This window comes from Salarias fasciatus, chromosome 16 (genome assembly GCF_902148845.1).
Source record: "Salarias fasciatus chromosome 16, fSalaFa1.1, whole genome shotgun sequence".
NCBI classification, from domain to species: Eukaryota; Metazoa; Chordata; class Actinopteri; order Blenniiformes; family Blenniidae; genus Salarias; species Salarias fasciatus.
The window spans coordinates 19062310-19134398 of NC_043760.1; the positions used below are offsets into that span (position 1 = coordinate 19062310).

The 72089-nt window shown below is 40.7% G+C and overlaps 1 protein-coding gene across 1 annotated transcript; it reads right to left on the bottom strand.

The window, feature by feature from the left end:
- Positions 1–8913: 8913 nt before the first annotated feature.
- Positions 8914–40743, bottom strand: LOC115403707 (5-hydroxytryptamine receptor 1F-like). Its single transcript, XM_030112688.1, has 3 exons — positions 40624–40743; positions 10820–10934; positions 8914–10402 (listed from the first exon to the last, which is right to left on the bottom strand). The coding sequence occupies exon 3, from the start codon at positions 10399–10401 to the stop codon at positions 9211–9213; it is 1191 nt and encodes a 396-aa protein (XP_029968548.1). The 5' UTR covers position 10402; positions 10820–10934; positions 40624–40743; the 3' UTR covers positions 8914–9210.
- Positions 40744–72089: the final 31346 nt, after the last annotated feature.

Genomic DNA, 72089 nt, shown 5'->3' on the forward strand with positions numbered 1-72089 from the left:
CACAAGACAAACAAAGTCAACAGAACATCTGTTCAGTTAGCACCATCTCATCCAGTGACGTGGACAGAAGCACACCAGGACATTTTGGATAACCGTGTCACACAGTTAACAAACCCACCCATCATGGCATACCCGGACTTGGAAAAACCCTTTGTACTCCATGTGGACGCCTCTGAGGAGGGCCTGGGTGCAGTTTTATACCAACGGCAGGACGGCGTGCTCAGAGTGATCGCTTATGGCTCCCGAGCTTTAACAGCTGCAGAGAGGAACTACAAGTTGCACTCTGGAAAGCTTGAATTTCTGTCACTGAAATGGGCAGTAACTGAGCGTTTTCGAGACTACCTTTTCCACGCACCCCATTTCACAGTGTACAGTGACAACAATCCCCTGACATATGTCACCAAAACAGCGAAATTCAACGCCACAGGGCACCGCTGGGTGGCAGAACTGGCTGATTACAGATTCACTCTCAAATACAGGCCTTGATTATCCAATGGGGATGCAGATTTTATGTCAAGAAGACCAAAAGAGACCATTGAAGAACTCATCCAGGAGTGCACGGAGGAGTGTCAACAGGAAGTCCTGGAATCTATTAGTCATGCCATGGGAGCGGAAGAAAGGGGAGAAATCAACTGGATCTCAGCGGTCACCTGCAATCCAGATGCAATACCTGAAGAGGGCACTGTTTCCACACCAATTAAAGCAATGACAAAGGAGGACATCAGATCTGCTCAATCATCAGACCCAGTGATAAGAAGAGTCTTGACCCTGAAGAAAACACATGCCCAGTTACATCACAAACAGAAACTGGGCGAAAATGAGAAGGTCCGAGAGCTTCTCTGGGAATGGCCAAGACTGCAGATTGATGGAGATGGGATTCTGAGAAGAGAAACAATGTCCAGGAGTCAATTAGTTCTGCCTGAGTCTCTTAAAAAATCTGATCTACAAACATCTCCACGAAGAGATGGGACATCGAGGAGCAGATCGAATGGTCGCACTGGCCAGAGAATGTTTTTTTCTGGCCCAAGATGAGACAAGAAATTGACCATCATGTCACCAGAGTTTGTTGTTGCCTAAAGAGGAAAAAGCCAAACAGAACAACAAGAACACCCATCCAAACCATTAAGACTTCTGCACCTTTTGAGATGATCTCCATTGATTATCTACATTTGGAAAAATGCAGTGGAGGGGAGGAGTACATAGTAGTAATTGTGGATCATTTCACCAAATATGCCCAAGCATACGCAACCAGAGATAAATCTGGAAAAACAGCTGCACGAAAAATCTTCGATGACTTTATCATGCGCTTTGGATTCCCATCAAAAATCCACCATGATCACAGCTTGTTTCAAAAGCTCCAAAGTTATTCTGGGATCCACCGCTCTCGTACCTCCCCATACCACCCACAAGCAAACCCAGCAGAACGTTTCAACAGAACCTTGCTTGGTATGTTACGCACACTTGAGGAGAATCGAAAGTCAAAGTGGAAAGAACACCTCCAAAAAGTGGTTCATGCATACAACTCGACAGTGCACGAATCAACAGGTATCTCGCCATTTTTCCTTCTCTTTGGACGCGAACCAACTCTGCCCTAGAAAATTGCACAACTACTGGGAAGACATGATCTACGTGGTCAAAGAAAGAAAAGGCCCTGACAGCCCAGTGTATGTGGTGGAACCATCCCAGGGGGAAGGAAGAGTACGTGTGCTACATCGTAATCTCCTCCTGCCATGTCCTTACCTGGTCGAAAACCCGGTCATCAGCAAACCAACCCTGAAAGAGAAAAGTGATCGGAACAATACAGAGAGAAGGAGAAGCACTCACGGGAAACCAAACCTTGACACTGACCTGACAGACACCGATGAGTCCAGTGAAGAAGAGTATCTTATATGGACTGCAGCAAAACAAAGAACCCCTCACCTTAATGCTGAAGCAGAGGAATTTCATTTCAGAATGAGGACACAGCAAGAAACATCTGAGGAAGTATTCATGCCAGAGGAACACTCAGAAGAAGAGTTGACTGGGCTGAGACAATGTGTGGGAGAGCTTCTGGATGAACCTGCTGCTGAACAAGAACCAGTGGAAGAACATGCAGATGCTGAAGCTGAGAGGGAAAGACCCGTGAGAGTCAGAAAGCCCAGGCGCATCTACACATATGATCAGCTTGGTCGGCCGACCTATAACCTGCTGGAAGCCTGTGGGACTGAAGTGAGAAGATCTTCAACCACGAGCCATGACCCCGACATCTCCTCAGTCATGTATCCTTTCACATAGGTGTCACAATTTGGGAGGGAGATGAGCTCATGGGTGGCGTTTGAAGGGTTGAAATGATCTAGTTCATGGTCAGTGTTAGATGTAAGACAGTGTTGTTCAGCATTATATACATTTCAGGATTGCATGTTATAAGGATGGAAATGGTATTTTCCTTGTCCCTTTCTGAAGATTTGGGGGGCCCACCAATACTTCGATGGACTGCTCATCCTTAAAGTTTAGAGTTTTGTTTGTTAAAAAAAAACACTACAGCTTTCACACTTCATATGGCATCTCTGTTTGTTTTTTAGTGTGTAACAGGTTTAAATGTATTAAAATGCTTACTCTATTGCACACAGTTAAAAGGTGAAGTTGATTGATTATAGTTGTTTTCATGGTTGTTGTAATTATAAATGATTGTCATGCACTGCAAAAAGTATAAATACGTGTTGTGCGGTCACACAGTGATGACGTGTCGACTTCCGAATAAAGCAACATGGAGTGAAGACACCGGCTGCGCCTCTCTTTCTATCAAGCTAAAAGGAAATCACGTACCTCGCCTAATCTGCTGAAGCGGAGGGCACAATAAGTACGTGCGACATTTTAACATGTTTCTCGTAGTTTTCGATTCAGGCTCCTTGCAGATGGTTCTAAAGACACAGATGTTGTATCAAAGGCTTTCCTGTTTATGGTATTTATCATGTTAAAACTCAGTTTCAATCAAAATAAAATATAACATAATAATTAATATGGAAACAGCAATACTGTGATTATCAAAATATAGTAATAGGAATAATAACGATATTACATTTAAATATAATAACAATGTCAATTATAATAATTGTGATAATAATAGATATAACAATGCAATATAATAATGATGATGATCAGAATAATATTGTTGCGACTGGCCGAGTAGCTGCTGCGTTCTGACATGCTAGACGTGCTGGGAGGACTGGGGTTGGGCCCATTCGGGGCTGTGAAGATATTTATTAGTGTTTGTGTTTTTCCTTTAGTTATTAGTTATGCCTAATTGTCTTGTTATCGTGTTCTGGTGTTATTTTTGGTTATCTCATGTGTCAGACCGTTAATGGGTGGAGTTGCTGTCACAATGACTGTGGTCCTGCAATCAGCATACATGTTTGCGTTTCAAAATAAAAAACCTGGTGTTAAAGAGGAACTCATCTGTCTTCTATCCTGCCTTCAAGTCACTACTCATTGTGGTGCCATGGTGCCAGCCGCCTCGATCCGGCTCTGTGGGGACAGACCTTCCCTCACTGTTGGACCTCGAACAACCCATGCAGCTGGGAGCAGGAAGTGCACCAGAAATTAGTTTTCCCATAACTGGAGAAAACCTGAAGTTCGTCTCAAGGCTTGTGTGAAGAGTCCATTCAAAGAATTCATGGAGGCTAAAACCTCAGCGGGGTCACTGCTGAATCTTGTAAGAGTACAGAGACTACAGTTGGCGTTTGCATATGCTGACTCGATTTGACAGTAGGGAGGGCACAGTCTCAAAACTAGGACTTATGAAAATGAAACTGAGATACATAATGGGCCAGTAATGAATCACCTGTTTGACGGTCATTGAAAGGGATCTTCTTAGAAAAACTGACTTTCCCAGCGTCAACAAATATTTCTCAGCCAAGAGAACAACGAAAAGAGCCTTGTAAAGATACAGTGTGCATTGTGCTCCTGTTGCATTGCAGACTGTTTCTCACATAGATTGACAATATATAATGCTCTCTTTGCAGGTCTGAAGTTTATTTGAATGATTCAGCGATTACATTTTCTTTCTTATATAGTTATTTACTGAAAAAAGATTTGCACTAAGTTAATTGATCCTTACTTCAATGTATTACCAAATTAGCTCTGCTGTTGTTTATGAAGGACTCATGAAGGAGTCATTGAACAGACCTTTTATATTATGTTGGTGCTAATGCTATTCAATTGTTTGATATTGTTATTGCAAGAGGGGCTTTATCTCATCACTTTTTTTTATCAATTTGATCCATTGCTGTCTTTGCTCAGTTATTTTTTTTGTTTGTTTGTTTGTACTGTAAGTATGTTTACTGAAAGATTTTAAAATATTTAAATACTTTACTACTTGAATATCCTGTTTTAACAAGTGGTTCTTCCATTATTAATGTAGGAGTAATTGCACAGACCTTCGTGTTATAATGGTGGCAATTTCATCAATTGTGTTTATTAAATTGTTTGGCATTATCAATGCAACAACGGCTTCACTTTGTTAAGATACTAAGTTTTCATTTTTTCTATTCTTCTTCTATGGAAATTAAGACAACTGCACCGGAAATCGTTGCATATTGTGTGTGTCTCGCAGGGGAGATATTTCTTGTGGCAACCAAATGACCAGCAGCTTTACGCCCTGTGTATTAGTGCATAAGATACTACTGTTCATACGCACAAAACAGTCATGCTCAGGGCCCCCAACTGACTTGCAGCAGGCCTGTTCCCTCCTCATCTTGGTCATGTTCTTCCTCCCTCCATATCTTCACCACTGTGGGGTTCTCCCACCTCCTCCTGTCCCTGGTCACCCTGCATTCTTTCTGTCCTTTCACCTCTTGTCCTTCACTTCCCACCTCGTCCCAGAATACATATATGATCTGCTCAGTTTAATATTCTCTGTGTTGTGACCACATTGTTTATCTGCCTTGTGATCACAGTCACTCACGAGTTGCACCACCCATCCAACCACCTCATCTGCTCATTAGCAGCAGCTGTGCTGGTCATGCCCTTCAGTATCATGTTTGTACATCCAGAAAGAGACCTGGGTCATGGGCCAGCCAGTGTGCACCATCTGGCTAGATGTGGACATCACCTGTTCCACGTGCTCCATCCTGCACCATACTGCAGTCGGCACTGACCTACTCATCTTTAAGGACTTAAAAAAATCCTTCTAAAGACTTGCTAGTCTAATTCATGCATGACACCAAACCATCATCCAGCATACACATCAAACGGACAGACAGCAAGACTCCTTCTCAATTGATTAGTATGTATCCATTGATCTTACTAATAATTTCAATTAAACAATTGCCTTCAGAGTCTATTTGTCACTTTTGTAGCCTCTGGTGGGTCACTGCTGGCCAGGGAGCCACATGTTTGGCACTTCTGCTGTAAATATTTTAATATTTTGCTGATTTTTTTATGTTTGTATATTTAGGAATAATAACTCTTGCCTACGAACTTGTCTGAAGTTCCTGTATCTTTGTAACAGAAGGGCTGTTTTAGAGAAAATAAATACTGAATGTGAAAAATGAAGAGTCCTATTAAAAAAACAAAACAAAACAGCAGCACAATAAGAAAATAAAGTATCACACAATGCCATCTCCGTCTCATTTTTTATTTATACGTACCTTATTCGGATAACAGTTGTTTGGGGGGCGATTCCAGACTCAGTTCCTCCTTGAACAGGTGCTTGATTATCACTAGAATGAAACCTACAGACTGAAAAAAAAAAAACCTCCACGTTTTAAAGGTGACTAAAGAGCTTTCCTGGAAGAAACCAGGACAATAAACACAGGACATGTAAGAGAGAAACCCAACCTAAAGCCAAGCGAAGGTCCTCCCCTTTAATGTCCATTCATCCATCGTTCTAATATGAACTTTATAACCAATTCAAGGCCGCACAGTATTTGATTTGGTCCCAGATGACGGTGGTTGAAGGCAGGGTACTGTGGACAAGTTCCCAGTCCATCTCAGGGCCAACCGAGAGACAGAAACATTCACAATCATACTGACTGAAGCATTTTTAGGGATACAATTTAACCTCAATAGACTTTCTGTGTAGGAAGAAGCTGCAAGCACACTTTCAAAAATTGTGTTACTCGTTTTTATAGCTTGTTACAAATTGCACAGTGAATCCAGAGGAAAGATTTACTGTGACTTCTTTTTGTTTTCAAGGTGGTGTCAGCGATTCTCAGCCCATTTCTGAAGGAACTGGATGGAGGTTGATTTAAAACATTCTGGAGAACTGTTCAGATCGTTCTGTCTCTTCGCGTCGACACACATGAACATAGACATGATTATAGATCTCTGTATGGCCAACACCATTACTTCCAGGACCCCATGCTCTTCTTTAGCTGAGGGGTATTCGTTATGTCTTGTTGTAAGTTTGGGGTTGTTTTCCTCTGCTGCACAACAAAATGTAGCCAGTCATCCCTCCAGATGGTATGAAATGAAGGATAAATAGCAATTTGGCTTATAAAACTTGGCAGAGTAATGCCCATAACTTTTTTAATTGTTCAGTTGTGGTGATGGGAACTATGGGTTGTCACTGAGAACATTTATTTGGTGTCAAATACATCTAAGTTACAGATTAAAGGAAGAGTCTGATGTCCTGTTCGGTGTCTGCATTTGTATCCCCTGGCTGCGGAAGGCAAATGCTGAAGTTTTTATTCTAAGGATAAAATCTGTGAACCAAGTTCTGTTCATAACAGATGTCGGCTTTGTGCAGAAAATAATCACACGTCTGTGTGGACACAGACGTCTCTTTTTATAGCCTTTTAGTGCTATATTTCAGGCTCTGTGAAGACTTCTGAAATAAATTGGACACTGTCAGGACCGTAATGGTTGCTGCAGCTGCAAAACATTTGCCAAGCGCTGCTGAGACAGCTTCCCTTCCTAGCAGCTGTACTTCTGTAAGTAGTTTTGTGTTCCAGCAAACACAGTTGGCGGAACTTGTGATCTGAAAGCTTTTTTCCTCCCTCAAGCATCAAATGCACATGCTTGTTTTTATTTTTACTTTCTTGTGAACTGTTCAAACTCCCATTAATGATGCTGCTTACTTTAACGTTTATCACCGGCAGTTTCTTCACCTGCATCCATCACAACAGCAGCACGTAAAGGTAGGGAGTTATGATAATTTCAGAAAGGTGAGAAAAAAATGTTTTTATTGAGTTTAATGATAATGATCCAAATGCAGCTATTTATGGCCTTTTGTTAAAAAAAAAAAAAAAAAAAAAAAAAAAAAAAAAATTCCAGTCACCCATCACTCCATGGGACTGCCTAAAATCAATCCCAGCAGACTATGAGAAAAGTGATTTGTGTGAATACTCACACAAAAAAAAAAAAATGTGAAAAAAGTTAAGGCTTCCACTAAGTTTAGGTTTATATTTATTTTAAATGTGAAAAAATCTCTCCAAGAAACATTTAAGACAGAAAAGGAAACGCACAAAGGTTCAGATTTTAACTGACTTTTATTGGTTTGACTCATGAAATCAAATTAACAATATCATATTTTATCATATTTTCAGATTGTTCATCTCCTTGCGGGGACAATGAGTGATACAGTTTATCACAACCAACTGGACAGTCTTGAGTGCTTCTGACAGCCACAAGGGGGCACCAGTACACCAGAAGAGGGAAAATCTATGATATTTGCATGGAAACAGTCTGCAGACTGATGTCTTACAGTTTAATAATTTTCATTTACACATCCAGCTTAACCAGGAAGCCATAACCGTGGTATTCCTGCTACCACTCTCTCCATACACACAAGGGATTTTTCAATTTCTCATCAAATCTCAATGAAAAATACTTTATAGAATAATAACATTTCTTTAAGCTGTGGACCATGTATTATTGATAAACCAGACAAGAGACAGACAACAGAATAAACAGCATTATTTTTTTTATACTGTTAGAGACATTTGCAAGCACATAACACACCTTATATATCTCACTGGCATACAGTACACCCTCACACCTGACTCATCCACAATGTTTCCATCAACATAGCATGTGCCCTCTTGGAGGCAGTAAAGAAATAGTAGTTCTATTCCAAGTATTTGAGTGGGAGTAATGTAATGAGGACTTCTCCACCAGTGACTCTCACATTCATTAAACTAATGCTGACTGTGCTGTGGGGGAAGAACCACAGTGGCTGATGGCTTCATGAAAGGTAAACAAGGTACATTAATGCCTTCAGAAACAACTGAAACCATCATGAAAGTTTGTGCAAAGATGTCATTTCAAGTGGCAGTGTTGTAAATCTCTTTAAAAAAGATAGCATTTTATTGTTAAAACTAATCAACATCAGTTTCAGGTCCCCCGTTATCAATATTTTCTGTCAGAATGTTATTAAATGCTTTGAATTGATTTTTTTTTTTAACTACATTTCCAGCTGTTATTTGTAAGCATCTAAAAGATGGTGAGTTAAGATCAGTTAATGTGGCATTTATGAGAGTCAGACTATTACCTCATAAAAAGCTTGAACTACCTGGAAATTGAGATTGACATATTGTGTTTGCTGGAATGTATTGCTAGGCTGAATACACACTATCTTAAACATCTAGTTTAGTTGACATTCAATGCGACACTCAAATAAAAGTCACCCCGCTGCAACATCATGGAAACACAAAGTAACATCTTGGTACGCTGTGGTATTTTACACATGTTCTGTATTTTCGCCAGTGGCATGGACTCAACAGAAGGGAGGTCATTAGATGGAACTGACATGATGGTCGACTATTTCAAGACCTTTAAATAGGACTGATCACTAATGCCCAGAACTCAGACCTAAAAAAGGTCAGCAATGACCCATTTGCTCCAAACTAGCATGTTAGTGTCCCTTCACATACAAACAAACCCTTGCACACACACACGCCCACCCACCCACACACACATACACACACACACACACACACACACACACACACCAATTAACATCAAAGAGAACTCAGGCTTTTCTATTAATAGCAGGACTTGGATTTGAATGTGGAACTTTGCAGCAGAAGCTCATTGCCGAGCTGCTCCCATTTAGCCTGTTGAAGTGGCAGATCGAGGGTCTGGAAATGGGTGTCAGTCCTCCTCTTCTCAGGCATATTGTGTCAGTATTCAGTCAACACGTTTAGACTTCAAGCCATGAGTCTCGCTGCCTCTCTGATCCATGTGTACGTTGGATGAAGTAAGGGTTTGGTGTCATGCATAAATTAGCCATCAGAGGTAATGGCTGCACCGAACAAGTCTTTGGAAGGCTTTTTTGAAGTCCTCATTGAAGATTGTGTAGATGAGTGGGTTGATCAGAGAGTTAAGGTATCCCAACCATGTGAGAAAGTCAGCCATCTCCACTGAAGTACTACACGAACTGCAAGTGTTGACAATCACCTCCTTGACAAAAAATGGCAGCCAACAGATGACAAAGGCCCCGATGATCAACCCCAGTGTGGATGCTGCTTTGCGTTCCCGTGCGCCTGAGATCCGGGGTCCCTGGTACAACTGGCTGCGTCGAGACTCACTCCGAGAGTCGTGCCGGCGAGACTTGTACTGGAAAGTTTTCGAGGCACGTGCACGCTCACGAGGAGGTTCCTCATTCGAGGGATCTGAGACAGACTTCTCTTGGGGGCTAATGGGCTCAGGACTTCGAGGCCCTCCATCGACGTCGCCATCTCCTGTTGGATAGGACGGGATCATGCTCCCATTGGTCATACAGGAGTGACGGCTGGCCCTGCTAGCCTCCCGGCGCATGTAGAGCGTCTGAGCAGCCTTGTAGATCTTATAGTAGAGAATGAGGATGAGCAGCAGGGGGATGTAAAACGCTCCAAATGTGGAATACAAGGTGAAAGTGATGTGATGGTGGGTGATGATGCACTGGTCCTCGTGGTCCGAGTCTCCGCTGTAGTGCCGATACACCATCGGAGGAAGCGAGATGAGGATGGACAGGAGCCACACCAGCGCCACCATCGCTCCGGCTCTGGCCCCCGTGCGTTTGCGAGAGTATTCCACCGCATCGGTGATGGCCCTGTAACGGTCGATGGCGATCGCAGCAAGGTGCAAGATGGAGCAGGTGCAACAGGTGATGTCCACGCTTAACCAGATGGTGCACACCGCCTGGCCCATGACCCAGGTCTCTTTCTGGATGTACATGATGCTGAAGGGCATGACCAGCACGGCCACCAGAAGGTCGGTCGCTGCTAATGAGCAGATGAGGTAGTTGGCCGGGTGGTGCAACTTGCGAGTGACTGCGATGGCCGTGATCACGAGGCAGTTAAAGAACGTGGTCACGACGGTCACCACAGACAATGTTACGGTGAGCAGGACTTTACTGGGAGGGGGCTTGGGGGTCTCAAGTGAGTCGTAGCTGCAGTTGCTTGTGTTGAACACCCCGTCAGTGCAATTGGAGAAATCCATTCTGCAAGAGAAATGGAAAAAGAGCTGGGTCAAAAGAAGCTTTGGGTAGATATATTTTCTAAAACACTATCATCTATCATCTATTCTGGAACTGTTGTTTACAGTGCTTGTTTTAATATGACTGAAGAGTAAGTAGGTTGCTGTAAAATTAATTTCCTGCAATAATTGTCAGATTCGCTCACTTCTTATTTTTCTTTTAAACATTCGTAGCCAATGACTTGACTTTCTGCCCTCCATGCATAAAAGGTATCAATGTGAAAGAAATGTTTCCATTCAAAGAAGTACTTTTAAAGATGATGTTCAAGGTCTAGCAACATTACATGATCTGAAAATCTTGACACTCACAAAAGTTTGCAAAAAAAAAAAAAATTAAAAGCAAATAATTGGAAAGTAAATTTAAATGCTAAAATATCCAAACCTGTCTAGGCTCTAAGGTCTCGCATCCGATTGGTTCAGTGTGCAGCTGAGGGTCTGCTCTGGTCTGTCCTGCCTGCCAGCTCGGCCATCACATCACCTCCGTCACTCATCGACTCCTGGGAGAGAGGAAGAGGAGGAGGAGGAGGGAAATGAGGAGGGAGAGATAGAAAAAAAGAGAGTGAGAGAGGAGTAGGAAAGGTACAGGCAGGAGATTAAAGAGCGAGTTGAAAAAAAAAATAAAGAAGCAAGAAAGTAAAGACACAGTCAAGGACGACTCCACTTACGCAACGTTAAAAATCACTGCAGCTGCAGTGAATAGATCTTCAACAGCTAATGGTTCTATGTCAGTTTGCAATTAAATACATTTAAAATGTACGAATTGCTCCCTGAGCGTGGCTCTTCTTTTCAGCCAATCAACCAAGCTCTACAATGTGACTCCTCCACTTCTAATTATTGTAACCACAGTAATTCAGTCAATTACATTGGTCATTACTGTGATTGAATTGAGGGGTTTTTGATTTTTTTTTTTTTTTTTAATAAAATGACAAGAGTGTTCTTATTTTGATGAGAAAAAAAATGATGGATATATATAATAAAAGCCAAACTGAATTATGAACATGAGAACTTTAATCCATAGATGATCAAACTAATATGTTTAAACTAATATGTTTGATGTTGATGCAGCTTCAAAAATGAAAAATGTCACTAGTAGCTGGTATGTAAAATTCTGTTTACGTTGCTGACGCCAATTTAGCTGCAGCTTCTGTGATGAAATCAAAATGCTGAGATATGAATGTCATTGCAAGCGCTCCTTCACTCCCTGCACCGCTCTGTATCCCGAAGATACGAGTGGAAGCTGTTGCTATAGAAACACAAGAAGTACAGTACTTTTACTTCATGTGGTGATCTCGCGGAGACAGCCAAACTCTGACTGTCGAGTCTCTACGGAGATTGTTCGATTCCCAGGAGGTAGGTCCGGTCCTGTGTGGGTGGGTGGGCGTGCCGGGTGTCAAGGCTACATGCCAACTCGCTGAGATATGAGAGAGTTTCGGTGTGCCAGAGCCCAACACACGGAAAACTGTCTGCTTAGTTTACTACCAAGAACATGAGCGAAACAACGGGATGGTTCATGGATGGATGGGGTATCTGCAAACAGATAATATAAAATATATAAATAATATACAATAAGTTTTAGATTCTTATGTTTTCTGTAATTATATATTGGAAAAATAATTCAATGTTTTTCCAAGAAAGATGGGTCCAGACCTCTTCACGCCTCATCAGGATTTTCACATGTGTTCAAGCACAGAGAAACCTAACTGGAATGATACTGCACCACACACTGAAGAGGTAGCAAGCAAGCAGTGTGAAATGTAGGTGATATCACTGTTATATTTATAAAATATGTAGGTGAATTTTTCCAAGAGAAGTGCAAAGACGATGACGAATACTGATCCACTACTTTATTCAGGGTGTGGGCACTGGCCATCTTTCAGCCAGACTGAGTCACCTGGCTGATCTCTGCCTTCTGTAAACACTGTAGAGAACACAGATCCCACGACTTTATTCAAGACACTGACACAAACAGACCCCGAACTAATATTTTAAAGTAAGTTCAGTGTACACAGAATTTGTGGGTGATATAACTTTTCCTAGTGGACTGTTGACAATGATGGACCTCCAGTTGTAAACAGCATTTCTGGGATGTCAGGACAGGTTCTATAATTGATTTTCAGGCTCAATACAAGAAAATTACTTTCGAAAGGGAAGTTTCTCCAAAAGCTTTAATAAAACTGGCTCTTTGAGAAAAGCTATTATGTTACACCGGCAGAAAAATACATTTATTAAACACATCTAATCCTGAACAAATTGCTTTGCTGCTGTGATGCAAACCTATACTTTTTTGTCTTCATCCTGTGATTTAAGTTTTAAAATATGATAAAACTGGCTTCTTCTGCATTACATTGTAATTCTGCATGCATTCCAGTTTACTCTGGGAAGAGTTTTAAAGAAAAACCAAACAGCGCTTTATATGCAGATTACGTCGTGCATACAGATAAATGATTAATTTCCACTGCACTTCTGCAGTAACCCAAGTTCCCACATTCATGAAACATGAGCTGTGCATCTGCAAATAGTTTTTTTAATGCTTGTGCACAAACGACATATAAATCATCGGGGGGGGTGAGGAGTATGTCTGAACGCTGAAGGCATGCATGTGTGACAGACATAGATGTCAACAGTGCCAGCCAGTCATTACGTGCAACAAAGAAATCATCCGCTTTTGTCTTGAGATGTTCTAAAACACAGGCTTTCTGTTCAAGGCCATCTGAAGATAAGCTCCAGTGTGCGAGCTCAAATCTGCTCGACTCTGATCTGCTTTATTCTTAAAAATCCCAGTGCCTTCGCAAGAATTCAGAAAACTGGAAAAAAACGACTTCATTCACTGACTGATAGCCTCATTGTAGCCTCATTGTTTCAAAATTATACAGTAACTTTTCAGTTTTTGTGTTTCTTTACAGTGTTGCTGCGTAGTTGTCACTATTCACTAATTATCTGTTTGCTATGAAATGGCTGTGATAAGATAAACGCAGCACCAGCACTGCTCAATACTGTAACTTTTAATGGGCTCCATATTAGCAGATTTACTTCACACTGAATAACTGTATACATATTTGAAATTGAAAGAAAATTGAGTTGCGAGGTTATTATGTGACTGTAATATCAAGCTGCAGCAATATTGTATGATAATGCATCTGCGGTCCACAAGCAACATTCAGAATCTGCTGATTACAAAGCGGCTGACAAAGCAGAAATGCGTTAAAATACTTTGTTACCATGCAGTTCAGTTTAATCAAGTCCCAAGCATTCACAGCTCAAACACACATGCAATCATGAAAGCTTCCACAGACGAGCACTTCAGTGTAATTGTATATAGACATTCACTTCGCAATAATTTCCACAGGGCTGGCAAAAAAAAAAAAAAAAAAGCGTCAACCCTCTGACATTTCATCTTTTATTTTTTTTTTTTTCCGCACTCGTGGTCTCCTTGGAGAAGAACAAGGAGGTTACATTTGTCACGCAGACTACAATTTCTAAAACACAAACCGTTTGGCCCAGGCAGGACATCAAGCTGCCAAGTGTTGTTGTGAGGGAGGAGAGTTGTGAAGAAACGGATTGTGTGACTGACATCTCTGGGAAGATGCAAAATAAATGACTAACAGCGGCACCATACAAGGGCACAGCGAACCCCATTCAGCTCCCGTCCTATCTGTCTGTTTATCAGGTTTCATCTGCTGTATCTGTGTTTGGTTGCGGGGCGGTGGGAACTGACAGCATTGGCCAGCATGAAATGCAGCAAGGAGCGTGGCCTGAGGTGATGAAATAGTGATTTATGTGTTGTGGTTTGTTTTTAAGTTATAGAAACAGCATGCAAGAGGGAGACATTAATTTCGTCTTTCTGGGACCAAAATGCACTTTTTCGTAACAGAGTGCATTTCATTTCCAGGAAATAGCACAGAAAGGGAACAGTGCCCGCTGAATGCTTGTGCCAATTTCCCTGTAATATTTCAGCCCTGTTTCATGCAATTCTTATTAATTTTTAATCACAGTTCGACAGCTTAGTGTAATTTATGTAGATTAAAGACTGTCGCTCCCTATTGAGGATTTATACAAAGGTGTTACAGATAAAACCATTTAATGGTGTGTTAATTACCGATGTGTGGCTAATTTCTAAATTGTACTCAGAGTAACCCGCTTTACACAAAAGCATGGCGTCCTCGTTATTCTGCGAGGGCTAAATTGTGTTCATGTCCATTTTGCAGCAGTCCCTGTTGTCACTGGCTGCCCTGCCTCTTTTGTTTTGAGCCTCGCTGTATCATTTCATATGTCTCACAGCTTGAATTTCTTTGCACAAGCCAGTGCACACTATGTCACCATCATCTGTGTCTACCTGCTCCATGTAGATAGAAGTATTAGCTGGAAAGATGCACCCTGAGGTCTGAATTTGATGGAACTGGCTTAAGCACTCAGCAGAGCAGCAGAGCGCATTTTTGTTGATATTGCTGTTGTTTTCATGTTGTATAGAGAAGTTACAAGATGATGAACATGGAAAAAATCCTTTCTAATGTGATCAAGAAACAAATCAAACAGAAGTACTTACAGGTATAAATGTGGTCGAGCTTACCGAGTTAAAATAATAATGAAAACATTACCCTCAACGGTTGTTTTTTTATGTACAATTCTGGCCTGTGGCAACATGTCGTGCTTTAATATTTCAACCGTTCATATTCTCAGTGTGTTCAAGTCTGTTTGTCTTCCCCTTAAAGACCTATACTAGTAACCTATGCAGTATGTGTAGTTTATGTGAAACTGTACACTCCAGCTGAAAATTATGATTTGATTTTGTATGGGCATAAGCTTCTCTGTTGTGCCAAATGAAACTGATTATGATTTATCACTGTACCCTCTCCATGCTGCGATCTGCTTAGCAGCAAGCAAACATTTTACCCTCACAGCTGATGAGCTATAACATGGCAAACTGGAAAGGGTGAGGATTTCAGTGAGTGTGATGAGAGGAAAACTGAATATTGGATAGTTGTGGAGTGTGACAGCAATGACTGACGGGTGGATATCCCTGAGCTCAGTGGTGGACACCAGAAGTAAGGGATGAAGTCAAGCTGAAGAAGCTTGTCCTATCAAGTGTTGTTAGCTGGTGGGACTTCTGAAGCAGCTAACAGATAACAACATTGTGAAAAGTCCTCATTCCTTCTGCCATGTCTTCTGTGGAGGAAGCAGAAGCTGAGGGGTCAGAGGTGGACTCTTCCAGCATCCAAGCCAAACTCACTACGGCAGGGCACCGGGGGTGGATGAGATTTATCCCGAGCACCTTAAGTCTCTGGATGTGCAGGGACTGATACATCTCTGCAACATCACCTGGAGGTTGGGGACAGTACTCTGCCCCGTCTGGATCGACAGAGAGACCCTGCCCGAAGTGGTGGAGTTCAGGTATCTCGGGGAAAGGCAAAGTTCTCAATTTACCAGCCAATCTATGATCCTACCCTCACCTATGGTCATAAGCTCTGGGTCATGACCGAAAGGACAAAATCCCGGATACAACTGGCTGAAATAAGCTACCTCCGGAGGATGGCTGGCCACTCTATAAGAGATAGGGTGAGGAGCTTGGTCACCAGGGAGGAGCTCGGAGCAGAGCCACTACTCCTCCACATCAAGAGAAGCCAGCTGAGGTGGCTCGGACATCTGTTTCAGATGCCTTCTGGACGCCTCCCTAGGGAGCTGTTCCAGGCATATCCCGCTGGGAGGAGACCCCGCGAAAGACTTACAACACGCTGGAGACACTATGTGACTCTCGGCTGACCTGGGAATGCCTCAGGATCCCCCCAGAAGAGTTAGAGAAGTCTCTGGGGACAAGGAAATTTGGGCATCCCTGTGTAGACTGCTGCCCCTGCAACCTAGCTCCGGATAAGGTGGATGGATGGATGGATGGATGGCAATTATCAGCATTTCACACTTAACATTTCACAATGTTTTTGTATTGTGGATGGAAATCAAAGTACACACACACACACACACACACACACACACACACACACACACACACACACACACACACACACACACACGCACACACACACACACACACACACACACACAGGAAGAGAATATAGGTACAAACTCCACAAAGAAGGGAATAAGCCCACCCCAGAGTCAAACCAGGGTCATTCTTGCACGGTGGAAACAGCGCTAACCACGATACCACTGTGCACTGCTCCACAATGACCAAACAAATCCAGTACACAGTTCATGGAGGGTTGATATTCCTTTAAGTACACCAAAAGCACACTTGTTTAAGGCCAATAAGAAAATAAAGGCTAAACACTGTGAAAAAGGCAATGATTTCCACAGAGCAATATATATATATATATATATATATATATATATATATATATATATATATATATATATATATCACAGCTACTGTCTTGTCACCACAACCTTAACCTGTCAATAACAAGCTTACCAACCCATACTCACCAGTGTGACTATTCTAGTTTACCTTCTCATGAGACATTTAGACATTTTTGTGTGCGTTACAGACAATCCCCAAACAGAGCAAGTATTAAGATCCACCTAAGCATTACAACTTTGATTTTGCTAAAGCAGTAAAATGCCAGTCAGTGCAGAGTTTAAAATTATTAGATAACAGAGAGCACTGTCTGATAGTGACAGTTTCTTTGAAAGACTGAATAAGGGCATTCCCTTTCAACCCACTGAGTGCCTTTGAAGACGTCCTGACTGGTACATTTGATCTGCAGTCTTTCGTGTGAAACTGCTGAATCAAAGCACATTGTTTTTGAACACATGAATCCACTGTTTACTTTTATTACACCCCCGAAAGCATTTTCCCATTTCTGACATCGTGGAACACAGTTCTCCACATCTGCTATATGCGCAATATGAGTGAGTGCAAAAATGCACAGTGGTTGAAGGCACTGGCACACAGTTTTCATGAAAATGTGTTTTCCTGTCAACCTCATCTGAAACAGCCCTGAAAACACAAGAGCCCAGTCCCACCAGATACATCCCTGAATACTTGTCCAAATTGCAATGAAAGCAATCATACTATGTAATACACTCTACAGTAGACACTCTGACAGTTACTCAGCTAAAACTAATGCTGCTACATTCAGCAATAAGTACAAGTCCAATCAAGGTTCCGTATGGAGGACTAAAAGGGCCACAATTAAATAAATAAATACATCAATAAATAATTCATTAAATGTGTCATTAATTAATTAAATAGACCATTAATTAATTAAATATGTCATTAAATGTATCATTAATTAATTAAAATTGCAATTCATTTTAAGTAAAAAGCATATATTACCATTTTACTATTTAATTAATTAATTCATGGTCCGCGTGTTGCAGTGGATCATGAATTTATTTTATCTGTCAACCTCGCTCGTCAAAGTCGGTGGGCGGATTCTAACACCTGATTGGTTACCCTACCATCAAGTCAAGGCAAGTCGATTCCAGATAATGGATTGCTGAAGAGCTTGTGAACACATTCCGATACACTGGGTGGCGCTATTCGCCTCTACGTTGGTTTGGATACTCTTTTTGAAACAACAAAGGATTAGGTTGTGAGTAATGCTTGTCATAAATGTTGTGATAAATGCTGTATATAATACAGTGTTATTACTTCCAGCCTCCTGCCCTCCAATACAGCCTTTCAGTTACTGTTTAACTACTTGGAACTGACCTCAGAAGAAAAGCAGCTGATCAGACATTTCTACAAATACAATTATTTCACTGTATGTTTTACTGCCTGCCATACCTGTGTGCCTTTTGTCATCTGTCTGGTCATGTCTTCATGATGACAGTTTTACATCTAATATATACATCTAATATACATTATATAGTTAAACACATAATTAGAACCGCTCATTTCTCTCTTCAGCAAATACATTGATGTGTTACACTGTTAAGCAGAGAGATATTAATCATAAACAGGAGTCTAACAAAGTAAGGAGTTCAAGGAAACTTTATTTAGCAAACTTCAACAGAACCTTCAAGAATAAAAGCAAAAATCAGTTAGAAACATCAGGAAGGTTAAAAAATGACATGTTTTTAAACATTGAACAGTTCTTTCTTTTATTTACCAGGAACAACAACAACAACATGAACGGGTCAATGATAAGGTGGTGATGTGACTCTAGTCTTCAGGGTTCACCAGGGAGAACACCGTTATATTGTTACAGATGCTTCTCCAGGAAAAAGCTCCTTGATGGAGTGAGGAGCTTCAGTCTGGTTCCAGCAGGGTTCTGCTGGACAGTCCTCAGTGTTGTGGATGAGCTGATGAACATCATCTCAGTGATCCACTTCCACACAGGAGCAGGTAGAGGAACCTGGAGCTTTGCTCTCCTGGTCTTCAGGCATTTCTTCATCCTGCTGGAGTCGTTGATGGAGCCACAGACACATCTTTTGCCTAAACAGAGAGTTTTCCCTCCATCATACTGCAGGGTGTTTTTCGACGCCAGAGGAGGTTTACTGAGGTCTATATTGACAACCTGGGGAGTGATGAGGCCCTGGTCCTGCTCAGATCCACCATGAACCAGCTGGTCCTGTCTCCACCAGCTGGGTTCTGCTGGGTGGAGGTGCAGACTCAGACCTGCAGAACCCAGGAGCCTTTATGACTCCAGACTGACAACCTGTTGGAAGTGTAGTGGAGTAAATATTGATTCCACTTGCCAATGCCATCTAATATTGTGCAGTATTATAATTTTCCCACGGTGACCGGATGTGACGTACACTTGGGCCCCTGCAGACTTGGGGTGTTTCACCCCACATAACTTTCTCAGTCTGCTGTGTCCAGCGCCGTGGTAAGTGGTGGAAATGAGATGCTAAACAAATTTAGCACGTTTTCTTTATTGTTAATATTTTCTTTTGTATTTTTAGCATGTTTTCAAACTTCACGTGCGCGACTGTGAGAGTACATGACGACGTGTGTTTTTACCAGAATTAAACGGCGGATCGATGCCAAAGAGATCGAGTGTCCTGGCTGATTCCTTCACAACGCAAGAGAGTACAGAGCCGCTACAGAAGGAAGAGGCTTTATCTCAATATTCAGAAACAAACACGTCCACAGTGAATTCTTAAAATAAGATCACAATTTATCAGTCACAGGAAGCCTCTCTGGTGTCATTCAAAGTCAAGAATCAGGTCTGATACCTTGTATCAGGCCTTCAGATTATGCCTCTTTTATTTTTAGCTTGTTTGGTCACATCCAACCCTGAAGAGGTCCCAAAGTCTCTGAGGAGGACAAAAAAAAAAAAAAAAAAAATCACACACTACCAACTCAATATATTATTCATACGTGCATTAATTGAAGCATGGAAAAACAAACCTCACTCCATCCACATCTGGCTGCAGATCACCACTGATCACCTCTGGACCAGGTTCTGGTTCTTCAGTGGTTCCTTGATTGAAATAGTTCATGGTTTTAGTCTTAATGCACAACATTCACCAGTAGAACCAGTGGAAGACATTTACACACTGAGACTGACCTTTATGGTCAATATTAACATTCAACTCTCCTTTTAAACATTAAAGTTAAATTAAACAGCTTAAAACGTGAACTTTTCCCTCAGCTGAGCAGATTTACTCTGAAACAGATTAAACTGGACCAAGACACCACTGGATTCACACAAAACGATCCATATCCTCTGTTTAACCACAGCGGAGAGTCACAGCCTGCTGCAGCCGACATGAAGCAGCTGAGCACCGGGTCGCCTCGTTAAGCCGTCTGGTCCCCAAATGTCCGAAATTGTCGGAACAAATTTTCAACTAAGCTTGATGTGAAAAGACTGACTCCATATCAACATTCTAAATACCTACATTCTCGCCTAAAACACTGTTAAAACTACATTCTGTTAAAGAATAACGCTAATATTTCATAGTTTTTTTACTCACCGCTGTGTTTAGTTTAGACTTCAGACTTCTTCTACTTCCGGTTTCAAGGCAGACCAAAGCAGTGGATTCGACGAGATTCGCGTTACTCCCGCCCACCGACTTTGACGAGCGAGGTTGACAGATAAAATAAATTCATGATCCACTGCAACATGCGGACCATGAATTAATTAATTAAATAGTAAAATGGTAATATAGGCTTTTTACTTAAAATGAATTGCAATTTTAATTAATTAATGATACATTTAATAGCATATTTAATTAATTAATGGTCTATTTAATTAATTACTGACACATTTAATTAATTATTTAATGATGTATTTATTTATTTAATTGTGGCCCTTTTAGTCCTCCATAGTTCCGAAGTTACAACTATTGATGAAATGAGATGTTTATTGAAGACTGCAGTTTGTGTTTCTATCAAACTGAGCAACAGCCACCTGATTGCAGCTTTCATTATTCAGTCTTTTTCATATATTAGAGTGTGCAAAGAATTGGAGAAATTAGAGAAGCACCTCTGTGCATTATGTGAAAGCATCCCTACACACTTCTGTTATTTGTGCTAAAAGCATAAAAAAGTGGCTATTAAATTATTCAGATCTGTGGTGGTCAATTAACTGTCCATGCATCCATTCTTTAATACCACTTTATTCATGCAGTCCAATCGTGGGGATTGATTTTTTTTTTTTTTTTTTAAATCTTACACACACATTGGTTTATTTTAGATCTGTGATGCATGGAACTTTGTGCATTTCACTATTGTGCTTATTTTCACACAAGCATTTTCAAAATAAGAAATCTTACACTGAATGATTTTCTTATTCAAGCAAAAAGATGTGTGAAATAATTCGATGTTAAAACTCACTTATTGTATTTTATCATGATTTAATGCTCCATTAAAGCACTTATTTAACTGATGCACACAGTAAGTCAGATTCTATTAAAAATACATTTGGCAAGGGTTTCCTTAATAGTCTATACAGCAACTTTCAGACATTAATTACTTTGGCTATAAACTGCAATACATGAGCACAAAAACACAACTTCACTGTGTGTAATGCATACCTTTGATTCAGTGCCATATGTTTCATTAAAAGTCAACTTAACAAATGAAGATTAATGGAGGAATCGAGGAGAACGGGGAACTGTTCATCCAATTTATCACTGGAGAAAACGTAACCATAACAAACTACATTTAAAATTAATACTGATTCTGGATCAGTGGGAGTGAGGGAGATATCACATGTGGTAGAAACAGAGTTTCAGAGAGCAAAATACTTTACAAAAGTTCATTTAGAACAAGAGGCATGCCAAACACCTTCATTTATTTTCCTTTTCAAACTGAAAAAAACACCTTATCTGTTGTAACCAGATGGAGTTTTAATCACTTCATTACCTCTTGGTTAAATCTCCTGTGCCAATGCAGCAGTCACACAAACAACCCAGCAGATCAAAATCATTTAACTCAAAAGTATTTTCAGTAAAGTTTGGATTATTAAAAGTTAGACTTTGTTTTTTAAACAGAATAACTGTTCTGTTTTGTTTTTCGTAGAATGGCAAAAGCAATATTTCTTGATTTTTTTTATCTTAAACTATTATATAACTATAGATAAGCTGCTGGAAATGTGAATTTCTCTTGGAGATCAATAAAGTATCTATCTATCTATCTAGTTTTTCTTTTTCTACATTTTCTTTTTCAACATTACTTCAAATGAAGCATTTTAGCTAAGTGAAAATAATTGACTAATTTAATGAGAACCTGAATATATGATGAAGACATAAAAGAAGGAAAATTTTCTTCACTGTAATATGTAGTCTTAGTCATGAAAATAAAGTCAATGCTGGATGTGTACTATCACTAGCCATAAGGTAAAAAATAGTTTTTAGCTTTGTAGGTTGAACAGATTTAAAGCCTTCATATAATAGTTACTGTATTGATAAGATATTATTCTTTTTTATTCTATTCCACTCGATTGGATTGAAATATAAGATTTTCTTAAAATGCTGATTCCATTGAAGTGCTATTAAATTTAAATGCAACCTTTCCTATTCCCTCAAAGAAGCTGAGAAATATTTGTTTTTTTTCCCCAAAATTAAGTTATTTGTACCAAGTATTAAATGTCTTTTTCGTAGACACAATCCATTTCATTACCACAGCATATTGTCAGTTTTTAAACACACACAAAGCAGTGTTGATACAATTTAAGAAAAATTATACAGAAGGATGAACAATATCACATTTTATTCCTATGTAATAATAATGTTATATATGTTTTTAATTTTAAATTCAATTTTGAGATAAAGTGTCTTGTAAGACATCCATTCTCAGAGATAAATTATCAAGCATCTGACACTTGTGCTGTCCTAATAAATACAGACCCTGTTTTCCTTCTGCCATCAAGGGAATCAGGAAGGAAAAGAAGCTGTTTTCTTTCCACAATGTAGAGTTAAAAAGCCACATGGTGTCTACTCAATAGTAAAAACAGAATCGCTGCTTAATTTCAGATTAATACTGGCATCTTCGCCATCTTGCTTAGGGTTACCTTTGACCCATCTAAGATGGCGATTTGAAACCCAGCACAGCCAATCCTGTCCTGTTTTCTCTGACACCACGCCCTTACGCAAGTTAAGCCCCTCCCACAAGAATGTGCGACGAACGCCCCTCGACCAATCACGGTTAGAGCCTCATGGGCTCTTCTGATTGGTCAAAGATACCTGGAGCTGTCGAGATTCCTTTTCAGCTCAGAACAGAGACAGATGGAAACGCTGCGCCTTCGCGGTGGTGCAATTATGCTACACTCCTAAAGGATTATCAATGGATACTCTAACATTTAATCCAAAGAAAACACGGAAAAAATAGCATTGACTAGCAAAATCCTGCCTACAGCACCTTTTAATTTTAATTTAATTAAGTTGTTTAAATTTCTTTAATCAATTGGTCATTATGCCCACTAATGGTTTTGATCAAGTGGAATTGTGTTGTCTTCATCTATCAGGAATTTAACTTCCACTTGATGTTGAATTAAAAAGATTATAAAATGTCAGCTGAAGGAGACAAGCAGGTTAAATGAGCATAATGTTCTATTCAATTCAATTCAATTCAATTCGATTTTACTTCTATAGCATCACACGGAAGACGGTAATTTCAAAGAGCCCAAACATCCACATGAGCAAGCAGACGACGGTGGAAAGGAGAAACTCCCTGAGCAGGAAGAAACCTGCAGAGCCAGGCTCAGAGGTGGAGACTTTCTGCTGTTCTGGTTGGCTTTATTGGAGAGAAGGATGGAGAAGGACAGGATGGACAGATTGTGGGGAGAGATTGAAACCTAGATTAAGGTTTAACTTTTTCTGATTCCTATAATCTCTGAAGAGGTGGTTTATGTTATATTGAACCAAGTTCAAATCCAGTACTTGTGATATTTTTAAATTGTCTCTGTTAAAGTGAGACTAAGCAACACTGAAGGAAACACAAAGAAATATTTCCAAAGTATCAAAACCAAAAATTGGAAGACCCCCGATCACATTTCAGGACACCAATCAAAGCTTCTTCTCTAAAACTAAATTCAGAAAAAGGCTCAAGGAAGCGACTGATGAAAACGGTTTGCATGTAAAACAATGCCAAATCATGTATTCAATATGTGTAGCAATCATGAGCAAGCATATTCAGTATTGAATTTTCTCAACTACCAAAGCGATTCACAACATGTTCTGCTGTTGAGAGACTCCTCCATGTTTAATAGTGCGGCGTCTGATGGACAGAGGTTGAGCAGAACGTTTTGGCTGCACTTTCTCTGCCCTCCAGCCAAACGCATTCAAAGAGCAGCATCTCCGAATGTCCGACCAAGGGCAAAACTTTTTTTAATTGTCATCTGTTAGTCCAGCGATAAAGAGTGACCATTATATTATGTTTAACTAAGTGTAGGATTGATTAGATTAGACAGCATGAAATTTCATGTGCACTGTTCACCCTCAGGCTGACTTTGGCAGCTTGATGCTTTGTGTGTGTGTGTGTGTGTGTGTGTGTGTGTGTGTGTGTGTGTGTGTGTGTGTGTGTTTTTAAATGTGGTGCAACTGTGTAGCCAAACATTGATGAGCTGCAGTAAATCCACACTCTGATAGGGATATCGCTGACTTTCTAATGAAACTGAAACCGAAAATAAAGATTTCTATTCCACAGAAATAAACCAATATGAACAAATGGGCTTCCCATACAAATATCTTAAAAGAAACATAACATGAAGGAACCTTTAGAAGTCTGAGTGTGTGAACCACCGGAAAAGAACATCTGTGACTACGTTTACATGCACTCAATATTCGGGTTATTGTCAATATTCCGGTTTCTGAATCATTTGGAATAACCCGTTTACATGCTTAAACAGACAGAGTTACTCCTGTTTACATGATCAGGGATATCCCCATTCAAACCGCGGAGCACAGACGACGCCATGACTGCATTTGCACTTTATGCCACTGGGTGTGCTGTTTGCATGTTCAACCTTATTTTACAAAGACACCACAGAAGAAGAAGGGCGCTGTAGCCGCTGCAGGCTCTCTCTGCATGTTGTTAGAAAAAAAGTAAGCCAGCGAGACGTGGTAATATGTTTAATAATGCGATGCACCGTTTTTTTTCAGTAAAAGAGAAGAACTGAACTATAGTTTTGGCACATTTTATTTACTTAGTAGCAGTTAAACTGTGTCAAAAGTAGTTCCTGGACTCAAATGACCGAGATTCCTTGTGGGTAGAACATGCGCAGAGCAGTATTTCATGTCCGTTTAGACCGGGATATTCCGATGCGCGTTTACATGACCAGAAATTCAGGTTAGAAAAGGAGTAACCCAGGGGTAATATTCAGGTTTTTAAAAACCGGAATATGAGCATATTCAGGTTTTTGCACGTGTTTACATGGCTGTGCGCAACCGGGTTATTGCCAATATTCTGGTTAAGAAAGGGTTATTGCTTGCATGTAAACGCACCCAGTCAACTTTCAGCAAAAGATCACTCCGTGACCTGAATAATATATTTTTAAAAAAAAAGCTAATTTAATATGATACCGCTCTGCCATCCATTTTTTCAGCCATGCTTTGTGATATTAATGATGCTAAACCAATAAAAATGTCACAGCTTATCAAGGTAGTCATCGTCTTCTTTTCATAGCACCGTCCAGGCACACTGCCTCGCAGTAACTTGGAAGTACCTTAAATGAATATCAAAATTGTGTTTCAGATCAATAAAAAAACAAAAGAAGCAAGACCAGTGTTAAAGCCTTATATACATTGCATTTAAAAAGCAATAAAAGACTGACTGTTGAATTTAATAAGCTGTGCATTTGAACGCACTTATTTTCAGGGTGACTGTAGGCGGATTTAGTGTTTGTCTTGATGTGATGATTGAAATCTGAGGGTGAGTTCAGAGGGTAAATGTTAAAATCACAAGAGTCTAAAAACACACAATGAAGAAAACAAGTGCAGAAGGACTGTGAGACAATAATTTGCCCTTCATGCAGCAGTTACTGCATCAACAATATCTCAAATGGCCGTCCAGGCTTTCATGGAAGTGACGGTGATTTTGTTGTTGTGGCGTTCAACAACAGTTCCAAACATCTCGGCGATCAAGCAGTTGCTACCTTGAAGACCTTTTGAGCTTTTAAGTCAGCTGTGACGAATGAGTGGCTGGCAGCTTCATTGTTAAAGTGAGTCTGAACACAAAGTCAAACCGCAGCATATGACCTTGTCCTGATAACAGAGCACCAAAACACCACTCAGTGCAGTTACTGCACTTGGATTTTGCAGTGCATCTCGTTGCAGATATGGCCAATCTAAAGATGTCGTAGGAAAATCAAGCGGTGAAACAACAAAAAATGTATCAAGATTGAGGAGCAGATAGAGCAATGGAGCACGTTTGAATGATGAGAAAGCAGGAGTGTGACAAAAAAAAAAAAAAAAAAAAAAAACGCAGATACTGTAATTAGCATTTGTATAGCAGCACCCCGATGTGACAATCCTGCAACGCTTAGCGATAACTAATCTCTTACGGCAGCTCCAAGCATCTGCAGTGAGTGCACAGGCAGAGCACGTGCAAGTTAGCAGATAGGTGGGTAGGACATAGGCCCAGGCAGATAGGGCATGTTTGCACCATCTCCCTCTTTTGGTACGACGCAGGGCCGCAGCTTATCGGACACGTTTTGCATATACTGACGCTTTTCAGATACAAGTAACCTTTTATCTTGGATATGAGCGCAAAACATATATATATATGATGCAGTCAAGCACGTCTGCATCATGAATCTTTACCTATATTTAGAATAAACACAATTATCTCCTGACATAATCCGCCGCATGGAATTTATTTAAGTGCACCTCATTCGTAGTTCCTCAACCCAGCAGGAGCTAATATTATCAGCTTGTGTTCCTTTGTCTCCACTAGAGTTACCTTGTAATGGAAATGGATTGAGCATAAGCAGAGAAGCGAATGAGTGAACTAATGGGAAAACCAATAATTGTGCGGAAATGCAATTTTTATGATAGATCTGGTCCATATTCACAACCGCAGGAAAGCATTGATACTCTAATAAAAATAATCTAAAGTTTTGCTGACAAGTGACAGTGAAAACCGATGACAGGTTTTCAAATGCACACATTAAAGGAGACTGATAACAGAAGTTATTGCATTTGCATCACACAGCTATATCATATTAATACAGCCGATTGAGTTCAATAAAGCAGAATCTGAATGCATCGGGCATGATAAGGAAATTAATTTCTGAACAAATAAGAGTTCCTGGAGAAAAATATTAAATATGCAAAATGCATATTACTTTGTAATTAACATTTCTTTTCCCAGTGAAACCATGCTTATAATTTAGGCTCCAGCTCGGAAATTAAATACCATATGTCCTCCTATTCTGCAGTATCCCTGCCTTCATTTGCTGCATACTGTAGGTTGTGTGTGACACAACAGAACATAGCATGAATATTGCACGAAATGTGGCAAGGCTGATGAAATGGGGCTACGTGGATTTTGATGTCTAGTAATTCACTTGTTTGGAGTTGGAACACGTCCAAGTGCCTTATATATAAATCTGAGATTCTCCTGTCTGAATTGATGTATACCATCACTATGTATTTATATGATTAATGCATTGTTTCATGGTGTTTGAGGCAGAACTTTGTGTTTACCCCTCAATCAGGGAGTTTCTGTTACAAAGGATTTTTTTTTTTGCTCATTGAATATAGATCAACGATTCTTAAATGCATTTAAAGGGCAAACAACAATACCAACACAACCCCCATAACGCCGTCTTGTCATAACAGTATCCATACATTTGACTAAACCACTATTTTTTGAATATTGAGCCCTAATTGGCTGCACGATGGAACAGTGATTAGCGCTCTCGCCTCACAGCAGAAAGGTCCGGGTTAAAATATCAGCCGGGGCTTTACGTGTGTGGATTCTTCCAGGCACTCCGGTTTTCCTCCCACAGAGCAAACACATGCATGTGAGGTTAATTGCTGACCCTGAAATTGCCCTCAGGTGTGAATGAGAGTGTGTGTGAGGCTGTTTCTCTCTCTTGGCGTTTGAGCTGTCCGGGGTGTTTCCCGTCTTCATCCATAGTTTGCTGAATAGATGGATCAAGCTTGATTTTCTTTATTATGCAATTTTTGGTGCAGGAAAAGGAGAAACGTATAAAAAAGAACAGAGCCACTGACTTGTTTTGTCAAAGGTAAAGTCTGAATTAAGATTTATTGCAAAGTAAGCAAAAATTCTAAACGTCTTGTCTTCTGCAAATATTTCAATATCCTAATAGAATAGCTGTTGCACGGGGGATACGTCTTACTCATCTGTTGATACAGGGAAGCAAAGCTCCAGAAAAGGGAAGTGTAATTGCATTATTTAATTTGATATCCTGCTGACTCAAGCTGCATGTTCTTCACAGCTGGAAACAGACGAATGATTACAACCGTCAAGGTGAGAGAAAACGCTCTGAGTGCAGCAGCACTCCGCTTCACAGGAGAACGACAGCTGCAGGGGTTGATGAATTACAAATTACCAATTGATATACTTCATCAGAAGATGTTCAAATTTCTTGCTTTCAAATCGGATTCTTCAGTATTAGACTCATGAAGAAACTCCCTCCTTCTCTCATGTCTAACTCTCCTGATTGCATTGCCCCTTGAAAGTGGTGAATTTCTAGGTGGGAAATCATTGCTTTTGTGGAATATCAGAGCTCACTGTAACAGCCTCTGGACAAAACATGACGCAACAACATACACCATATTACTTGTTTTGTAGTTGTTGTTCTTCAAAAAGCTTCACTGTAACAAGAAAATGCAAACAAAGATCAAATAGAAAACTGAATCTGTGCCGTACATGACACAGATCCGGAGAGTACAATATAGAAAATAAAAATAAAGATGTGCACTTATGCATGATATTGATTGCTCCTTTGTTTTCCTTTTACAGATACTGACCTCAATTGTTTTCAGAACTGCAAAATCATTTCAGTTTAGTAAATGATATGAGGGCTGTACATTCACCAGCATCTGGGAATACGGTCACTGTGCGCTGAATTCTGATTCAACGCCACATAATGCATGGAAATAAGAAAGGCAGTATATTACAAAGGTCTGTAACTAATTTGACAAGACTCACAACATAAAAAACAGAATATATTCACCTATCGAGCAATATCCAGCTGATGATTTAAAATGACATTGTTTTTAGAAGGTGTATTGACTTTTCATTTTCTTCCTTTTTACATTAGGAGTTCTCAGAGTGGATTATTTTTCTTCTGTTGCTGTCCTGTCTCAGTGCATCCATTAATCTTGTCTTCTTCTCTTGTCTGGCAGCTCCATCTTCAGCATCCTTGTCCGACATATTGATCATCTCGACTACATACATGAACTATATCAACCTCGTCTCTCAATTTCCCATCAAACCTTCCAACATGATCTGTTCCTCTACTCAGTCTGAATCCTGAAAACGTCCTCCTCAGCTCTGAAACCTCCAGTGCATTTTTGTCAGAGTCACCATCTGTAAACCATACAACACAGGTGGTTTAAGTTCCAACCTGTAGCTGATGAACGTCTCCATCCAGTTCACTCTGCTTTTACTCTTCTTCACCTTCCACCGGTCAGGATGGTTGATCCAAAATGATTGAACTCTTCTTTTTTACCTCTCCTTACACTGATGAGGGGGATTAAAAGTGCCAAGGTTGCAATCCTTCAAGATAGTCACGGACTAATAGTGGCATATCCAGCTCTAAAAACCTAAATCAGTCAATATGAGTCGCGATCGGTCTTTGAAAATTTAATTTAAGTTTAACTACGGTGCTTGGCAAAGTTGCAAAATGTGCCTCAAGTCATCTGTGAAATAAAGCTACGTCAGTTCCTTCTGTATCTCCTATCAATGCCTCCGACTTTGTAATGCAGAGATGTGATCAGGACTCTGTGTTAACGACACCATGGCCAATTATTCTTTATGGCCCCGGATCGCTGTTCACAGCCATTGTAATACTGCAGATTAAGATTAAGATTTTCCCTGCAGGTGCCCTTCTACGTAATTCTGAATTCTGGAGAAGAAATTCTGATAATAGAATAAGTGGAGGATAAATTTTATATTTATCTGAATAAACTGCATTTTTTAAATTTCTTGGAAATACAAGCAGGGTAAATTAAAACATAATTATGCATAAGGTGTATTTCTAACACTAATCAGCAATTTAAAGGATGAATTGAATTCAGAAATCAGATTATCTGAAATCACTTCCTTTCTGGATGTGCTGGAGCCTCACTGTGAATGGACATCAGGAATGTAATGTATTTCACTGCTTCAGCAATCTCAAGGTACTTTTCCACCGTCAGTCACATACATCCACTCACACAGCGATGGTGATGGCTGCAATACAAGGTTCTCCATTCCCACTGGGTGCAAATCGGGGTTCACTGTCTTATTCAAGGACGAATCAAGAATAGAAATGGTGAAATGTGCAATTTGACTGCCAACCTTGGGATTAGACTTGCTCTATCAATTGAACCATAGTAGGAAATCAACTGTATACACAGATACACAACTGTGAACGTCTCTATATGTATATAACCTTTCAGACAAATATTATTTCACCTGTGTGGAATCTTCAACAAAGATCTTCATCTCACCTTGAGTAACAATTTCACAACGTAAAGCTTGTGCTTCCTATTGTTATACTAAAAGGGCTTGAATGCGTGAAGCAGGTTCTCCACAACACTGGCAAGAAATATTCTGACATTCAAGAGTGAAGACAAACAGGATGAACTGGGACTGCTCAGGTATCTGCTTTCATTTTATATTTTGATATGTGTAATCATTTGTTTTAATTATCGTCATTATTGCTAAAACGTAATTCATCTCTGCAGTACTTTTCAAACATGAGGCTAAAACTGCACCAGCATCTTAGATCACTATTAATTTCCTGCTGGCGGGCCACTTCCAGCCCACAAACCCTTATTCTGCCTCTGATTTCATATGAAAAACAATGTACAATTGTGCATGTATGTATTTTATATAACAAATCTTTCATGTTCAACAGAAATCAAACAGACAAACGTTCAGTCCATAAATATACTGGCAAATGAAGAAATACGTTTTGTTAAGCTGATTTTTATAATTGTTAGCCAAATTCAAGGCCAAAAAAAAAGTCTTCCTTGCAAATAAGGGAGTGAAAAGTGCCATCAGAACAACAGAATAACATCCAGAGGCTTTGCTATCAAGGCAGTGGATTTCCAGACCACTTTTTGTCACCTGCAATTATTGTCATCAGAATGAGTTTATACTCTATCAGCACTCCTTTCCCCCCATGTGGAGTGATATAAATGGGTCTAAAAGCTCAGGGAACAGCATCAGATAGAGGTACCAAATTTGTGCCTCTTTTAAACACACAAAGAGAGAGAGAGAGAGAGAGAGACAGAGAGAGAGAGACGACAGTATATTATCTTCCAGGGACACTTGCATTATTTTCTCGACTTTCTCTCACCTCAACCATTACTGCTATTTGTATGAAGTTCACCCAAATGCCAACCTGAGCCTAACCCGAACCTGTGTCACCTTAAGAAAACAGCCTCTGAGCCAACCTCTCCAACACACGGCATGAACCCTCATTGTCATTTCTGATCACACTTCACAGTCAAAATAGACAGAGAAGTGCTGCACACAAGAAGCAGTAACACTCATCGCTATGGCACAGCTCACAAACACACACCGTCATCGACAAATACTCATGTAATATTATCCCGCCTGCATCTACAAACCTCCTACACATACAAAGTTAACAGCTTTGAAAGTAGCTGGTGAGGGCTGCTGGGGTCACGGCAAATCCTCATGGGATGAGTAATGGGCAAGAGCTGCACAATCAGATGTGGGTTTTTTTCAAACAATCTCATACATGTGAATCAGTTGAGGAACTAGAATTGTGTGCATCTCTTTTGCAACATCAGATCGAGAACTCCTCATTCATCAAGCATTCAGAAAAAAAAAAAAAAACAGAACGACAAGCAAATGGACTTAATGGACCTTTTAAGTGGAAGTTTTTACAATCCAAACTGAAAATAAATATGGGGAAAAGTCAGTGTCAGGTTTGTATTCCAACCTGTGGTTGTCTTAATGAGCATCACTCATTGTTTTTAAAAAGTAAATGACTTTCAATGCCGGCCTCTGACCTGACCTCAGCACCTGCATGGACCCCTAATTCAATAAGGTGATTATCAAGCATATTAACTACACATGTTTTTTTTTTAATCAGATCAAGACAGGACTACATCCATGCACCTCCCATTTGGCTTCTCCCAGTCTTCATCAGCCACATGCCACTGGTGTGAAATGCTGCGCTGTTGTGTTTCCTTTTTTATTGCTTCATTGTACATTGTACTGTCTCAATTTGAAGTTACTGTGTTGCTTTTAAGTTATTGCCCTGTGTCTCATCGTGAAGTACTTTAGTCACCCCCACTGGGCTGTGAAAAGCAATACATAAACTTTGATTGATTGATTAGCTTAGATCGTTGACCTTTTCCCACACAATCAGGAAATCAATCAATCCTTATTTATATGGCACCTTTCACACAGTTAAAAGCAACACACAATGCTTTACAGCACTTTCAAATATACAGAAATAAACCACAAAATAAGCGAAAATGTTTGTACCTGTGAAAAAGGAACTGCTCACCTCAACATTAGCATAAATATAAAAGGACACAGCAGAGCGAAAGTCATCTTTGTGTTTATGAAACACAAGGTTGAATCTGACTGGATGAAATAAGGCTGGCTTTGTGTTATCCGATCAAGCGACAAAGGCAGCAATTCTAATATCAGCTTTCGTAGACGTCAAGCTTGCAATAAAGTTATGGGATTAGTGATTTGTTGCAGATTCTATTTTATTGGCTATTTTACATGAAGGCATATGCTGTATGTAGGCAGTGCCCTGCAGCTAATTCCATCGGACAAATTGATTTTTTTTTTTTTTTTTTTTTTGCCAGCCTAGCAACAGATTCAAACATGGTGATGTTAGTTGGCCGCCTAGTCTGTAGTTCAAAACCTGCAGAGAGATGCAGCCTTTCTGTAGTGCTACACAGCCTGAGCAGCTCTTCGCAGCGATGTGTTTTTATGAAGCATATCAGCACTTGATGGACGAGGAATGATCGGCAGAATGCAAATGAGAGAGAAGGACATAAATCACTGTCAGCTGTGTGGACACGCGAAAATATTTCCAGGCAACAGTTGACACTTGTTGATAAAAACATGACCACTTATTTTACAGTCATCACCGCGACTGCGCCCTCAACGCAAGTGCTAATTTGTAAACAAAACAGTGACCCGCTGATAAAAACACCAAAGTTGTTTTCTTGCCAGACTCGACGTACTGCTTCACACCACGAAACTGACTAATCTTTCAGAGAATCACTTCTGATACAGGGAAGAGACGTGCATCGTCTCACCGACAGAGGCTGCCCATCTGAAAATACTTCTATAATTCCAGGCAGCATGGAAAAATACAAAACAACATCTTCCCATTTGGAGGACTTTGAAGGCAAGCTGAACAAACACACTGATAGCTGATTTTGGGAGTGACACAAAACTATTATATATATATTGTTGGTGCCAATTTATCCATTTGGAAATGCAGAAATAGACGGAATATATGGGGGGGAAAAAAAGACCATTTACAATATCTTTTTCCCTCGCAGGGTACTGGAACCTGTCCCAGCTGATACAGAGCGAAAGACCAATGACTAATCAGTTCATCACAAGGCCGATCACAGCTTTACACGTGGAACTCGTGATCACCAGCGAGTCTGACAAATACATGCAGCCAGAGGAAGAACATGCAAATTCCACACAGAAGGAATACAACCAGTATTCACTTCTATGGAGACCTCTAGTGGTCAAAGCTGTAAAATTAAAATGGATAAAACAGTAACATATGGCAACATATCTCAGATTAGGAATTCCCAATGTAAATAAACTGTTTAGTTCTAAAAAACTACACAAGTGGCTCAGTGGACATGCAGGCTGCCACACTGGTCCCTCTCTCCAACCTGGCAAACAGCCTCAACCCCGGCGAGTGCATTACGCCCTCCAACACCAAGATGAGTGAGATGCTCTTTACTCAGTGTAATGGACATTAAAACCTCTAGGTGATGCTAGTGGGGATTTAGCTTCTCTCTTCCATTAAGACTCAATTATATGTAAGACGCCATGGGGAGAGGCTATCTTCACTCTATTACATGGTAGCCAGATGATGGATTGTTTCTTCGGGTCCACTACATGAGTCCACACAGGTAAGTCCGTCTCGAATCGTCACTTTTGGAAACTCGGTAACCGTGTAATCCCTAAATTCATTCCACTGATGCCATCCAATAGTTTCTTCCTCACTCCGTCTCCTCTTCCATTACCCTGTTTACTTCTCTCTCTCACACACACACACTCGTAGACACACACGCACAAATGAAAACCCCTTGGTTGCGCTGCTATATTTGTTCTTTGCGAGTCTTGGATTTTAAGAGCTTTCAAATGTCTTCAAAGGTCCACCCAGAAAACAGGAAAACAACGAGAGCTGTCTAGCATTTGGTTCCTTTTCTGGCAGCTAATGCTGGCATGGAAAGCCCTCATTTGAATGCTCATCTGCCATGGACTGTTGACAATTAATTAAACACTGATTCCTGAATGCGAGAGGGTTTCTTTAAGATGGCTTTTGTGCAATTTCACCACAACAGTTTAGGTGTGCAAAAAGGTCTTATTTTCATGATCTGACATCAAGAGGTAAGATGTATCTTGACAGATCTTAATTGAGGCTCTTGTGTGGCATGTCAATAAATGGCTGTGCATGAGACGTGCCTGGTTAGCAGCGAGAGGAAACTGTCAAGACACTCACTTTATGAAGTCGGTCTTAATCTGACATTTGCACAAATAATTTGGCTCTTATACAAAAAGAACAAATTACATCTTTTTCACATAAGGGTGTCTGGCACAACACAACAACACAGCCAGAGCATGGACAGAATAAAGGTACAAAAAGACTTTTGACTTTCAAACAAAGTGACATTTTAAAGGACTAAACTTTTACATTACCACCGATATCCCATGATGCTTTCAGTGAAACTAATTTACCTGTGATGTAACAGAGAAGGAATGCTGGATGAATGTCATTGTAAAAAATAATCAAAGTTATCCTCCACATCATCAATTTGGCTGAACCACTGCATTTTGTTTGCCAGTTTCCTGACAGATGTTTCTTGGCAGATGTAATTCATCAAAGTATGGAAAAAGTTCTTATCGCGGCGTTCCAAACTCAAGGTGAGTCGGTAGAAACAGAACGATTTCCTCTGTTGCTCACCCCTTCGGAATAATAAAAATAATAAGCACAAGCGTGCACATTTGTCAGCATTGCTTCCTGAAATTGCAGTTTCCTCTCATATCTGAGGTCAGTGATGTGCAAATGTTAATGTCACATTCAGATTTACATAACGTAGCAAAGGTTGCTTTTACCACTCCTCACTTGGACTAGCCTAATGCACTCTGGGGGAATTAGTGGAATGGAGAGCTTTTGTGAATGCTTGTCACGTGTTTCTGTTTTTACTGTTGCACCCCTGCGTTTTTATGTTTCCCATTTGCAGTTACCAAATGGTCTTTTTTTCGGCTTATGTTTTATGTTTAGATTGTTTTATTGCTTCAGTGTACCTTTTTTTTCCCACTAAAATTATGTTTTTGAGTGCAGGCAGAACGTGAGATCCGAAATTTGACTCATCCTGCAAAATTTATTTAACAGCTCCGAAGTGATTTTTTTTCTGAGATCGAGTGAGTGTGTCGCTAACGTGCCGTGCTTGAGGACACACCTCAGGACCCCAACAAGGTTGAACCGAGCTCCTATTATTGTTGGTTCAGTTAGTGTGACTGTATTCCCCCAAACCCCCAAAAGAGGACCCCCTATACCTAACCTCTTGGAGAAGTTGCAAAAACAAGTAAAGATACTCAAAGATGCCAAAGCAGCTTCATAAATCATACATTTATTAAAAGCATTCTTTTTCTATTTCAAGTCAAAAAAATGTTCCGAAGTAAATGTAAATAATACCTCTCTACATGCTTAAAATTCTAAATTCCAAATGTCACCCATTATTGAAGAAACATTTCCTTTAAACAGTCTGTCTTCACCATCAGTGTCTTAATCAAGTTTTTTTTCTTTCAAACAGAGAGATACAGGATGGAAAATAAGTTTGGTGGGCGGGTCTAGCCCACTACTACTTCCGGGTTTCAGAGTCAATCATATGTGAGTTTCCAAGGATACTTACAAGGACGTATGTCCCTTGTGCAAATAGTGCCTCAAAATATTTCATGGATAGACAAAAGAAAAAGAGAGGCCATCCATTCTTATTCTCATTCCATTCTAAAAAAAAAAATGAGAGGCAGTGCATTCTTCATTTTTTCACTTCAGTCCTCGTCTTTCCATGCATATTTTGCCGAAGAGCTGATTTATCCCACCTTTGCAACTGACACACAGGTACCAGCTTTGCAGACCCTACACGCTGCTTCCCACCGGTCACAGCCACGTTGAAAATGGGGCGATTTTTTTCCTGCAGAATGCAGAATTTTGAGGACGCTGTCGAAGGGGTAACAGAGCAATATATTATGAGAAAATTGCTTAACGGGACTTTAATGTTGTGTGACTACATTAGTGAGAGAGATGTTAGGGTCAGCCACACCCCTCTATGTTCAAACTACTCCAAAAACTGTCTTCTGGTATATGAAACATAAAAGAACAAGTGCAACGGCTGTAAAGCTATTGAGCAGTGAAGATGAGGCTTGCATCTCTCTAAAATATCGTGGTGTCAGTGGCCGACTGGCTGGAACATCAAAGTGGAAATTGGTAAGTTGCATGTTTCTGCTGTTCATCACAAGATTCTCCCTCATGCGTCCTTGAGGAAGACACTTTTTCACATCCGCTCTTTAAGAAGTGCTGTGTCTTATTTGAGTATTCTGGAAGCGTAATTATATGCTGAACAGCACTCAGCTGTCAACAGCTTGGTTTATAGACTAGAGAACAAAACTGCAGTCAGTGTACTTTTGCTAGACCTAAAAAGTCCGATGATTTATGACTGGGAACACTCCTCAGGCCTGATTTACTAAAATCCTGCATAACGCATGCTAAATTGCACACCATAATTGACATCACGCACAAACAGTTGTATTCAAATGAGGGTTTTGCATGCTTTAAACCGTGTTTACAGGAGAGCAATCTGTTGGAAACAGCATTGCGTCTGTGTTCATTTGCTTGTGTTTACCATGGACATTTCACAGGGAGAGCTGAGCTCCCATGAGCACAATACGAAATGTGATACAATAGAGCAATTGTTACAGGAATAAATCTTAATTTTGCAAAAAAATAAAAATAAAAATAAAATCAAAATCATGGCTAAATAGCTAATTAGTTACCTCTCAATACAATAACAATCTCTCAGCTGAAAACTTAAAACTGAAAACTTTTCAAATGCATAGTGAACGAAGAGAAGCAATCATTGGCAAGACATGCATTTTCAAAGGTAGTAAATCAGATTGCACATTGTGAATTAATCTATTAGCATAAACTCCCAGTATTTTGGAACAGATGCCCAATATTCCATATTCATGAAGGCAAATGTGCTGAATGGATAGTGTGTGTAATTTAGTGCGTCTATCAGATGCAATCACTGTAAACAGTTAAAACAGCTTCCACACATCTGTGCAGACAATATCACATTTGTGTCTGTTTTTTCCACACGTAAACATGTTAGTAGAACAGGCCCACGCAGTGAAACGGGACTGGGTATTCGTTTCTGTGCAACAACATGCCATGAAGTACTTCTGCTAAACATGTTTTATTTAATTGAACGGATAATAGTCTTTGGAAAAGCAGCCACAGTTTGACTTCAGGCTTTGGGGACTTCCTGTGTGTACAGTCGGGGGTTTCTGTTCTGGCTTCCTCCCACCATCCAAAGACATGCACGTAAGGTTAATTGGCTCACGGGACAGAAGCAGTTGCTCGGACTTTCCATTATGAAGTAATATGTGACAGGGAGTTCTAACAGCTGTTAATCTTACAGGGACAGTGCCACAGACTGGCACATGACATTGTCTTATTTGCTGTATTTGCATTGGAATAGACAGCATCTTTCACTTCCTCTTTTGGCAGGTGCTATTGGATGAGCTACGCTGAACAGAAGCCATTCGATGGCCTTAAACCATCACCTGCTACAAAGCCGTCCTTGATTTGACTCCGGCACTCATCACTGTTCTCCATTATTTTTCATTCCAAGGTAACTCCCTCCCTGTAATTAAGCATTAGGATTAAATGTATCTCCCTGGCCAAAGGGAGCCCAGAGCGGAGACCTTTTTTAATATTTCAAGTCATTAAACGAGCCGGTCATTGAAACTGTCCTTGTGTGTCCAAGCATGGCTAATCTAGTGCCCTGAAAATTACATTTATATTTACATCCAGGGCCAAAGTTGATGTCAAGCTCTGAAGATGTAGGTTTCTAATGCAGCGAGGATGGAAAGTAAAAGTGTGGAGTCAGTCTAATATCCGAGTCGCCAGGACACATACAGTACAACATGGAAGCATATGCTGCCAACACAATGCTGTTGGTTCAGTTTTGGTGGCCATTAGTACTTGTTATTCTCCTCCAGTCTTCCCACATCGCCTGTCACTCTCGCATTGTAATAAAAACAAAATGTCCCTTGAAAGTTCTTGGAAAAAAAACACACTAAAAGGAGAAGATTGAATGCACATTTTATCCTTCTAATTTATGTATACAAGAACAGGCTGGCAGGTGTGTCACTTTAATTTCCCTCTCGCTTCTGTCAATCAGACTGTTGCACTTGAATTTCAGCTGTTGTGTCTGTTAAACGGTGGATACATTTCATAGTGTCACAAGCCATAAAAGGTAACTCCGTTTACGATCATCGCCACATCACTCATTATTTAAAAAGTCGTGTCCGAAATCATGACTGAGTTAACGTGGCTCATCTGTTGGAAGGCAGTGTGCAGGCTTTGCCTGTAGAGTACACTTAAATATTCATCTGTTCGTCCAATAACTGGAAGGTCAAATGAGACAGCAACATACTGTGCAATACAGAAAGATTTGTCGAGCAGCTACAGTCTCTATAAGCACGATGAGAAAACCTTAAACAACGGCTTGAAGGTCAACAATGTTCATGTATGTGAAAGTACTGAACCGAAAGCTTTCTCTCTCTGCTGTTCACTGGAACTGCAGTCTTTCCCAAGCATCAGCTGTGTTGTTTGACCTTAACCATCTATTCATCGTCTTCGCCTGCTTCATTCGGGCCAGGGTCGCCAGCAGCTGGAACCGATCGAAACCTTCCATTGGGGTAAATGCTGTAAACACCCTGGGTTAAGTCTATAAAAACAATTCCATGAAAAGAGACTTTCACCCACTCATGAGGAAGCCGGGGAGTCAGTTCCCGCTCAAGCAAAAGGAGAACATGCAAACTTTAGGTCCTCAAGAGACTGGGACCAGGAGTCATCTTGCGTGAGGGAGAAGTACTAAAAACTGTATCAGGATGCTGCTCTGCATAACTACTTCATTTCCAGTGACCTTGGTCTTTTTGTCACATTTTGGACCGAGCAGCTGCAATGCGAGCCGACTGAATGAAGCCAGATCAGTTGATCCTGCTGTTGGATGAGCATGACGCTGTTTATGTTCATCTTGCATCTTGCCAAAATGCCCTCTTTTGGTGTTCTTGTCTGGCAACAGATTTGCTTGGCCGTGCACGCAGCGGGATGTGGCCGCTCGCATCCTCCTCATGATTTACATGACAAAACCTGGGAAGCTCTCAACCCTTACGAGTACCGCCGAGCAAACGAAACCTGGAGGGTAGATGCTGCAATCCACATGCATTGACACACACGCACACACACACACACACACACACACACACACACACACACACACACACACACACCTTGATTACATTTGATCTCCCATGAGTTGTTCCAAGGGAGCAACATTAAGCAACTGTATCTGCTTGTGGTTAGTAAAACTGATTAGTTTTGATTGATTTCCAGGAAGAATTTGGGAACCTTATGGCTCACTTTTAATAAAATATCACTGTGAGCAAATGCAATACCCTATGTGGACATCCTGGGCATTCACAGGCATGCAAGCAATCTCAAGAGAGCTTTTTCTTTTAGATGAGTCCCTCAAAGGAAGGCAAATCGCATCGTTAATCCCATTCCATGAGCCATTTCTATCAAGAGTCCAGTCGAAGTAATACATTGCAAGCAGCAGGTATGTGCAATCATCTCTTACATAATAATAAAAAAAAAAAAACACTGATCGGGATGTGCAGAAGTCAGTGTCTTGAATCTAAGAAGGACAAAAATAATAATAATATAAGCTTCAAAATCTCAAGGAAATCAATGAAAGTTTAAAAAAGTGGAGATGTACTTAGTTCCACTCGGTTACCATGTCAAAATGTATGGAATTTGATGCATGGAAATAGTTATGCTTAGCAGAATTGTGGAGGGAAAGTGGGCGCTCTCGAAAGAACTACACAGAGGAGGCAAAATATTCTGGAAAAAAAAAAGAAGCCAATTAAAAGGAGCAGCAAATTAATTAAGCCAAGATATTCTACCAGAAAATTCCTTCTGTCTGCAAAGTATTTCCCAATTTGACTCTGTGGATTCACAAACTGCAGAGCAGCCTGCTTGTCCCTAAACGTCAAATCTGCAGGGAAGGAAAAAAAATAATAAAATGAAATAAAAAAATAAATAAATAAAAATGAAAACTACTCACCCACTCGTGAATAAATGGCAGAAGAGATCAGATCAAACATTTGGAGCTACATTCCCCGTTAACGTCCATTCACAGCTCACCGACGTTCACGCCGACTGTCGCTCAGTGTGCCGACGGAGGGAGGCGCGCGGACGGGAGCGCGCCGGCGGGAGCGCGCATGCTGGCCAGAGACAGAGCCCAGAGAGGTGCGTCAGTGAGGAGGAGGAGGTGTGAAGACAAGATAAGAGTAATAACAGCCCTCCAGTTACAAAGGAGAATGAGGAGACAAGCGTTTTCATCTAATATGCCACCGTGACATTTTCGACAAAACTTGCACAAACGGGATGTAACGTTACGTTACATAATGAGGCTGTGGCGTGTGACCTTACTCACATTACTGAACAGATGTCAGCGACACATAGCCTTTTTTACTCCACGTCAGTGAAATGGAGTAAGCAGATATTTATTTTATTTGCTTGCTTTTATTTTAAACCAGAAAATACTTGAATTGATGTATTTAATAAATATTTTTGGAAGCTTGTCACTGAATAAAGTCGCTGTCGATCTTTGCAGTCTCTCTTGTGGAGTTTGCATGTTCTTCCTGTGCCTGTATCAGCTCTCTGCCTTCCAAACACAATCCAGGTGACTCAGAAATGGTGTCAAGGTTTGGGTTTGACTTCAAGCCAAGTCATTCTGTGTGGAGTTTGCATGTTCTGTTTGAAGATTTCAATTCAGCGTCAATTCAATTCAGCTTTATTTCTAAAGTGCCAATTACAACATTGTCATTTCTAGACGCTTTTACAGAGAAAAACCAACTGATCCACATGGGAAAGCATAAGCAACTGTGGAAAGGAAAAGCTCCTTTTTAAAAGAAAGAAACCTTTGCAGAATCAGGCTCAGCTTTCTGCTATTCCGGTTAGGGTGAGAGGACTGAAAGAGAATGCAATAGAACAGACAGGTACATTCTTCATTTCTTGTATCTACATACATTTCATGTATAAATAGAGAATAGACTACAAGAGAAACAATGGTCAGTGACACGTAGTTATGAAATATTACATGAAATAAACGAGAGAGGTGAAGGAGAATGAGGAGCCGTATATTCTGTTCAAAATACAAACATTTCCAGCTTATTGGATTTGTGTCCAGTCCTGGAGTGTTCCTGATCTTTAGTTTTTTTTTTCTAGCTCAGATCGACTCCATCACTGATCTGAAAGATTAGAGTGTATGAATGTGTTTGAGAATGAAATTTAGTTCAGCGCTTAATATGGAAAAAGAACACAAAGGTGCACAAGATTTAACAATACTTTGTTATTTTTCTTTCAGTCTGAACTCTGAGCATATTTATTAAAATATTCACCTCTATCTTCCTTAAATTTTAATCCATTTGGGGGTCAGAGCTCCCAGCAACAGCAACCCTGGACAGGTTGAACATTCCATCCCAGAGCAAAAAACAGACAGGTAACCATACTGAGCAGTTGAACGATACCAGTTAAACACACAAGGAGCCTCGGATGCAGGTGTGAGGAGCCGGAGAAACCCACCCATGAACATGCAAACTTCACACAGAAACCCAGACTCGAACCGGTGACAGTCATCCTGTGAGGTGAAAGCACATCCTCACAAAGCTCTTTATCGTTTTCACAAAATGTCACATCGATAGTACTTATTTGACAGAAAAAAAGAAAAACGATTCTCCCTTACTGTGCAGTCAAGCCTTGTTATAACCACCTATTCAGTCAATAAATAGTCATTTTGTTTGAAAATGTATTTCACTCTCAATGGGAATAAAACACTCCAAACCACCATGAGTTCCTCTCAGTCGACAAGATCTATCGACAAACCAGAGTCCCGTTTAATGCAAAAACACCATGGATCAGGCAGACCGCGGTCTGGTTTCAACCTGATTTGAATGTCAGAGAGATACGTATACGCTCAGAGTGAACCGTGTGCACATTTGTAGCAACAGGACGCCACATTTAAGTTGTGTTCCTTCGTCGATTAACCACTTATTTAACGCCATCGCAACATGACATTCACTGAAACAGAAAATGTGAATTCTGCTGGTTTCATGCAGATTCAATAAAAAAAAAAATGCAAAAAAGTGGATAAAAGCTCAAGGAAGTATGGCATCAACAAAGGCGAACTGGAAAACAAGAGTCTGTTGACTTGATGTTGATAAAAGACAGTGAATGTGAAAATAATAAGAGGATGGTTAAACACTGATTATAAAATGAGCTGGCTTGTGATCTGGAGTTGGAGGTGTTGTGTTAGATTCTGCATCAGTCTCTCAACTCACCTCCCTCGGAGCGGCGCGCTGCAGCGCTCTGCTGTTTATTTAGCCCTGGTGTTATGTAAATGTGTGGTCTCCGTGTTTCCTGTAAGAAAACCACTGATTGATGTTGCGATTGTCATGATTGACTGTTGGACGCAGATTGTTTCACGGACAGTTGGATGGGAGGCGTGTGGGCCGATGTGAGCCGAGGACTGAGAGTTGGCTTTGTTTGATTTAATAGAAATAACATAAGGCTGAAGCAGAAAATAAATTGGGTATTAAGCTGGACATTTTCTGCAGTGCGCACGCTTGTCTTGGCTTGCAGTGATAAAGCTGTATCATGGCTGCTGCCTACAACAACACTTCAGTGAAGCTCAATCTCATATTAGTCACTGGGAACAAAATGTGTGTTGCCAAATAATACATAACCTTCATTTAATCTTGGAGGGACCAAGTAAAAAGATTATATCACTATATGGTGTGACTCTCGGACACATGCTCAATATCCTCAGAGATTCAGGTCTCAAAATGAAAACCGGGGGAATGTCCGTGGCTGCTACAGCTGTACAACGCTCAAAATGAACGTTGCTAAATAGGAAAGCCTTAGAGCTGACATTACAGAATGACAAGGACTGTTTCTCCAAACAAACGCTGGCAGCTACACTCCGCAGCATGACAGCAGCGCACCAGCTTCTAACAAGCCTCTGACAAAAAAAAAAAAAAAAGGAAAAAAGAGAACTCCTCCCTGAAATTCATCTGTAACAGTTGCTCTCGGGTTCCTCTCGTAGCTTTACAGTGGGCAGTAAGAGCCCTCGTTCCCCGAGAGAAATGTACTTGAGTAACTCTGGGAAGCCACAACACAACCACAAGGGAAAGCTCTCTCTCTCTTTAAATTAAATGCTAAGTGCCCTCCTGAAAGTAAAATGATTTAACTGAAGTTTGGACAAGACAAGATAACAGAAGAATGAATATCTTTTTTTTTTTTTCACGAGAGTAAAATTATGGATTATTTTCCTGTTATTGGATCATTCAATCATTACGTGTCTGTCCCCGGACTGAAGCGCATTAAATCGGAAATGAAAATATTTAATCAAAAATCAATCATTCCATCAATCAATCAAATTTTATTTATGGAGCCCTTTATAAAAACAGAAAATACCCAAAGTGCTTTCAAAAAGAGCCAAAGAACAGAAGAGCGAGACCGTACATAAAACAGAAAACACTGGGTTTTTTGGCTGTGGAAGGTGCCATAGTGCAGCAGATTAATAAAGTTAAGTAGTTCTTGCATTTGCTTATTAATGTAGAATCTCAAATAATGACGGTTCCCAGCATGGTGGCTACAGCTGTGAGGGGAGGTTGAAGTGAAGGACGTCTGGCGAATGAGTGAAACCACCGTGAGCGGGCAAGTCTTACATATATATAGCTGAAAACATGAAAGCTACTTATGATGAAAAGATGCTAGAACACACAGAGCTTCACTGCTGGCAGCATATGGAGCTGCAAAGGCGCCAACATGTTGGAGGTATATTCTGTCCACAGCTCAGAACATCTATGATAAAGGAAAGGAGCATCCAGTAGAAGAAGGTTGCCCTTCTATTTGCCTTTATGTGAAGTTCCCAATCCAGTGATCTCCTGCAAAAAAAAAACAAAACAAACTCAGATAATAAGCACACATTTTGGCATTGATGCGAATGCTACTATGACATGTGCTGAACTTTGTTTGCAGATGAGACTCACTTCATTATACCCTTGACAGGGTTCAATACTGTGGATAGTGTTCAGAACTGGTTTTAGAAATACAACAAAGAGTTCCAGGTGTTTACTCTGCCTCCAAATTCGCAGTCTCAGTCTAATCAAGCATCGTTTGGATGTGAAAAAACAAGTCTGCTGGCATAAGACAGTATCATGATGTTAATACTGCGCCAATACAACAACTCGGGACGGAAAAAAAAAAAAAATCGAGTCACGTCTAATTTTGTGTGATGATTTCAAAAATGGATTTTTTTTTTCCATATTAGTTGAACAGTAATATACTTAAACCACTTGTTTATGGCAGGGCTTTTTGTATTATATTGCTTTTGCATGTTAAAATATACTTGCATTTATTGTTTTTCATGACATGAGAATTGGATTTTAAGAAAACTACATTTCAATGCTAGTATTTTTGCTGTATATTTATATTCAAAGGTGTAAAGGAATTCAGTTGAATAAGGAATTAGGTCAACTTTTTAAAGTTGTTACTAAGAGCTCTCAAAAATAAAAGTAAAATCGAGTGAAATATACAGCAATATTTAAAGGCATGTTGCATTTTTCTATCTAATCATAAAAATAGTCCATAAAATGACAATTAAAATACAAGAAAACCTTGATACACTGTTAAAATTTAGTTTACCTGCAAAGCAGGGGTCACAGGAGTGTAACGGTTGAGTGAAGAAAAAAAAAAGCCCTTGAGTAATAATGACAATAAATCAATAAGTGTTAAACAAGATGTTTTGGTCTGATAAGGACATGCTGCAAGATCAAGATGATAAACTGTATTGAACTGTATTAAACTGAAAAAGCATCAACTTGACTTGTTTAATTGGTTTAACCATCACAATCGACACTAAACCAGAGGGTTCAAAATGGGAGCGGCTGAACAAAATGTCACCGCAATCTGTCCTGTAGGGTCTGGAGCAGGCAGCTGTCTGAAATACTAAGCTTTCCAATGTTCCGGACTGAAAAGAGGGCCTTTCAATGGCCGGTTCAGGAGTCTCGTTTCAGGTAACTGCAAGTCGAGGATTGGAGAGGAATCATGGACTATCACTTAGTCTTATTGGCTGCCCGCGGACCATGAAAAGACTGTCGTTCTATCTCTTCCTGCCATCAATCCTCTCTCTTCATCCATTTCCAAAGTGCTTCCACTAATCTCCCCCGTCTTTACTTCTTCTTTTTTAACTGTTTGAAATGCCAAAGGGTCATCCACACCCCGAGGCTTTATTTTTACACCGTGTGAAAAAGAGACACAATTACAGCTGATTAATAAAGAAATCCCAGCCACTGTGCTGTTGTTGCTAATTAGCAATGACAGGGTTTTCTTGTCTTGTCACTTTTGAAGATTAAAGCGCAAAATTTAGCAAACTTTGATCATAAATCAGTCATGCATGTCCATTTCTCACTGCTTTCAACTGCCAAGGCTGCCAGCTTTAGATCCTGGACTGCTTGTGAACAATTACACACTGTGTGTAGAAGAAAACATTTCTGAATCTTCTAGTTACGTGTCGATCATTTCAGGTAACAATCGTCACGGAAATAATTCATTATCTGTTTCATTAGAAAGTATTAATATCCAGTTTTGCATATCTGATTTTACAAGACAAGTCTGACAAACATTACACTGTAAGCTTGCAGCAGCGAAGTAAAAAAAAATACCGTACAGTATTCACACCACTCCCACTGCTGTACCGCATGTTTTACTCACTCTTTTATGTCGCCATGCAAGTTATGTAACCACAGTCAGAGAATAGCCAGAAAAACCGCAGGTGCTCCAAAAGAATATGGACATGGTCTGTTGCTTGCTATGTATGAAAGCGAGAGAGGATTTCTAAACAGCTCAGGAAAACAAGGGATTACATCGGTGTGACCTTCTCACTGAGGATCTTATGTTTAATTCAATGTTGTTTTGTGGAAACACGATGTGTCTGTTTTGTTGTGAAGATCTGAAACAAAAAACATGAAGAACAGAAAAATCATCTCAGGGAGCACACATTTCAGAGCTGCACCGTGAAGGATGTCCCAGGTAATTAAGGCATAATAAGAAAGTACTGGGTTTTTTTTTTTTTTTGTATGTTATGGGAAACATTCATATCTGCTCACCTGTCAATCACAGTGGGATGTTTGCATTTATCCCGCTGCGGAGGCTGGAAACCTGTTACTGTTTATTCTTTACATGAAATTGCAGTTTACTCCTCAAAAGAAAATCTGTTTTCTACCAGAGACAGTCTATTTTATTGTGAAACAACAAAATAAACTGACACAGGAGGTTTGGAGGTGAGAGTTTAAATTACTAGTTTTGAAACAAGCCTCAGAACCGCCCGCCGTAACACAGAAGAGGCAAGAAGATACTGTAACTGTAGTTGCCCTGCAGCTGTTTGCCACCACTTTTCTCTAATTTGCTGCTATCACTCAGCTTTAGCAGGTATTTGATGTAAAGTTGCCCTTGGGTTTTTGGATCGAGTCAGATCAGTGAAAGATGCTAAAGTTTTGATGACACTCCTGAAATGGCTCCATGAAATGTTAATATGTGTCTGCATGTGCCTCATGTCATACCTGAAACATGTGCTGACAAAAAAAAAAAGCTCTCCAAGACTGCCACTCTTTCAAGATCAGTTCTTTCCAAGAGCAAGAAATTTCAGGATAAATCCGTACTTGTTAGAAGTTGTTTTGAATATTCATTTTTCTGCTTTGGTGAACTGCAGTCCATTATTAACAAAACAAATTAGGGATTTCACCACCTACACAACTGCATATCAGAGGCAACACAAATAATTTGGACCAAACGTTCTGTTCGCAGTGTGAGAATCGTAGTGAAGGTAGGCAACGCGAAAACTACTTCAGATCACACTTGTATAACATTTGTGCTTTCTGTTCTCCACCGTCAGCGATTAGTCATGAGAGAGACAGATGGATTGCGCCGTGTCTTCCATGTCATCACGACACAATTGTTATCTCAGGATTCCCAGCGATCTGTGTTTCCGTCCCGGCCAGGCCAGCAAACTAATCTGCGCCGCTGAAGAGCCGTCCTGGAGGACTCTGTGACTCGGCGTGATTTTAATCCTGCTCCCTGACATATTTTGAAAAGATTTAAAACATAAATGTGGAATTTTTCCACATATTTCTCTGTAAAGGCACTGTTAAATTAATCTTTCAAGGCTTGCCATTTCCCCTTGAACCAAGAATATTTGTTTCTGCTGAAGGCATTCAACAAATAAAAAAGCTTGATTTGTGTTCAAGAGCAACAGTGTGTCAGATACCGAAGGGTTATTGATGCCCCACAAGTCACTTGGAATCGGAAATGTGAAACAACATGGTGCAATGCACCACAGTGCGAACGGAACTGCGAGGCCTCACCAACCACCGCACAAGCACTTTACACGAGGGATAAACCAGACAGGAAATGAACATGATGTGTGAATCATTTATCATTTAACATGTGATTAAACGAGCCACCACTGGAGACAAATAAGGAGGTCATCCACTGTCATCCTCCAGAGCCACAATATCATGGATGAACGCTTTCAAATGAAGAGTCCGTGATGTATTCCTCATACTCTACGGTACTGGAAAAAAAAGTTTAATTTGCTTGTATGTCACAGAGAAATTATAGATTCAATTTTTAATGTATTGGATCTTTGAGCAATGTTATTAATCATCGGACTCACAAAGAATAATATCTATTCATCTCCTATACTGCTTCATCCAAAACACATGATTCACACTTTTTTCAAGCTATTAATTAGCCTCACATGCCTGGTGGATCAGATCTGAACACACAACCTTGTCAACTATGAGATAAGATCGCAAATTCTATACCATCGTAACACTAATAACAAAATAATATGGAATTTATCAGTACTAACCTTCAAAAAGTAAGATAATAAAGTGCTTTGCTAAAAAACGTAAACAGTCAAACATAAAGAAAATAGAGAATTTGAAAAAATAAAAATGATTGAAGATGTGCAAAATTTGCAGAGGCTCAAAACTTTTCCATTGTTACATCAATATGAAATACTTTTGCAAGAGACTGAAAAACATCCCGTGTTCTATGCTGTGTGAGGAGTGTGAGACGATCTGACTCGAACAGACCACTCAATGGATCAATTTCTCAGACCGTTGAAGATGTTTTTGAGGATTCATTCATTTCAGAACAAATTTTCTTCTGCAAAATAACAGTTACACACAATATTATATGTACAAGGACCTTCTGTAAAATATTTTAAACAAGACAATATTTGTCCAAAATGCATGACGCAGTAAAGAGGGCCAAAAGTTAGCACCAAATGAATCATTCATGCATTTTTTTGGAATCTGGAGGAAAATAAATCCAATAGGTTCTGATAATTGAAATAAGTTCAGTCATCATAAAGGATGAATGAGGGTCTTAGCGTGAAAATGAAAGTTGCACCTGCTTGCTAAATCACCTCGGTTGGTTTCTGCAGTGTGTGTTGGAGGTTTGGGGTATTGGTTTGGCAACCTAAACTTTTTCCATTAGGGGAAGTTTTACCGTGGGAATATTGAGAAGCACACACACACACACACACACACACGCGCACGCACAGCGAGAGGAAAACAGGGATTCTCATCAAATGATTTGATACATTTTTAATGACTGCAGTCGTCTCCCAATTATTTTCTCTTGAGCACAAAGGAGGCAGAGGCAGATTCAATAGATCTTGATTTTACAAACAAACAAAGCGCTCTTTTTGATCGCTGGTGAGAATTTAATTCACCAGTGATATGTGCGCTTCAAGGACTGCAGCCCTGAATGCGAGGTGCAATATTCAGAGGAAGAGGAATGTTCCTGCTTGAGCAGCCTTCAATTTCAGCAACACTTTGCACAAGCAAGCCGAAGCCCCACTGCACTCCACAAAAAATATTCAGTACGAGCTTCATTCTGCAGAGTAACTGCATTTTAATTTCATTACGCTGTGGGGGCATTTACACTGTTATACGTGTTTAGATATTGCACTCAGTCTCAGATCAGAGCTATGGGTTTACTATTATTATTTGTGTTATACAATTGTTTTTGATCTCATTCACTCAAACCATAGTTTGCCAGATAGACATAAGCATGACCATGAACCTCTGTAAAGTAACCTATAAATGTGCTACTGAAAACACTAAATGGGATCAGTCTCACATCCATTGAGGATGCAGTTAACTCTTAAATCACACTATTCAATTTTTTTTTTTAAATGAGCTCTTCACTGGTTTGTTATGATTCATGTGTGAGCAGAAACTGACGGCATCCGAAGTGTCCCCCCTCCCTCTGACCGTCTCACTTCCTGTTTCCCAAGTGGCGTGACGGGCAGAGCATCCAAACCAGTCTGCAGGGCGACACTACAAAGCGTAAAAATGATTCTCAGGGAAATGAATTGCCATTCTCGATTTTTCAACAGGGAGTTACAAAGTTTAAGTAACACAAGCAGACAGAGAACCAGGACTGAGCCACCCGAAAAGCATAAATGTGAAGTAATTCAGATTGTATTTCTTTTCACTGAAATTTTTGGAGTTATTTTCTTTTTGATGGTCCAATCCTGTTGGTATCAGTCTGCTCGATGTTGTGGCCCCTGGTTTAATGTCACCAGGGTTTGGAGAAAGTACTGCTTCCTCTGTGTGTGAATAAACAGTTATTATTACCCAAAATAGAGTGAACAACATGATGTGTTCAGAATCACCTGCAGCTGTCAGGACCCAGGGGAACAGAAGCATCGGTGGACGGGGTTCAGGCAAGTCAGTACTGTCATTATTATCATCAGAAATGAGGCGGCGTCTTTTACATATTTCAGCTCTCCTCAGACGTTTTAGCATCACTGCTTCTTACATCACCAGCCTGCAGAACGCTCTGCCAACTCGAAAGCTCTTGAGATATTTCAGTCTGGACCAAAGTGCTGGAACCAGCTTACAGTGCCATCCCTCATCCCCAGAGCCCTGCCGCTACAGCGGAAAACCTTTTTAATACATAAGTTATGGCTACAAACTTTGGGGGAAAAAAAAAAAAAAAGAAAAGAAAAACCCCAAAACGCTTTGACCGAACACCTTGCATAGCCAAAAATAGAGGAAATTCTCAAAACCAAGCCAACATCTCACTGGCAGAGTTATGCAAGCGAAGCTGTTCCCAGCATTTCATCGACTGGCGATGCAGAGACTCACTCTGCATTTCCCACATTGTCTGTGCTGCCTTCGTCCGCAGCACGCGGCTCCTCGAGTGCGGCCAAACGACCTCAAAAACGCATCTTCCGAATATCTTCTGTATAACAGTTGGCATTTCGTGTTCGCCGCTAGAAACAGTGTGGGAGTTTTTGAACGAAACCTGTGTCACGCTGCCTTATGGAGCCGTGGGACCCGCGCGAGCGTCTGCTCTCATTAGTCCAACTTTCTCTGGCGTGTTAAAGTCTCCTTTGATGGTCCGAAAAGCTGCTTCCCAGCCTGTCTGTGCATCCGTATAATTCAGAGGAGCTTCTGGTAATAGGAAAAACCCGAATGCACCGCATCAGCAGAAACATCCTGACAGCTGCGGTCTAAAAATTGACACAGGTATGGGGCATCTAAAAGCACTTATCTGTAAGACCCACGGAAGGTTCGCGCCAGTCAACACATTACCGCGGATTGCAGCGGGTTCGGCCTCTGCTCGCTGCTCTCACGGCCTCGTTGAAGAACCCACAGAAAGCGCCATCTGAGGGTGGGTTCACAAACAGGACGACAGAGGTTGCTGGCACTCGCTAAAAAGAACACCACACATGCAAAACACATATGTGCACAAGCCCACTTGAGCGCAGCCACAAATACGAGTTCACTTGAGAGGAGATGAGTCACTCGTTGAATCGCGGTTGCTCTCACATCTCAATATCGACCGAGGCAGCTTAAAAAAAATAAATAAATAAGAGAGAGGCAGATACAGATAACACCCGTCCAATCTGATGAGCAGCAGCGACAATGCACACTGCCATTAAACGCAGAGGCCAAATCAGTGAATGGGGAAATGAGGACATCTTTCACCGATATTTTGTAATGGGGAGATAAACTCACTGCTCTGTTTGGAGACAATGATCCCTCAGAGAGGTGGGTGTGTTTCTCTTCTTCTCCACAGGAGATATAATTATTGCTTCAGCCCAAGTTAAAACCAACTACATTACCACCTGGCATCCTTTGTTTCTAAATCCAGCCATTGGCTCCAGAGTGTGTTTTTCCCCCTCACATGCTCCGCGTCCTGTCCGTCTCCGCCAGCCTTCGATTGGTTTCGGGCACACGCTCTGTCAGGAGCAGATAGATCAAATTGTTCACTGGAGCTTGGCTCTGAATTTAAAAAAAGTGATTTTTTTTCTGAGTTATTCCAAAACACAGATCCAAGCCAATTCACAGGCAATGCCTGCTTGGGTTTTGGGTATCCTGCAGTGTGTTTTGCATTTTGTATATTATTTATTTTAGTCATTGTACACTTACTCTTTTAATCCAATGGGTTCGACTGAATCAGAGACTTTTTATCAAGTGTTTCTGTGTAATCAGTCTTAATTTACAGACTTATTTGGAGCCTGGATGGATGCATACCTGAAGGGAAAAGGATAATTATAGTGTCAGCTGTTTCTGTTTTACAGAAGTGATTTTCAAAGTGTGTTGTTTACCTCTCCTGGAGGGCTTGAGAGCTTTGGAGCGAGAGGTGATAGGTCAGGATGTCAATGAGATGCTTTTCCCCCGCAGCACTTTTTTTTTGTCAGTTTATTTTTAGAAAAAGAAAAGAGTCACATTTTTAAAATGGAGTTTTAGTTATTCTCTTATTAAAATAAAACATAAGTGTAATAGAGACAGATCAGAGTTTATGAAAACAAACTTCAATGTAAAACCAGACGCAGAAGATGCACGGCTGTGGCAGACTTTACAGAAAGACAGGCCAGATATTCTAAATGAAAAGTATCTAACCAGCACAAAGAGAATTATGTTCTTATTGATTTACTTCTCTTCTCTGTACCCCGTTTTCTAAATCAGGACGCCGGAGAAAATACAGAGAGACAGACAGCCTCCATGTTCCTCAACCAAAAATCAATCAATCAAAATTTATTTGTAAATCACTTTTCATCCAAAAGCAACACAAAGTGTTGGACTGTGGAAGGAGACTGGAGGAGCCTGGGTAAACCCACACATGCACAGAGAGAACATGCTAATCCCACATGGAAAGGTCCAGCCTGAACCCGAATCCATCTGACGATGCGGCTGGAGAGCGTTTACCGCAACACCAGCGTATGATCCCAGAGATGGGGAAATATTTTGTAGAATCTGTGCTGTTTCTCTTTAGAATAATGCATCAATGTGAGCTGTACTTTGATTTAAAAAAAACAAAACAAAAAGAAAGGTAAACTTCGAGTTTCTTGAGCGTCTGTGTCATTTGGCTAAAAACAGTCCGTTTCCTGCCTGGGGTCTGCCGTGCCAATAAGCAGAGGCTCTGCGTGTGTGCCGCAGCTCAAACACATCATTTCTCACACATCCCGGCAACCTCAGCTTCTCTTATTATCCTCCAGCAAACTCGTCTTTCTTTATCCATCTCTCCCCTATTAGAATCACACACACACAAACATTTCACTCAAGTTTCAATACTTAATGTTCCTCACTATTTCTTTTTTTCTTTTTTGCATCCTTCACCTCCTTGTTTTGATTCTCTGTGATGCTATTTTTTACTGCTGGGCCCAGGCTCAATGTGGTCACAGCTAGTTTTCACCTCTTAAAAGCTTTGGGGAGGAAAAAACGGTCGGCTCCATGCTCGGAAACCTTTGGAAAGCAGTTAGTGACCAGCAGCCAAAGATACATATCGCTCCCTCTCTCGGCAGGGGGGGAGGTTTTCGTGTTGCAGACAAGTGCAGATGGCATGATAAATTCACACTGAAGTATTTTCTGCTTTCACTGATGTCGCCAGGAGGCTGGCAAGCGACTCTGTCAAAGTAGCATATTTCTCAAAATGTCAAATAATTCCGTTCAGGCTGAGCTATGATCACACGAGTAATTACTTTGAGGAAAATCTAAATTAGGTTTCCTCTTCACACATCTGTCAGTCCTGTGTCACTCATTATAAGCTCTGTTCAGAGATGGGATCAAAAGGCATTGAATGGTGTTGATTGTCTCACCAGGCCTCGGCTTATCTTACACCTCAGCCTGCACTGATCTGTAAACAGACGCCGGGTCACGGAGAAACGGCGCCAGAATCATTCTCTGTGGACACTTTCATTTCCATCATATGCAGTGAAATAATGAATGCACAGATAATGAGTGTGAGAAGCTCTGGCAGGTAATTTGCTCTCTTTTGTTCATTTGAATGTGGCTTTATTGAGGACGCAGAACAAATAAATACTTTAAAATGAAGCTCAGACCTTGATATCAGATTTTTATTTCAATGATCCTATGACGAATTGTGGACATGTCCTGAGCCAAACTAAAACCCCAGATGATTTCTTAATCACCGGGTTAGCTGTACTGTGTTGATTTCCACCAAGTGGACACTGAGCGACATTGTTCTCGTTCCCTGATCAGGCCAAATCAGCAGTCGCAGCTGCACAAGTCTTCTATCGCATATATAATTATTAAGGAATCGTTGCTAGGTCTGTGAAATAATTAGATTTTGAAGAACGAAGTGCAGCTTGATGCCAGGAGAGAGAATGAGTCAAGTTCTGGATCCAAAAATACACACACAAGAAAAAAAACAAATATAATTGAAAGCAGTTGGTAAGAAGCCAAAGTGAATAAAATTATTCATAGTTATAGTTAAATACTGTTTGCCTCTGAAAATAAGCGGCCATTAGCTCAGTTAAAATTTGTGGGTTGTTTTTTTTTTTTTTGTTAGTTTTTTTGTTTTTTAAACTAATGCCTTCACAACACATCGCACACAGATGTCAAATGCCCCTGAAACCCTAAAAGAGTTTCTTTAAAGTGAGCAAAGAGTTAACACGGTGCCATTTTACCCAAAATGCCAAGTGAAAGTATGTCTGCTGTGAACCTGTTGACCTGCAACCCTCCTGAGGATTTAGCAACACTCCTCCAGAAACACACAACAAAGTAACTTAAAGAGGAGTTTGATAGAATGATGCTATTTGCAGTTTCTCTTGTTTATGCTGATACATAAACATTTTGTGTCCAGATTTGTGAATGTCTTTGTTAAACACACCTCAGAATTCACCACATCCTGGACACGGAGCTGCACTTCAGTGCACAGGACCGCCGATCAGACCTGAAAAAACAAAGTAACGGCAAATTGCATTCCACATTTATCACCTCAGCCATTTATGTCTCAAAGAATCACACAGAGGTGTCAGATTGATGTGGTTTAATGCTTCCTCCAACGCTGAATTTCTGAATGTTTAAGTCCCAAGGATGTGCATTGTACAGCTGCTGAGTGGGTGGTCAAGCCGTCGTTCATTGTTCGTTATAAAGTAACTGTGGTTCAGAAGATTCCGGTAATTATGTAACTCTCGTGGTCTCAGAACAAGTGATTTTGATTGAACGGTCAAGACACATGGAGGCGTGTGTGTTTGCTGGGACGTGTGAGAGCAAGCCACAGTTAAACACTGTTCAAATTCATCGTCTGATGATCTTAACAACATTATGCCCCGATAAAATCTGCTTTGCTTTATCTCTGTGTGTGTGTGTGTGCGTGTGTGTGTGTTGTTTTGGTAAATTACTCCAGAGCTCACCTCCTATTTAATTACAGAGCGCATCGCTTTTCAAAACAAACGATAACAGCCTAGTTGGATTCCCATTTTTCACAATAATTTTCACGCAGTATTTCCTCACTATTCAGACGACTGGATGTTTCTGCTGCATATCTTATTGTGTATTTTCCAACTCCACTTCAAGACTTACATCCTGCTCTGTTTGTTTGTCGGCTGTGTCTTGCATAGTGAAGGCTGTCCTCCGCTCTCAGGGTCAGTGGTTCAGTCACCGTCTCTGCCTGCCCCTGTATGAAAAAGTGTCCTTGGGCACTAACCTCAAGAGCTTTCCAATAGCCTGCAAGCACATCAAATGGCAACTGTTGCCATTGGTGACAGGAGATGCTGAGGTGGTGCAAATATGTGGTGTGAGTAAAGCTTGACGCACCATTTAACGTTCTGTCCGTCATTGTGTTGCATGGACGTTTGGTGTGCTTAGCTTCATTAACGTGGTGAAATATTGATTTGAGGTACTTGAACAGGTGCTGGGAAAAAATAAAAAACTGAGTTAAGAAAGAGCATGCAAAAAGAGTCCCAACCCAGATTTGAACCTGCAACTTTTTCACTATTAGGCAAGAGCATCTCACAGCCAGAATGAAACACTGCTTTAAACTTTTTTCCAGCTGGGTTTGATTAATTCCTAATTGTGTGTTTGTACTGAGGAAATATCTCTATACTGTACCAAAATCTCGAGTCACGACCTGCATTCAATTTGTCAGAGTGCTTTGTTCACGTTGGAGTCATGAAAGAGCGGACTCTTATCACAGCTGATACTGGACAAAAGCCAGGTTATCCCCTGGATTTTCAGTCTGTCTCGGGGCTAACACAGAAGCATATGTTGTAAATGTAAATGATCATTGATCAACTGATCCATTTTGAATCAGTTGATGTGCAGCTGCAAATATCACAGTGAAATAATGCTGTTTAGAAGTGTTAAGAAGCAAAAACACATTGTGACAGACCGAGATTCACTTACAACCTTCATCTCCCATTATTAGGATTATTTAGAAGTAATCTTCAAACACCTTTGGTGTTCCGTTGAACAAATTGTCCATGTTCAATAGAAATGTTTGCCAAGGACATGCAGCTTGGAGTGCTTTCACACTAGTCTCTCCTGACTCTCTCTGTGGAATGTGACATCTTCATTATTTTATTTTACCAAATCTTTTTTCCCCCTCTCCTCATCCATGATTACATCCGGAACTCTTAGTCTATGAAAGGTTGCTTGATTCTTTCAAAATTTATGATTATGCTGGCTGACGCTTGTCCTTCCTCCATTGACTGTAGCGGCGAGCCAAAAGTACATTGCCAAATTAATACTGTCACAGAAAGCACTCACTGATAGAGGTGAACAGGTAACGTGACACGCTCGGCGCTGCTGAGCATTCTGATGCTTGTCCTCGCCGTTGGCATGTTTGGTGAAGGGTACACAATCCTGATGCGTGCATCTGTTGCTGCATGCATACACACGGGAAACCACCTCGATAAACGGCCATGACACCTTTTTCGGCATTGGTGGGAAACGCATCAGAGACATTTGATGGAGGTGATGATAATCCTTTGACTGTTGGATGCCTGGGGATGCACTGAGCTTCGATTATCTGCATATCTCTGCACTGAAAAGGTGTATTTCTTTATTGACAGCAGTTCAGGATTATTTCTGCTTGAGTGACTTCTGGCTCGGGTCTCATTCGACCCCAAAAAACATGTATTAATTTTCTGCAGCGTTTATTACCCAGAGGAAGGGAATGATATAACCTAGCAATTACGGCAGAAGAGGTATAAAACCCAGAGGAGTAACTTTCTGTGTGAGACAGAATATTTATTTTAATTCCAATTTACCCAAAGTAATTCATTCGTGCATTACTTTTTCCATAAAAACTCGTCAAAGTGCTCCAGTACGCGCAGCTGCTAGTTAGAATTGAAAGGCTGATGGCCATAAACCGAAGGTGACAGTACTCCAAGGATGAATTAAGGAGTCAGGAGTGTATGTGCACGTTTCCGAGCCAAGGTCTTCTTTTTATTGTCCAATCTCGTCAGTACTCGAGTAACAAAAGTAGATTCACGTACAAACTTCTGCATCTTCAGCTGGTCTAAATGTCAAGTTAGAGGCGCAGATGTAGGCTGGTATTTCATGATGTCAGGAGGAAGCTGACAGCAAAAGCAGGAGCGCACACAAATTTCTATCGCTGGAATAGCTGAAGATAACCGAACACACGAACATCAAACCGAAAAATCTATATGCATATCTTTATTTGTCTATAATAGAGCAGATAAAACCGTGTGCAGAACCTCATTTATGTGCCTTTTTTTTCCAGCAAGGCAAAATGAAACAAAAAAAAATAAAAGAGAATGGATTTCATTTCTCCACAGAACATTCTCTAATTGGCCAAAACACGCTGTGTACTGCAGCGGCAAGCATGAGCTATGGCTGTGGCGACTCGTTGTTAGCTGCAACACTCCGCTGTGCTCATTAGAAAGCCTCAGCGCAGAATATTCGAGACAAACTAAACAACAGCGATACGTTTCCAAGCGTCAGATTCAATCACCCAAAACCTCCTCCTTTCATCAAACCCTGTGTCATAAAACATTTTGATAGATTTTTTTTTTTTTTTTTTTTTTTACACTTCTTTCAAAAGAAGCACATTCAGCCTTGTCATTCATACTTCAACTTTGAGCAGTGCCATCATTTTCTTGAGTGGCACTCTGAAGTTTTAGGGTTTTAATCACAGTTTGAAATAGAAGAAGTGTACTTTACTGAGAAAATATCAATAGTGAGAGTGGCTGCAGCAGGTAGCTGTTTGTCACTAAAATCTCCAAAGCCTCACTGTGGAAAGCCGACCCAGCACCAATAAGACAGACAAAAAGGCAAACAGCTGGTAAGCAATGCAGAGCATTTAATGGCTAAACAGCCAGAGCTCTTCCAAGCCAAAATAGGATTTAAAAGAGGGGGAATATTGGACTTACACTAAAGAGAATCTGGGGAAATTAAAAGACAATGTGTGCTCTGCCATAGTAGCTTTTTGCCAAATGATCAGCTTGTTTCCTGCATCTTCTCCTCAACATTTGTTGTATTTCTGCAATAAAGTCTTCAATCTGTGCTACTTTTGACTTCATAATTACAGATAAAGCTTACTCCAGGAGCAGCAACAAAAATGCATCCCGGCTGAAGCTGCTGAACAGCTCGTCAATTTGTCTTCTGGACCAAATCAGTCATGTTTGCCTGTCCGGCACCAAGCAATCAGACTGACACAAACATTCACACACATCCACGTGATTCGTCAGTTGAGTTGGTGACACAAGCAAACACAGGAAGAACATGAAAACACCACACCATGAAGGACCAGAGGACCCTCTCCCTGTGAGTGGAGAGTGATAACCCCTCTAAAGACCTCGCTCTGAAATGCACTCAAAGAATGAAATAAAAAAAAAAAATAGCAGTTTGAAAGATGTCCCTGCTCTTTGAGAACAGCCTCGAATGTTTCACTTGAATAAGGTCACTTCTGGAGAACGTGCTGCAGCTCCGAATGGGCTTCATCATTCACTTTCTGCCATGCGGTCACGCGTTCTGTCAGAGATATCAAATTTAATAGACACCTTTTGTCTGCGGCCGCTGGCCTTGTCCATCCGATACCATCTCCCACATCATTTCAGCTCTTTAAGCCTGTCATGTATGGCGCGCAGTGACAGATAAACAAAGAGGCTGTCGCTGTTCTATCGATTCGCGTTGAAGCAACAGGTGAGACATGAGGACCGCACACAGACACAGAAAGGGACTTGATCACTATGGAGCAAAAAACACAGCATGTGAGAAAAGCTGACTGACACACTTGTGTTTCTGACCATAACAGCAGCCCTTGAATAAGGTCAACCTGTGAATAATACAAAATCTCTGGACGGCTCTGAAAAAGTTTTAATGAAAGGCAAGTACAGCTTACAGCGCATGTGTAGCTGTGTTCTTTTTTTACATCCTTGTGATATGATTGATGGTCGGACATCTGGAATAACATTACGGTCCACAGTGAAAAGCCTTTATCACATTTCCTCACATTGGAGGAGCTATAGTGGCTTTATAAATACGACTGGACCATCATCTTTTACGGCCGTAGAAAGATGGTGCTGCAACACAAATGGTCTGACCGGATGAGATAACTTGATCCAGCAGTGGATGAACTGATTACTATTTCTATCTAAGTGAACCACAGGAGGATGCGGGAGCTGACATATGGAGGCGCCGGAATGCGCACTCGGGGCTCTGCTGCATGTGTAAGCTCCGTGGAAGCTGGTTGCCATGGATTTGGAGCCTCACGCACCAGCAGTTTACTCACGGTGTTGGGCGGATTCATGGTAAGGATTACAACTTCTGAAAGAGCCAATGAGAGCCGTTTTTATAGGAAGCAAACGCAGGCTTTGAAACTTGCAGATGTGGCTCATGTCAAAACGAAAAGTTGGGCATGATAAACCACAGGAGAGGTCACAGAGAACGCGGCGTTCTATTAACTGTGCAAAGACAAAAGTGCTTTTCACAGTTTGGTTTCTCACCTACAAGTTTTTGCAGACGCTGTGAAAGTGACACTTTGGTTTGAAGACTCATCATTAACACTTAGGGCATTTTGCAACCTGCTGAAGCTCATAACCTAGATTTTTGACTCTCTTTTTTTTAATCCCCTATAATATTAGAAAGTTTACTGTCATGTCAATGACCAAGGATGGATATAAAGCATTCAAATCTGGCAATCTAGAATCATATGGTCAGAACTGCTCACAGCCAAGTGTAGCTTTAAATAGAAAGCGTGCAGCATCTTGATCCTAAAGGTTGAGAAACGTGGATATGTGGGCTGCATTTCAGATCATTTCTGCAGCAGCAGGATGGATGAGTTCCCCTCCATATGTAACAAGATCAAGTGTTGCAACAACAGCAGATGTCATTTATCAAATAAATAAATAACCGACTCAAGTGTTGCTCTGGTTGTTAAATCCTTCATCGGGCAAGTGACCATATTTGGTGACTTGTTGCTTCTCAACTACAGGTTGACATTGTGTTACATGGATACTATTACCTATTAGAACAAACAACATTATACAGACAAATCTGTCTTTCTGGAAAAGGAGTTCAGAATTCTCAGTCCTCCCCTTGATTTCTGCCTGTGCCCAGTTCATCCTCCATCACAACAACCTACATCTGACACTGCCCACTTAAGGTCACATACAACCATGGAAAAAAAAAAAAAAAAAATGCTGATGATTCCAAAGTTTGTTCTTAAGGCTGCAAGCAGGTGCGAAGGCTTTTCTGCTGTGGGGCAGTAAATTTACTCTTGGCCTGCCTTTTAGTGAAGATTGTTATTACCATCTGCCCGATACAGTCATCGCCCGGCAGATGGTAATACATGGTTAAATCAACTTTCAACCAATGCTCACCAGTCTGGATCCTCACTCTTCACGGTATCACACAGATTTGACTGAAAGCATGATGTATGAAATTATGCTGCCGGACTCAGTCGGATTTCATTTTTAGCCCCACCTTCGACGCAGCCATGTCACTCTTAACACAGTGAGGTCAAGGCCTAACAATGTACAACAGCTCAAAACCCAACACTCACAATATTTCCGCATGAGCGGCTGTAGAGGGGAAAAGCTCGCTCTTAACCGCAGGAAACCTCTGACAGGATAAGACTCAGCAGTGGACCATCTGTCTCCACCGCTTGCAATTAGGGGCGTCCATAGAACCATCGGAAGAACACATGGAGAAGATTTGTCACTTCAATAAAATACCATGAAGACAAATATTCAACATGTCACTTTTATTGCTATTATTAAGTGTAATTCACTCACTGTTACACTGTTTGCTAAGACAGGACAGTGGTTGTTTATCTGTTCATATTCTTCTCCACATGTCCACCTTCACTGATTAAGTGACTATTAGGCTCCTCCCACCACACTTCTAACACACAGTCTGCACCGTTTGGATTATTTTATCACCATTAATGATTTAAAACATGTTCCAGACTTCTTAATGACCAATTGTGCAGCATGTGGATGTCTTATTGTATCATCCCTTCATCATCTTTGTTTTAATGGTGTTTCAGTGGGTGTTGCGGGGTCCCCAGTTACCTCCCACTCTGCTCCATCCAGCCTCCGTCCTTCCCCTTATAATTTCTCATCTGTCGCTGCACTCTGTAACATAACTCATCCACGTGATTCTGAGACTTTCTCTCTCTGTGTCTCAGTATTTGTTTGCTCCTTATTTCTTCTCCATGCATGTTTGTCTATTTTCTTTTGTCTTCGTGCTGCCATTGTGGCCAGGCCTTGGCTTATAAAATAAATAATTGGATCTGAAGGAAATTGCCAAGTGAAATAAAGGTCAACAAAAAAAAAAAAGAGACTTTTTAATTCAAAAGCTACCATGTTTTCAAAAAAGAAAAATCTATGCCTTACAAACATTAACAAAGATGAAACTGTGGATTGTTTTCTCAAAACTGAAGAAAACTTAATGGATTTAGAGCATCTCTGTGGGATAATAAGGACTGTGTATGGATTTATAACCCCCAAATGTGAATGAGATATGTGGGCTTTCTTACAGATGGAGTCAAGCAGATGGTGGAGGCTTTCTATCATGTGGCGTAATGAGAAAAGGGAAGCGTGGGGAGATCCCACAAGGTGGAGACGCTGATGCATTTTACACACGCCAGTCATGGTGCAAAAAGACTATAGACGTACTGGGGAGATGCTTTCCTAAATCTCACTTTGTGCTTCTGTCGGAACAGCAAACACCGCCGTGAACGTGTACGGGCGTGTGCACGTCGCCCAGCTGGGCCGGGAACACAGACGAGTCGCTGCGTTTACAGTATCTGCGCCGTCGGAGCCGAGCAGCAAACGACTCGATTCTGAACACTGCCTGAGACCATTTGACAGTGTGTGATGCTGACAAGCAGCCAGAAAAGAAAGTGTTTTTCAACGCTGTGTATTTAACCCTTGATAGAATTCTCAGTAACGCTAGAACTCTCACAAATATTAGATTTTCAAAGAAACTGCAGAATTCCACCATAGTCTTAATGTTTGGCACACCTCTCTTTCCTCCAGTGTTCTGTGACTATCAGTGACTCATCAGTACAAATTTGAAAGAAACCAACGCTGTGGGTCTCACCAAATCTAGTTACTGGCTGGATAAATGGGTTACTTTTTTCACCGATTCCTGTGACTGCGGGATTCAAGATATGACTGAGAGTTTTGACTGTGAAGAGCACCACTGAGCGTGCCGTCTCAAGCATATTTGAGTTTCGTTTGTCGCAGCAGGACACAGATTCTGTGTTTATCACTCTGCTTGCTGTCTGACACTGAGCAACAGAATGAAGATCGCAAGTGGCAGATCGCAGAAGTAAACAAAACAAGTTTACATTCACGACTGAAAAATCTGTCTCATTTATGTTCTACAGAATTTCCATTTGTCTCCATCAGAAATATATATTTTTTAACAGTACAGCTCAAATGGTCATAAATTCCTTCAATACTACTTCTAAAAAAACAACAATGGAATTAGATGTGAAAAAAGATGCTTCATCCCAGCCTCGTGACACTTCAATAATACCCAAAGCTGATTCTCTCCTTTCACAATCAAACAAAAAGGAATCAGTGCTTTATAAGACCCGGGTGAGTTCTCCAGCTGAGTGTGACTGGGTTTGTGGAAAGCTGTGTCACCAAGCAGATTTCAATTTGTAGTTTTTTTCTCCTCAAAACCCACAAATCCACAGAGTGCGCTCAGCGTTTTCCAGCAGGAGCACGCTGCAGGGAACTGTGATGCAGTGTCTGTCTGAATGTGTTCAACAAAGTCAAGCACAAAAATCAAGCTTAATAAATTGTGCAATCAAACCTGTCAGAAGTGTGCATTTGGTGTTTCCACATGATGAGACCAGAACATCTTTTTAGTACATTTTTGTTTATAACTGGAGGCATTTCGCAGCAACAGAGCATAAAGAAATCTGTGGATTCATCCTGATTGCTGTCAGTCCACCCCCGCTCATCCTCTTTTCACCTCAACGTTGTAACTGGAAACCCCAGAAAATACACACCCCAGCATGCTACAGGGAGGGTTTGAGGAAGTTGTTGGGGTACAGCGTACATAAAGACATTTTGTCTCAATTTTATACAATCATGTCATGAACTTATGGCAGCTTCAAGAGTACTGTGGTCTGAAACTGTTATGCTATGACCGACAGCGCATCCTCTCATTGTAAAGAGAATTCTCTGAAATGTCGAACGCCTCCAGGGGAAACACTGATTGGCAAAGTGAGCTAATAACAAAAGTGACAGCAAACACACACACACACACACACACACACACACACACACACACACACACACACACAGAATAACTTCAGGTCCTGCTGCCGACTCCAGTGCCCAGTGTTGTATTAATCCAGGGGAAAGAGACACTGTTGGTCAAAATTTCACTGCTACCTGTATTTTTTGACATGCACCACAGTGTGGCAAACCTGCGACGTCTTAAACGACTTTGCAACGTCTCATCCGAAGCCCACTCCGTACTTCCATGCCACTATTGCAGTTTTCAAAGCAGCTGCTGCTCGTGACAGTGGGAACATGCAGTTTCCCAATAGATGAATAATGCGGATGTGTTTTCTATTATTTGCAGCCATATTTTGAGGGGATTTTTAATAACTGCTCCCAGGTTTTGGAGGCTTAGGTTAATAGGCAGAGATGGTTGAAAGCAGTTGGTTCTCTTCCATTTTCATGCATCGATATACAGTAATTCAGCTTGGCGTTGGATGCCAAGTAATAAAACAGGAAATTTGGTGCAGGCCAAGTTCCTACAAACCCTTGGCCATTTCTAATGAAGTTCTTTTAATTTGTTGAGAGGAGGTGCCAAAAAATAAAGCTCGTGGTGCGACTGTTGAATTGTTTAATAGTAGGATCAGGAACATATGAAATATGTATCAAAACCACAGCAACATTGAGAATTTGAGATATCTATTCAGTTGTCTGACTCACAGCTGCCTCACTTTACTTTCGCCATGTTCTTATTGTTGAGAGTGCAGCAGCCAGTAGACAAAGAGAGTGAAAAGAATGAGTGGAGGTGGAAATGTGGCGAGATTTCCTAAGTTTATATAACTTTATGTTTGTCAGCAGTTTGAAAAAAACCAGAGGCTGTGCCACAAGCGAATAAAACATATCAGGTGAAAGTAAGAGAAAATTAATCTGTACAGTAATAGGCATTCAGTTCCTGCCACAGCTTTAACTCAATTTGACCTCAACTGATTATAAAGACTCGCGTGTGAGCGGAGAGAGAGCAGAACTTTATAGGAGACGGTGAACACTGCTTCACAGAGTTATCCTTTCAAAAATGCACCTGAAAATAATAAAAAAAAAAAAACAGCAGAATAAAAAGAGAACATTGTCTCTGGATTTGTAAAAATAATAAAGCAATGTAAGAGTGTTGGTTACACAAACACAGAGGGCTTAATGGGCTTGTGACCTTGTTCGAACATCTTTTCCTTTCATACACAAGAAAACTTGTTTTCTTGTGTCTGTTGCAATGCATTGATGTAATGAACTGTGCTGCAAAAAGAAGACAAACTGTGAGATCCAGTGTACTCTGCAGCAATGCATATCAGCATACCATAAATACCCTGCTGTTAAACTGCACAGAGGAGACATAATTTGCACAAATGATCACACAGTAATAAATCATTTTCACTTCATGTGAAGAGCGTACACAAACACCACGATCATCACAGTTAAAGCAGAGTTAATTATAATTATTGCATTATTTTAAAGTCAAATTGTATCTTTACCATTCCTATGTTGAATGACAACAACAATTTCCTACATTTGTTTAATGAATTAGCTTGCGGGCAGAACTTCCCTGTTGGCAACAGAAAACAAGTCATCTCACCGGCCACCCTTTCTGACCCCCACTAGTCGCTGTTTGAGCAAACAGTAATTTTCAATTGTGAATAATTTTCCTCTGGTAGTTGCAGATGATCATATAGCTCAATAATTAAAAAGCAATGTACTTTGCCTTTTCACTCCAGAGGCAATGCACTAAGAACAAAAGTCCAATGCTATTTGGTTTACCAACAGTCAAAACAAATAATCTGCTTTTGAACAGTTCGTTTTGCACAGCAGCAGCAACAGTATTTCCAAAAAGTCTCAAAGAATGTATTTTCAATTGCAAGTGTGCACAGTATTCATCAGTTTGTAGCTCTCCACTTTCCCATTGCATTTCTCATTTTGTTTGTGTGTCCCTGCACTATTTGTGTGGGTGGGTTTGGTGGCATTTTGAGGCCCCAAGCAAAAGAAAACGATGAGACCCCCTGGATAAAATCACCCTGACACTACTTTGCATACACATAGAGGAAATATTTAATTGGTTAAATAACTCCTGTGTTCTTTTTACCACAGTCTCTCAGTGTATCTTGTTTTAAAAATGTGCACACAGTGTGTCAGACATTAAACATTTGTGTCGTGGTGTTAATATGGTCAGTTTGAGTCGCTCCTGCAAGAACCGAGTCATCCTCCGCAGTTGTAGCCTGAAAAGCACATTTGATCTTGTAAAATCTTTCGATTGGACACTGCTCATACTCAACACCAGATAAACACAACGATACACACAAACCCATCTGTCTAGACTCAGCGTTTGTTGGTATTAATGCCAGTTGTCAGATGCCATGAAGCAGAGCACCATTTGCGTTCACGTTTGTTGATGAAATGAGGCCGCTCGATCCAAAGTGACAGTTGATGCGAGGTGTGTGTTCTGCTTACAAGGATGGCTGATCTTGGCGACTATGATGCAAACTGAATTCAGGTGATGACACAGAGACAAAGTGCTGAAGCGATAAGAATCCAGCCCTCCTTAGCCCCGTTGTTTGGGTCTGGATGAGTATTTCAAGCCAAAGAACAATCAATGTTAAATTTAAAAAAAAAAAAGTACTAACATCCCATAAAGGACGTCCCACAAAATTAAACTAAACCAAACTAAATTAAACTAAACTAAACTATACTAACTAAATACTAGTTTAAACAGTTAAGTATCCACAAAGCTGCCCCAGGAGCTAGAATGCTGTGGGAAGTACGGTGCACTGAGCCCTGTCCTCTAATGTCTGAATGTTATTCCCTTTAGTCCGTTCATTGCTTTTCACCTGTTGTCCCCCCCTTCGAGGGGGAGTCTTCTCCAGTTTCAGTTGCTGACTCCACTATTACGAAGGCCTACGAACAAGCTCCGTCCGGACCGGGAGGACACTCCTGTCGGTCCTGCCCGTGGACTGGCTTCGGTTCTACTGCTGGGATCCGTGGTTCTTGTGCTGGACCGTCCAACGGACTGTCCTCAACATTGTCCTAGGCTTTACTTCTTATTGTCTCATGCTAGCTGTTGCCAAAGCTGTCCGTCCCTGGGAGAGGGATCCCTCCATACTGTGTGGTTCTCCCCAAGATTTCTTCTTTTCCCACTGGGTTTTTGGAGTTTTTTCTTGCCGGATGTGAGGGTCGAAGGCGGTGGTTGCTTCGTTCTGTCTCGTTACTGTAAATATTGACATATTACCATTATGCTTATTCACTGTTTTTACTTTTACCGACCAATGTAACATCTTGAAGCCCTCTGAGGCAACTGTTGTTGTGATACTGGGCTATACAAAAATAAATTGATTGATTGATTGATAAAGGAATTAAACCAGTTACTATGGTTGGAACACTTAACTTGCTCATTGTCATGTTAATTATTATGTCACCTGTCATTCTTTGAATGATAATAAAACTCAAACCTGTAGGTCAGTTGTAGAAGTACTACATTTATGAACAATAACGTGAATGTGAATAAGAAAAAGATCTGCTGGAAAGTTGTCTGCAGGTTGTTATCCCAGGGTCATGATTCAATTCTTCTTCTCACATCTTTGCAAACCAAATTAATCGTGGATTCACTTCTGAAGTGATGCAGTGAAGCGTTTCCTCCACTCATCCAGAAATGTATCATTTCCATGCTGGGTGCCTGCATTGTGGGCTTCTCTAACGAGAGGACTTAACGTTTGTGATGATTTGGGACGTCAAATAACAATATAGAAAAACTACAAGGTATACCATTCCCAATGCATTTTTTATGAGCTTCATTTTAAATATGTTAAGTATTTATTCTCCTGTTTTAAATGCCTTTTTGTCTTTTAGATGCTCTTATTTTCTTGATATCTTGTATTGTTTCTTGGTTTTATTGTAATTTTATGCATTTCTTTGCCTTTGAATTGCCTTGTGTTTGAATGATGCTGTAAAATCAAACTTGTGCTGCCACAGGTTTGTGAATGCATCACATGGCAGCCATCACTGATGGAGTGTGAGTCAGTGAGCGAATGTGGCAGACCGAGATGCTCAAAGCAATAAAATATGCTACGGATGTGCACTTTATTATTTAACTGTTCATGTCCGAGTCAGAATCTTTGCACACTGAGGGTCTTTGACATTTTCTTTGTTTTGAGAAAAACACTGGCATATTTTTCATGATATTTGGTCTCCTCTCTTCTAAATATGCATCAATTAGAGACATCTGTGGCGGTATTAATTTTTATCACCCCCCCAGTTTATGGGTAACCCTGTGCAGACCCTGTAATTACCGTGTTAATCCATCTGAGTGAAGCGAGCAGAGTGTGACTGCTCTGAAATGTTAAAATCCCGTAAAACATCCTGCTCATACGAATGTGTGTTGCAGAGGTTCGTAACGAAGCCAAGATTTGGATCATTGTGTTTCACAGTTTCCATTCTCATTTCTTACCAACTGGCCCGAAAAGCAAACTGTTGGAAGTCAATAAAGACTCGAGGTGGGAAAACAAGCAGTTACAGTTATATTCAGATATAACCCACACTTAAAGAATTTTCACCATCGTTTAAAGGCAAAAGTAAAATTACCATTTACATGCTGATGGGATTATCTTCAGTTGTCTACCATGGTGACTGCTTTCAAATGAATATGGTCCTTGGAATGGGTAATTAAAAGGCGACTCTTCCATTTATTTGTCTTTCCAGTTTCCAGTGGACACGTCGGTAGAAATCTTTCACTGGGACGGTGATATATTAGACACTTTCTCTTTTCGCCAAAAGACATCAGCATAAATTGCGTTGTCCCAGTGACATTCCCTCTTCCACTTTCATCAGTTCATTGTTCTCATTATCCGCTCTGCAATCCGTTTGCTGGCTCACTTCCTGGCAGCATTACATCAGTGTCACCTCTTCGCGTCTTTTTCTTCTCCAAATGTGCACGGCTGAAAAAAAAAAAAAAAACGCTCTCCTCTTCGTTCTCCAGTCCCAGCTCACTCTTCAAAGTCTGCCGCACTCCGAACCACGGGCTTCCTCTCACTTTGTAAATCAAATGCCCTCAAGTTTTCCTGCCCTTTGTTCCCTCTGATGTTCTCCCATTGACTCCAGTCTCATTACTGGGACAAAAATGTTTCAAGACTTTCAAAGTATACAATATTAGAAGGCGATATCTGTAATCTCATTGTAAACACAATCCAAAGATCCAACCGGAACTGTGGTGGTGATAATGTTTTATCAAAAGCAAGCAGGTGCTGGGTTATAGTAAAACCGCAGTACTCTGAACATCAAAATTATTTTAATGAGAACAACGCCGCAGCTTCTCTCTTTGTCTGCTTCCAGTCAGATACTGAGCCTAATTCATGCCATTTTTTTTCCCCCACTCGCTGCAGTTCCTCAGATAAGTAGTGTTTGAGATTTCTTTCCTCTTAATTAAAGCGTCTTCCCCACTACAATCATCTTTTTTAATGCACCTGTTTTTGCACATTTGTTTCCAAAGCAGGCTGTTAACGAGGCACTGAATCACATCACACAGCCCTTAATAAATCCTGCGGAAAGCTCAAACATCCACCGTGACTGCCTTCACATTTATCAACAGTGAAACAGTCAGGTTCACCAAATCGCTTTGACAGATTTCATTCATATCTGAAACAAGTCAGAAAATTGGATCAAATCATTTCTTCAATCAGCCTCAAATTACATTTTCCCCATATAACATATTCTTCCTTTATAGCATTTTATTCATTTATTTATCTCTTGAATGTGGCTGCACTGCTGACTCACCAGATGATGATCACACCTTCGGATCATCGGCTAAGTTATCCCAACATGCGCGTACGCGTACAAGCTGTGGCAAGATGACGGAGCAGCTGGAGAAAACTCCTACAGCCCGGGAAGAACACGCCAACATGGCACAGAAGCAGCAGTGCCGGATGGCAGCATCACTTCACAACCTCCTGGCTATGAAATGACTCTATCCACTCTACAAATGGTCAATTCAGACACATTCAGGCCCGTGTAAAATTTATTGGCAGGCATGAGGTAAAAAAAAAAACATTGAAGCGCAGTAAAAGGTAATCCAGCCTGGTTCCAGACCTGCAGCTCATGGCCTGAATGTTTCCAGCAGTTCTAATAGGTCCGATGCTGTATTCAGTATGAAAAACACCTCTCTGGACAGAGTGAAGTAATGCTGCAAATAATCTATGACAGTACCAAAAAGACTTTAACGCTGGTCAAATCATTTTGGTTCAGTTCTGGTTGTTACTTGAAGGGAAGCAAGTAACCAGAGTGCAGTTTTCCTAAAGGGTTAATGGTCTCTTTTTCGGGAAACATGCGACCAGGAAGGCGGAGCTCATCAGTTTGCATTAACATTTGGAGTTGTCTTCACTGACGAACATCTCTCTGACTCGTTCATTAAAATCCCCATTTACCAGAGGACAACCTTCCTAATTAAGTCTGGAAATGGCTCAGTCTTCCTCGGTCTTCCAGTGATCATTATCATAGATTGTTTAGGGTTTGGTGGATACATTCCCTCCCCTCCGACAGAATGTGTTCTTATCGGGATAGAGGTTTCCCATAGGCTATGATTTTCTATTTGGTGTAGAACAGTGGCGTCAGGTGGCAGAAGCCAAAAACAGAAGGCCTGGGAGCATTGCTCGTCTGTAGCTCGATTAAAAGCGGAATTGCTTTGCATGACCTGTTGCTGCTGTTTTGAGATACAAATCGCTGCATCTTATTGTTTACATGCCATTTTCAAGCAATAGTTCAAAGAGGGGTCAGTTAAATGGCAAGCAGAGATGAAACTGCAGCATCCAGGAGCGATGGAGAAGGCTGTAAAGTCATATTCCATAAAGACATAGCTACCTCATGAAACTAGAGCCTTTTTTTTTAAAAAGTAACATATTTATATTTAAAAACTAATCTGGGCGAACAGTGGTTAGCACTTCAGTGTTTCACCAGAAATGTCCGTCCTGTGTGTAATATGCTCCAGTTACTTACAGGTGAGGTAACCTTTGACCCAAAATAGCTCATAAATGTGAATGTGCGTCATAAAACGGAATGGAAGATGGATAGATGGACAACTCACGTGGGCTTCTTGAAAGTGTCGTGGTAAGCAACCCTGCCTCACAACAAGAAGATGCTGGTTATATTCTGGGCTTGAGGCCTTGAGTAGTTTGCATTTTCAAGTTTTTTTTCCTTTCCGTGTGTGGGTTTTTATAGGTGCTACAGATTGACGATTCTAAATTATTCTCACGGACTGGCAGTGGATCCAGCATGCACCCTGCCACTTGCCCAGAGTCAGATAATCTAAGCTCCAAGCCCGGGTGACCTGGATGAAAGAAACAGAACAGGTATGCCTATAAGAGCGGAAGAGAATGCACTCACTGTTCCTGTGCGATTGTGCCGAAGTTTCTGTTTGTTAGCTGAATAATAATCAGGATAATAAACAGAGACTGCTCTAACCTTGTGGGCTGAGGTCTTCCCTGAGGCCAGCAGCGAGTGCAGCTCAGGTCATTCAGTCCCTTACAGGTCACGTCTTCGCCGTCTTCGACTGCAGCTTCGGAGGAACATTCACCAACAGCTAAATTGGTTTTCATACAATTATTGAGCAACAGTAAGTTAAACTGTGCTAAGATAAGTATATTTATGTGTTTCTAATACTATAGGCAAGTAATTGCAGAGTGTCTTCATCTTCCATGTGAATCGGTCTATTTTTTTTCTCTCCCTGAGATCTAAAAGCCCCTCTCTCCTTGAGATGATTTGATTGACAAGTAATCTGCCTCAGTGCCATCTGTTGTTACCATGGCGACGCAGTAACATAGGCTTGGTCTATTAATTCAGTGTTTTTGTTTGTTTCCTTTTTTTTTCCCCCCTCAAAGCAAGCAAGTCTTTTTTCACCCCAGTGAAGCATTTTATTAGTAAATGTGGCAAATGCTATGAGACATCAGGGCAGCACTTACACAGAGGTGTGACGGCACACGAGGAGCTGCGGATCAAAACCAGCCGGCTATTAGGCATGCATGTTGGAACTACAAACATCCCAGGTGACTCTTAGCGAGAGAGCCAAGTCTCTACATGCTCTGCGCTCAAAGGCTAAATACCTTAAATATGTGTTTTCCTGACAAGTGACCTTTTACCGTTAGCATTTTGAAGAGGAGGTCGAGGTAAAACGCTGCTCAGGAGGAGTGTGACCACGGCACGTGATGCCGGGGTTTGCCTTCCGCTCTCCTACACACATTTCATCTTCTTCTCTTCTTCTTCTTCTTTTTTTTTCTCCAGTGATTTAAGATGAAAAAGTAAAAAGTGACAGTTTACATAAAAGCGCACGCACACACGCATGCTGCAGAGTCTGAACAAAAAGACACAAACACAGCAGTAGTGTAGGAGGCATAACTCAATTCAAACATTGCCAGTCCTGTTCAATAAATGTGATTTGAATTGGTCGCTTAGGGTGCATTCAG

Coding starts and splice junctions, on each gene's coding strand:
- LOC115403707 (XM_030112688.1), bottom strand. CDS start 10,401: ATGGATTTCTCCAATTGCACTGACGGGGTGTTCAACACAAGCAACTGC.